Below are 72,089 nucleotides of genomic sequence, written 5' to 3' on the forward strand. Positions count from 1 at the left end.
GGATGCACAATACTCACTTTTAATGTCTCAAATCAGAGTCCAAAAGGGTAATGATTGTTTGAATCTGAGCTTTTAAAGATATTATACAAGTTGTTTCATAATGAGCACTCCTAATAGAAATGAAGTAAAAAAATATATGCTCATTATGGGTCGCTTTTTAATATCTCAGGAAGAAAACAAAAATAACGGTAACAAAATATGACGCACTAGGGAAGATGTGAGATAGTAAATATTACTTTTCGCAAGATTAACTATTATTAATTGGAACTATTATTAATTGAGACATTGTTTATGATTATATTGCTTATATTAATATTCCTATATTAATATTCCCATAATAACATGTTCTATATTAATAATTAATATTAACATAGGAGATTTTAAAAAAAACTGTATTATAAGGTAAATTTTTAAAAATAAAATTTCACTGTATGTTTTGTTGACATTTTATTAGCGTTTTTAAAATTGCAATCACAATTTTTGTTGAATCAGAGATTGTTTGAATCAGAGCTTTTAAAGATATTACACAATTTGTTTCATAATGAACACTCTTAATATACGTTTTTAGAAATGAAGTAAAAAAATATGTGCTCATTATGGGTCGCTTTTTAATATCTTAGGGAAAAAAACAAAAACAACGGTAACAGAATATGACGCACTAGGGAAGATGTGAGATAGTAAATATCACTTTACGCAAGATTAACTATTATTAATTGATACAATAATAATAGTTCCAATTAATAATATTTATATGATTTATTGTTTATGATTATATTGCCTATATTAATATTCTCATAATAACATGTTCTATATTAATAATTAATATTAACATAGGAGATTTTTAAAAAAATTGTATTATAAGGTAAATTTTTAAAAATAAAATTTCATTTTATGTTTTGTTTATATTTTATTATCATTTCTAAAATTACAATCACAGTTTTAAATTATTTTACTAACATTTTATTAAAAAAAAATTTGTTAAGAACAAAAGTTTTTTTAAATATTGTTAGGAAATTCTATCTACTTCTCTAACTGTCAATGACTATTTCCGCGAAACTATTTGAAGAAACACGTCAGCTCTGCAAATTGAAACATCAATATCTTTACATCCCCCCCCCCTCCATAACCTTTACAAAACTTCAGTTGTTGCCTTGTCAGTATTTCTGTCCATTAGCAACTTGATTACTTTTCATTTGAGTAAGTGTTAAACACTCCGCCCGGAGGCTTTCCACACGACTAGCTGAATTGAAGGATCAAATTCCAGCCTTTTCTCTCAACACAAATAAATAATTTGTGGTCGGAAGAGTTTCGAAAGTTGTGAAGTACAAAAGTATTAACTTTTGAACTAACATTTCGGAATTTAAAAGAATCTCAGAATTGCTAATTTTTCTTATGTTTCTGAATGAAAGGAAATCTGCGTTTTAGAAATTTTAACTTCATCGTATGATTTGTTTCTTTGTAAAATTTTTACTTCCTTCAAATTTATGTCATATTTTTTTGCATATTTATTTTTATACAATCTTGTACTTTTTTCCCATTTGTATACGTTCACTTTACTTCAAACAATAAACATTTCATCATATGGGTCATTCTCACAAAAACAGTCAATTTCATGTCCCCAGTATATTTTATGTTTGTTTTACAGCTTACGAAAAAAAAAATTCAGGGAAAGTGTCCTTCAGAATGCAAGCTAACAAAAGAATAATTATTTTTTATTTATTTTAGGTAATTAAAATATACCAATATGTCATTCCCTCACTTGTCCCCACTGCTGATTTAAAAAAAGAAAAAAATTGTTTCTGAAATAAAAAATTTTTTTTTACAAATTCGTGTTTTTTATTTCAGAATACTGAAATATAGAATTCAGAAAATCAATTTTAAATTTAATTTCTGATAAAAATATTAACACAGCACTATTTTAAACTTTGTCCCCAGTGTTTCGCGTCATTCCCTCACAACAATGTTCTTATCACCTGCAATCTTCTTAGAATAAAAATATTTTAATAAAAACTTCAGAAGTTAACAACTGGCATCATAGAACAAAATTGCAGTATGTTTCCATCTTCAACTTAAAGAAGCTTTGCTGTGGAATAAATTTGAATGAATCAAACCAGGTAAAATTTTTTACATTTGTCATTCCCTCATGTCATTTTTTAGAGTAAAATAAAATACAACTTCATCGAGAAAGTGGATAATTATATGTTGCTTTCTTGTATGAATATAATTGTATGTGATTGACTTCAGAAATTAATTAGGCCTAACTGTTATTTTTAAATTTTATTGAATTCGTCATTCCCTCACTAGTGTATAAAGTGAGGGAATGACGCTGAAGTGAGGGAATGATTCAAGATGAGTATATTATCAAATTTTTTTTTGTTCAATCGTGCCAGCCAATTTTATTTCCCAAACCTGTAAAAACTATTAAATATATAAGACTAAATTATAATAAATATTAGATATACTTAGTATGTTATCATTTTCAAACTTTAGGTAGATGTAACTTAGATAAAAACATGTATTAAAATAAAATATCATTCCCTCACTATTAGTGTCATTCCCTCACTTTTTAAATAGTGAAAATAATTAATTTACTTATTAATTAATTTGAAAAATAAATTAAAAAATTAATAAATTAATTTATTAAATTAATTAATTTATTTATTAAATTAATTAATTAATTATTAATTATTATAAATTAATTAATTATAAATTAATTATTTAAAAAATTAATTAATTTAAATATTAAGTATATTTTATAGGATATATACTTTCTTTATAATGCCATTACATATTTCTATTAATATAAAAAGTTTCAGAGCTTTTTATTCACTTTACTTTTTCGGGATTTTATGAACTGAAAAATGACAGTTTTCGTGAGAATGACCCATATATATTTTTTGATGAAATTCTATTTCATACAGTAAACCTTTCATATTTATTTATTTTATTTTATGCAGTAAAAAGTTCATCGTTTTTATTTTATTTCATACAGTAACCATTTCATATTATTAATTTTATTTTATACAGTAAACATTTCATCCTTTTTGCTTTATTTCACACAGTAAACATTTCATCATATTTTTAATACTTGCCTAAGTACCACGTATTGATAGTAAAAAAAGTAAATGTTGAAGTTTAAAAATTTTGAAATGAATGATTTCTCATGTTGGTAAAGTTGTTTTTCACCTTCTTTTATAAAATTTTAAACAATAGTTATATGGTTAGTCATTTTATGTGGTTAATTTAATATTACACAGTGCTCAAAATGAGAAGAAAATTTAACACTCTGAATAGTTTTTTTTTATCTAATGATTGAATATTCACGTTCTAGGAGTAAATTTTGTGATGGTTTGAAACCTTAAGATTACGGCAAACTTTAAATATGCTAACGAAATCAGACAATATTTTAAATTACGATATTAGACACAAAAGCATTCTTTTTCTTAATAAACGTACCTTTTATTTAAACAATTTTGTATTTTTAACTATTAAAATATGGGTGTAGCCGCAATCCATAAAATATGTTCTCAATAGTTTAGGCAGAAGAGGATCGAAAGTTTGGACCCCTTAATATAAAATTCATTTTTTACAAACTTCTCGTGAACTTGTTGAGAGAGTCAAAAACAGTTTTGCGCACTAAAATTTACTTATTCGAAGATAATTCCAAGTGAAAAATTATTTTTATTAATAATTTATTATATTTTATTATTTTAATTAATAATAGTCGAGAACATTTTGACTTTATAGGGAAAGACATTTGCATTTTAGACTAATTGAAAAATCATTCTCATTTCTTCAGTCGCCTGCGTTTTGCAAAACGCTAGACTAATTGAAAAAATCTCCAGTCTTTTCAACTATGCCTGATATACTTTAGGCTTATTAGTATCAATCTATATACCTTTAGACTATTTAGGAAATATGCGAGGAATTACTTTATCAGACTTCATTTTCTTAAAATTATTAATGCTATTTAAAATAAGCTTTCACTAGCCTAGACTTATTTCAAACTGCCTGAATCGAATCAAGCAAATCGAAAAGTGAAACATATATTTTGTTATTTGTCAAAATAAATATGAACTCGCTGCAATAAGCCTAAAAATTGCCGGGCTGATTAGAAAATATTAGATACTTTATCAATTAACCTAGTACATTACAAAATGACAGCGGTGTTTGCAAATAGATGGATTATTCAATTAGTTTTCAACCAGGAATGGCGGTTCAAGGGATAGAGCACTCGCCTCCCAATTAGGTGACCAAGATTTGAATCCCAGTAATGGTAGGTCAGTAGGAATTCTACTCCCGGTTAGCACCGACCACAGTGCTGACGTAAAACAACTTCAGTGGTAAACACATCATGAATTAGGATTCCTTTGCCGTCGAGCTAACCGTTGAAGGTTTTCGTGGTTTTATTCCCCATGCCATGCTAATGGGTGTTAGTTCTATTAAAAACGTCCTAAACGAAGACTAGTTTGTCAAACTACTTGATCCGGGCGTTTCCTTGTCTTCTGGGCGGGGTTTAAAATTAATAGCCTACGGAGTTAAATATTGATGATTACATTCCCAAAAAAGGTACCAGCTGTTCAAAAGAGTTCAATAATAAAAGCCTACGGAGTTGAATGTTGATATTTATAATTCCAAAACCGAGGTCGGCTGTACAACTCTGAGCATAAAATAAAATCTTCTAGAGTAAATGTCAATGATTAGTTTGTTAGTGAAAATTATATTTTGTCATAATTGTAGCATATTTAATATCCTCCCCGTCCACACAATTACGGTTAAGTTCTACCGTGACAAAAATATCCTCTTGAAGATAATTTTTGCAGTTCTTCGAAAATAGAGAATAAATTTAATACATTGTATAACATTCATTCTACCGAATTGAAATGCAAAATTATTGTTAATAACAGGAAATATAGGGCGTGTGTCCGAATTCTCACAATCAATTTCTAAACTCTGTTTGGATAAAGGATAAACCTTGCCGCAGTTCAAGTGTCATCTCCTTCTGTTGGGTCTCTCCGTTCCCTCGCAATTCTTCGAATTTGCGATGATGGATTTGTCTCCCGGATTTTAATATCGTTATTATTGCAAACATAGATTCGGAATGAGACTCTCGAAACTGTTATTTTCTGGATATTTTGTTTCAAGCAACAAATTGCACAGTTATGTTTACAATCAAATATTAATAGGTGATAGAATATAAAAGGTTCTAAAATTATTTAAAATTTACAAGAGGCACTAAATAAAACTGACCAGTTTTAAAAATTAATAACAGAAAAGCTTTTATGGTTAGAAAATTAAAAAAAATAAACACCTTTTCTTGCAGGTTAATATGAAAGAGCAGAATTTTTTTAATTCAAGAATTTCTGTTTATAGGTCGAAATTTTTTTTAGCAGATGGCATTTCAATTTTATTTTATTGAAATTACATACATTTGCTGACTTGTGCGCTCAATATAGGCTTATAAGTCATTGTCAAGTAGAAAATACAGATAGAACAATTCAGAGAAAGACATCACAAAGAATACATCCAGGGTTACGGCGGGATTCGAACCCGCTACCTCCACGCTTAACAGAGCGTTTGGACCGGTGATACCGCTCGGCCAGGGAGGCCCCAGGCATTTCAAGTAGTAGCACACACCATACAACCATGGCCAAGCACCTAGCTTCGTTTTTCCGCCATCTATCTTTAAACTAATAGAAATTCCACGTAATTTTAACCCTGCTCTAATGACGTAGATAACACCTGAGCTGGTACACCTTGTTGCGTATACACGACATTTGTTTAATCCGCTTCTAGAATCGAACTCACAACCAAAGGCACTCTACCAAGTTGAGAGTGAGTCTTTACCGACTACACAATAGTCAGATATGAAAAGAACTCCACCCCTCACAGAGTCTGAAGCTGTGTTCTGATACGGAAACAAGATAGAACACATTTTAGAGAGGGAAGCTTGCGATATTTTTCTCGCTTACTCCTGTTAAAACTTGTCTTGAATGTCCACACACGCCTACTTAAGATCAATCTGGCAAACATTGTAACCGGCAATGCTCCAGACTGCAGGCGAAGGGAGTTCTTTACTTTGACAGACTATACCAGAGCTCGCAAGTAGTAAATATGCAAGTAGTAGTAGTAGTAACACTTTACTTAACACTAGACTAGACTACTTTAATATTTTATTTGGCATGTTGCACAGTGTAAACATCTCTGAGGATGAAAAGAAGACCTCTGAGAAGATGGCTTCTCCACTTTGATAATCTGATGGCCTGCGCGCAAAGTCGAACAGTATAACGAGGATCGATACCGCACACTCTCGGTCCCCTCACTGATTACAGACAGTGATGCTTGACTTTAGTGATCTACGGGAAATCTTGTCTTACGATCACTGTGGAACACGTGGAAGACAAACAGACACAGCTATATGTTACATCACAATTGTTTGTAATCTTACTATCATTATGATACTTTCAGAATGCCTACATTAAGGAGCAAAAATTTCGATCCATCACAGCACTACGGAAAAAAAACGAAGAGGAATTTGCAGTGCCATCTGTGGGGACATTATTAAAGTTAGGCCATGAATTCTGTGGAAAATCAAATGCCTTGTCACATTAAATTTCTGCGATAATTTTTTTTTAACTTTTACTGTTTTCCTGTTACCTATTCATTCAAACCCTATCTTCCCTTCGCTGTTACTACAGATTTATTATTTTGCTTTCGTATCAGTAAGAATGGAACCTTACAATCTAAATTTAAATTACTTCCTGTCTAAGTAAAGAACTCAAATCTACTGAAGCTATGAGTTTGATAACAGAAGTTTAATTTTTTCCTGACATCTTAAGATCAGAATTTATCAACATTTTATCGCCAAACAGTATGTATCATTTTTAGCCTCTGGAAGCAAAATTCATCGCCACATTATCACAAAAAAATATTTCATTCAAAATTTCGAACAATTTCAAACTAATTAATGTGTTCGAAATTAAACTGGAGCTCTATGATTGCTGTCAATTAAATTTTCAATCATTTTTTACCTCTATTAGCAGAGAAATTTGCTAAATTATCGACAAAAAAAATTAGCGTTTATCGAAGTTTTGACCACTTTCGGACGCTTTAGATTACTCGAATTTCAACTGAGTCTCTGTGCCTGATAACAAAAATATTGCAATTGTTTCTGAAATGGTGCGCATATATATATATATANTGGAAAAGTACGTATATATATATATATATATGAATGTGGTTGAAGCATTAAAGGTTAAAAATGTATTTTGATGCTCAGTTGTCATGACGCAGAATAATAACTAGTTATACATTTGCATTCGCTCTTAAAATAGAGTATACTCTAAAAAAAAAAAAATTTATTAACTGATTTATTTATTTCAAGAGAGATAGGGAATAATTGAATTTAGGAAATAAACAAAAAGATAAATCCAGGGAAGCGTCACATCCATTGTATTCAAATCTAGTGAATATGGTGGTCATTTTTTGGTTGTTAGACAGATAGGAAAATGTGTCTTTGTGCTGGGACTGCTGGGTTAAAAAAAAAAACATATTAAAAATAAACTGCTCGATAAGATTTGATGAAAATATTGGCACGTGAACCGTAAGTGGTAGAACAATCTATAAAGGACAAAAATAAACAATCACGCACCTTTTTGCAGGAGTGATGATAATAAAAAAAAATTAGGTCAAAAATCTGTGAACAGTCACCAAGAAGACAGTATTAAAACAAGAAGTTCTTTATTTTCTTCTGGTGCATAAAAACGACAACACGCTCATCTTTTTGAGGAGTTGTGGGAGAGCATGGCATGGAAATCAGTTGGCGGGCATTAATTTTATACCGGAAAGTTGGACGACGTCAGGAGTCAGGGCATCAACAGCAAAATAACGGTAGAGAAAACAACTGGATACGATAACATCGTTTAGATGAATTTGGAGAGGCAAAGCTCGAACAGCATGGACTTACAGCATATCCCAATAGCAGAATGATGAATTTCACTCAGATGCTGGAATCGTGTTTCCAAAAGCCATTCGAAGATGGAACAACTGGATCAACACGCATGCATGATGGATGTGCTTTTTCAACCCGAAAGGAACTAAGTTACGGTGATAAATGCTGTGATGGCTTTAAATCGTGATAATTTAAAAGTAAACATGCCGTTACTTGAAGAGACCATTCTTCCCGACCTCCTAAAGGGGGAAAGGTGGACAGAAAAAATTAAAGCGGTAGAGCAGCGAGAATATTCACTGTTTTACGTCGTACAAGAATCGAATGCGAACGTGAATTAGACTAATGGTGTGTTAGGAGTACCCGTCCGCGAAGCGGACTCTCCACTCATACATCATGCAATAGAGCCCGTAGGCGCCTGTAGTACTGTCATTATGCAAGAAATACAAGAGAAGTAGCAGAAGCATTTGACGACGCAAGTTTATACTCTGTGTCCGGATATAGTAGATCAATATAAATTGAGGACTGATTATGTGGGACAAGTTAAGTAAATATCTCGGGATACTCCCGAGTCGGAGTAGGGGTGGATACATGAAGGTCCTTTCACCTCTTTGGGAGTATTCATAGTAATAATAATGAGGGGGGGTATTTATTTATAATGCTTTGAGAGGATGCAATCTGATAATAGAAACAAAGCAATAGGATTGTACTGTATCATATCTGGAAGTAGATCCTTATGAATGCGAACGCGAAAAAAATGGAGGAGTATTTATAGAAACAGTAAAAATAGGTTACAGTTACTTCAATTGAAAACGTTACTGTTGCGAAAGCGGTCAAAAAGTAAAGTAAAAGTTAAAGTGTTTAAAAATTAACAGAAGTTACGGTTAGGAAAAAATAGAAAATAGAGAGCTCACATGGAACTTGAAAGGCGCCGATGCAGGTGCACTCCCTGTATTTTCCAGGAAAAGGGGAGAGTATCACAAGGACATACCCAAAATAGGGAAAGTGTACAAATGACGAGAGTGACTGCAGGGACGATATAATAAAGCGATCAAGAATTTAGTGCATCACACTATGTCACAGTCTTCTGCAATTCTTAAATGATCTGAGTACTGGAGCAGAATTCTGTAGTTGTTCCCCATTCTAGTTTTTAAACAATTTTGCTTCAAAAATAAGTTAGCCATATAATTGTTAGTTTATTTTACCCCTTGATCAACAAAAACAAGTAGCGACTGATGCGCATATACATTATGAAATTGGTTTCATTCAATAATGCAAAACGTTTAGGAGACCATACTCTATCAATATAAATATCGCAATTTTGTTCAATCGAGAAATGTTTTTTTTACGTGCGAAAAAATAAGTTTGTCGTCGGTCACCCGTGGATCATAAGAGGAGTTCGTTGTATCTACTATCAAATGTTTAAAGCTTGACCAAACTATTGAACGTTCGCAACTCCCATATTTTATTTGAAATACAAAATATAAACTTTTTCACAAAGATAATTTTTTTATGTCCTTCTTTTAAACATGACACTGGGGAACAAATTTTTTGTTGCATTTATACAAATATATGATTTTGAGAAATTCTGGGGTGGGGATTTCAAATCTGGAATTAGTTTCGTTTCTTAAGCTACAGAATTTTTTTAAAGGACATTCGTAGTCGATTTTTTTGTCAAAATGCACAAATTCTGTAAGAGTTAAACCTTCCATTACCTTCTATAAAAGTTAAGGCACATCATCAGGATTAAAAATGCGTAGAAACCCCTCACCCCTGAAATGTCGTGTTACAAGACTAGGGACGCTTCCCTATGACGACCTGTTCAGAAGCACGCTAAGAAACTGTTCATAATAGAAAAGTGCCCCTATCGGCGTATGACAACATTTCCAGACATGGGTTTCTATGCAGTTTTAATCCTGATGATGTGCCCTAATTCCCCAGGAAGGTTGTCGCAGCATTTATACAAATCCTTGCAATATCCAACGTTTTTAAACTTGTACATTTTGACAAAAATATACTTAATGTTTCGTTTAGGAGAAGATCCATTTCGAGAGAGAAACCGATTACAGATTTGAAATCAGCGATTCGAAAGTATCATAGGTCTGTTGGATTCAGCAGAAACCAGAAAGAAGAAAAAAAAGTTGTTCTTCAGAATAATTCATTATTATTTTAGTTTATACCTTATTTTTCTTTAATGTCTAAGATAGGCAAAACCATTTAAAAAGTGATTGATATTAGAGAGAAAGACAACTATTAAAAATAAGTTTTTTTAAGGATTAATTTTAATCCCAACTCTAAACGGAGGCTTTAAAAAAAAGTGTTGCAGTCGGTAACATTTATTGACAAAACTGATATTTTGTAACTGATTAACCTGGAAGCTTTCTCACTCGCCCCCCCCCCTCCCCCCAATTATTGGTGAAAAAATTACACTGTGAATTTTCTTTCTATTCTAAATTCTCTTCACTAAAACTTCCTATCCTCCCCCCTCCCCTGGTAAATGATGTCAGTCTCTCTTTCCATTAGTTGCAATTCTTCATGGGGATCACCAGGAGGCATTCGTTAATGTTTTCCCTTTTCAAATGTTCACGTGACAAGCCTCCTCTGGGATAAATAATTTGTGGCTTCAGAAACTTCCGCAAAATCTCAAAGAGTTTTCATTAAAACTCTGCCGGTCTTTCTAGAAACTTAACTGTGACTGAGAAAAAAAATTCAACAGTAACCAGAATTTGAATGCCTCTTGGAAATTATTAGAGGAGTAGTTTTAATATAAAAAAGGATTGAAAAAAATTTTAAAAATAGGTGAAGGATATGTTTAGGTTCCTAATTGAATGTAAACAGTTAGTCACAAAAGTTAATATGCGTTGCATTTCTGTGATAACATATAATAATCCGAATGAGACATGCAGGGAAAATGAACATCTGAATGCTAAGACGAGGGAAATGTTCCTGATTTATTATATACAGTCACTCACGAAAGTTAATATGTATTGCTTTACTGCTGTAACATTAAAGATTTCTACGAAGACAGGTGCGGAAAATGGATGTATGAATACTAAAAGAGGGAAATGTTTAAATTCCTATCACAATTATTTACATAAAAATTAGCGCATCTAGAAAGAGCTGCTGTTGTTGTCGTCTTATGCCATTTGTCAATACTGACAAGACTTTTTTAAGGCAGAGAGGTGCGCTTCTTCTTGTTTTTCAGTGGTGCCATCTATGATCAAAAATTCGACTTTGGCCACACACATGCCTCACAATTCGTATTGTAGGGAGGACACATTCACACAACATCTATTCATCCGCAGATCGTAATTTTGACCTGAACCAGAGCTTGATCAATCTCCGATCCAGTACCACCAGAGGTATTGATTTTTTATGGTAAATTAGTTGACTTTGTGACCCCTTCAGATTTATCGTTCACCAGTGACCATTTTGTACATGGTGAGTCTTCAGCTTGCGGAGATAGAACTCACGATCTCTTGGACATGAGCCCAAAGTCCTACCAACTAGGCTATACCGGTCTACCTAGAAAGAGTTGTCAGAATGAAATAAAATATTACATACGTAGGTGCAATATTGAAAACAGTAGATGAATAAAAAATCAAATCAAAATGTTCATTTATTGGTGGGAAAATACAAAAGAAGTGGAAGTTTTTAGTATCCTTTTGGACCACTTCTAGCATGAATGCAGGTTGCGATCGATACTTGCATTGAAGCGTGTAAGTACTTTTTGAAATCTTCCGACATCTTGTTCCTTAATTGCTGTAAAAGCACACAAAAAATCGACTTAACTTGGAGGATGTCCAAATCTTGTGAAGTCAAAATCAAAACAGGTCTTATATATGTTAGTTTGGTGGTAAATCTAGGGATTGAACAGCAGGGAAGGATGGTAATGTGGAGGAGGCATTCCTATGGCACCCTTGTTGTGTGTGACCGAGCATTGTCTCTTGGTAGCCTGATGTGAGTGGCAGCACATTTGGCTGAAATATGTCACCAGCGTACCACTGGGCTGCCATGGCACCATGGATGAAATATTTGAGTGATCGTATGCAGTATGCAATGGCACTTCATTTGATTTATTCAAATTTCTTTTTAATTGAGATTTTTATTTTAAAATTGTGTGCATAAAATTATTTCTAATTAAACTAATTATCACATTTTAAAACATTGCTTTGTTTTATTTTTAATTTCATGTTATTAAACAAAATAATTTTTCAGGGCAAATAAAAAATTTAACGCAAAATTAAACACCATAAAAAATGCCATGCGATATTTTTTTTATTCTATTTATTGCTTAACCGAACTTGCTATCTTATTTTTTTTCCACTTATTATATAAAACTTTTTTTTATCCTGAAATTCGTCGATACGTATAAAAGAATGTTTCGAAGGAGAAAAAATATTTGCCTCTTTTGTTTTCGCCATCTGTGTCAGTACAAAATGTTTCACTTCTTTTCTAAATTCTCACTTTTCTGAAGTGAAGAAGAAAAAAAAAATAGTTTTCACTTTTAGTGAGTCTCAAGTTTGTCCACGATCGACGTCACCACTTGATAACATCGATCATAATATTCGATTTCCCCCTTTTTTTTATTGTGTTCTCTTATTTTATAAAGAGTTTGGGGAAAAATATCCGAAACATATATGGAATACATTTTATTCTAAACTTCTTCTTTCATAGAAATACTACTTTATAGACTTGGAAACACAATCCAGTAATGTATTTAACACAAAATATAACCAATTACTTTGTTTTGGATACAATAAAAGTTCGATGTAAGGAGTGTGGCATATTACGACAATCCGCTATAAATAATATTTTAGGAAAATTAATTTTTCTCCAATTTAAGTGTGCATTATTAGTATATAAAAAAGGTTTCAATATGAGACATTTTTATTCATTTCTAATATCATCACAGAAATGAGAACATCATTTCCTCCTTACCATTTTTACCCTCTATTTTTATAAAGCAATGTGTGTGCAACCACAGGCTAAGTTATCTTCTTCCAAACAAAGGAAAAGATTGACATTTTTATAAAACCTGCCGTAAACTTCAAAAGAATGCGCCTTTGGTTGACCACATATCTATCCTGCTCTCTGATATCTCTTCATGACAACTTAATTTTAAAATTAATTTTGCACTGTTATCAATAACCAGCGTTGAACAGCCGACAGATTTTCGGTTTTACAAACGGGTTCGAATCCCAGCGATGGCTAGTCGATACAAATTCCGTATCCAGCTCGCAACGACCACGGTGCTGACGCAAAATGTCCTCAGTGGTAGACGGATCATGGGTTGGAGTCCCCTTACCGTCAGTCTAATCATGAGAGATTTTCGTGGTTTCCACCTCTTGTAAGGAAAATGCGGGTTAGTTCCATCAAAAAGAACTCCACGGATGCAAATTTCTACCATATATGATCCAGGAGCTCCCTATGTCTTCTGGATTGGATCAAAATTACAAGACTACGTAGTTGAACATGGTAGTCTTAAACCCAAAATTGGATCAGCTGTCCAACGATGGTTATAAAATGGACTAAAAATATATCCCTCATACGAGGTAAGGTGACTCAGAGGATAGAGCGCTTTCCTTTCAATGAAGTGACCCGGGTTCATATCTCAGTAATGGCTGATTTATAAGATTTCCGCATCCGGGTCACACCTACCACAAGCCCGAACTAAAATATCCTCAGTGATTTTTGACAAATCATGGGTTAGAGAGCCCTTAAACTTGGGAGGTTTTCGTGGTTTTCCTCACCATGCAACACAAATGCGGGTTCTTTTCATCAAAAATCTCTCCAAGGCAAATATCTCCCCATACTTAATCCAGGATTTTCGGTTTCTTCTGGATCGAATTCAAAATTACAAGGTTGCGGTATTAAACATTAGTAGTCGTAAACTCAAAATTGGATCGGCTGATAAACGTCGTTTATTAAAATGAAATAAAGTATCCCTCATGCAACATAAACATTCTTCACTAAATCTTTTTTTTTTTTAAATAAAAGCACATTTCTTGTTTCTCCATAATCACTTGAGAACTAAATCATTTATTCATACGCTTTGAAATGAGTATTATGAAATGAATGCGTTTGAGAACAAGTCAGAACAATTTCTTTTTCTCACCAAATTACGACATGATCTTAAAAGAAATTTTTTTTACGTAAATCTTCACGATCTTTAATGTTTAGAAATTCGTTTTACCATCTTTAAACATTTAAAGTAGCCATTTTCCCATCGGAGTGTCTTTATGAGATTATAAATCATCTTCACGATAGTTAATCCTCTTGAACAGTCTTAGTTACGCGTAATCGGATTCGAGTAGCTAGCTATCTATTATTGTGTTTAAATCACTGGATAGTTGGAAGAAATATTGCACGCTATATATCCTTGCATATAAGACATGCAAGGAAAAGAATGAGTTAGCTTTGTGGAATTTGTTGCAAGTATTGTAAGTTCGGTAAATAATCAAAGACTCGTTTAAAACTAAATGTTTTTTTTTAAATTTTTAGAGGCATAGGTGCATTAGAAAGAATGATTTTTTATCCTAATATAATTATTCTTTGTTTTGAAAATTCACTTTTGCTGTCGTAAAGGATTGCGTCCTGATGAGAACCTTAACGTTTCTCACCTATCTTCTTATTATTTTTTTTAATTATATTATATTTCTATAAGTGACAGTCCATAGTAATGTCCATATGCGTTGAGCCCCATTTCCATATCTGAAACCAAAAACAAACTTGCAATTGTTAGACAGAGTGCAAACGAATTCTAACCCATGATTCGTCTTCACAGAAGATATTGAACACAGAAGATCAGTGTGAAAACAATTTTTTTTATTGAAACATTTTTAATTAAAAAAAAATTTCACACTGAATTGAATATTTTTTTTGTGAAAACAATTTTTTTTATTAACGTTAAAGCAAAATAATAAGTAAAGAAAAAAAAATAAGTAACTTAAGTAACTTAAATTATTTTGCAAAAATAAATCTATTTCCTCTCTTCTCTAAAAGAAATTCATTTAATTCTTACATATTTTTCTAATGTTTTCACTTAACTAAGTTAATTTTACATAGTGAGTTAGTACAAGTTTAATAAACGTTATCGCACCTTTCCCTATGCTTTCTTCAAAGCTATTCAAACCTTTCCTTTGACATTTTCATAAACTCATTTTGAAATTGGAATGAAGTAGATACTGTTTAATGAATTTTTAATGCATAATTATGAAAACCCTAAAATAAGTACCAAATATTTAAGTTTTGTCTCTAAACGAAGCAATATGTTCCAAGATTTCGAATAGTTACCACTGATATTAAAATAATGAATGATTTCTTCAAAAGTTTTCCGAAAAAGTTTAAAAATGGTGTCTGGAGGATGATTTCGAACATGTGGGCGAATTATAATATTCATTTGCAATAAAACATACATTCTTATATTGTTCGTGAAAATGCGATATAAGTTTTATATTTAAACGAATTAAACCGAACGGAACTATTTAAACGAAAAAGTCTCGTAAGCGATTTGTTTTGAATAAATTATACTGATCGGTAAATGTTCTCCTGAGGACAATTATTTGATTCCAAATCTGTTTTACGAGTTCTAAAGCATTTACGTTTTATTGCTTTATGAATGTCTAATCGTCCAAATGTCTAAGAATTATGACTATAATGACATTTTATTCTTTCGAAGGATACGAAAAGAGAAAATAAATCAGTTTTAAATTAATCCAGAAGCAGACATTAAATATTTTGTAATAAAACTCGTAGAACTGTTAGTCTAGTTTATGGATAAGATTTATATCGTTTAAATATTAAACCTCGTAAAAAGACTACAATATCTAAACCTCAAATCGAATTGATGAAATTAGTTTTTATTTTCGTGGAAGATAATGCAGTAAAATCTTAAAAAGTATACCCAAGCTTGAGTGAAATTTATTTTCTTCAAAATTAAAAAAAAATTATGCAAACTATCCATCTTCGGCGACTAGGTGAACTGTTTCAAGGATAAGTTTTACCGAAAAAATAACAAGCCTCTTAAAAGACAAAAAATGAATTTCGAAAAAAAATTTACTTAAATAAATCTATGCTGTTTTTCTTTAAGAATTCGCTGTCAACGCATTTTGGTAGCCAGTTCACTAAAACGACCAAACAAAATCGAATCATGGAAAAAAAAGCCCTAGAAGAAAGAGTACCAAAAAAAAAACGCAGTGGTGAAAAGCACCGGGTAAAAAGCACCTAATTAAAATGTTATTTAAATTTAACATTCGATTCGATTCAGGTTGTTGAACACGAATATAACGTAATTATATGATTATTCGAATGCAAATCGATATATTTTTAAAAATTGAGATGCAAAAATGACTGTTAATTATGTTATATTTATGTTGAGTTAATTATAAGCAAACAATGTATTACTATAAATAATGCATCAATTAAAAGTAGTCTCTCAAGTATTAATAATTTGATAAGTTAAAAATATTAACAAAATTTACGTTGTATTTCATTTAAATTTAATTTTTTAAAAACAACTTGTTGAAAAAAAATTATTTGTATATTATTTTATCCCAAAACAATGAGAGCATTTATTGAAGTTTAGAACAATTTTAGAACTCCAGAATCCTAATCATTTCATTATATAGCATAAAATGCTTATATGGTATGTAATAGTATGAAAATTTAGTTGATAGTTATTTTTAATATGTCTTATTCAGTTTAGTTGATAGTTGTCTCAAATATGTATAGTTCAATTTAGTTGAGAGTTATCTTTACGTATAGTACAATTTAGTTAAGAGATATCTTTAATATTTATAGTTCAATTTAGTTGAGAGTTTATCTTTATAATGTATAGTTAAATTTAATGTGGTATTATCTTTCATAAGTATAATTGAATTTAGCTGAGAATTATCTTTAATACGTGCAGTACAATTTAATTGAGAGTTCTCTTTAATATGAATACTTCAATTTAGTTGTGATTTATCTTTAATATGTATAGATCAATTTCGTTAAAAGTTATCTTTATAGTTCAATTTAGTTGAGAGTTATCTTTAATACAGGAAAGTGCTTATCATATGAGTCAAACTCATAATAAAAATAAAAAGTTAACCTCATTTTCATTTCAGATAGAGTAATTTAGTTTATTTCTGCTGCTTAACACCAAATATCAGACAAAATAGTAAAAACAATGAATTCATTTAACTGAAAGATTAAACAACAGAGATTGAGTTGGCCCAATTAAAGAAATAATATTTTTGCAATACTGTTTCTTTGCATGTCTATCTTTGCTTGCTGTCTGAAATCATTTTGAAAGCTATTTGGGCTTGATCTTTCTCAGGCGAGCATTCAATCCATTTCTTTTTTTAACTTTGCCTCGTAACGAAGAAAACGGCGAAAAGATTTACCGCCAATTACAGGAAGAATGGCCTGATTTACGAGATGACAATCTCTCTCTATTGGAGAATAAATAAGATGCCATTCAATCTCCACTAGCTTTCAGAAGTCGCCATTATAGTTCTAGGTCTGACACGCGATCATTCGTTAAATATTTAATCAGAATAGCATTAAGCATTTCACTCTATCGAAAGCAAAAGCAAAGTCATTAAATGTGGTATATTTAAATAACATTTATGAAAGGCAAAAAAAAAGTCTCCAATGTCAGACAAAGCTGCTACTTTTCTCAGAATAAATTAAGTTTTCGTTTCGAAACAACTTTTAGAATTTATATATACATAAAAAAATTTATTCCGAGAAGAAAAGTGAAAAACGAAGAAAATAAATAAGTTTTATTTACTGTGCATAAACTGTAAGTATACAGAACTCGTAAAAAAAAGTTGAAAAATATGGGGAAAATAACAAAGATTAATAATAAAATAATAAAAAGAAGAGGGGAGATAATAAAGAGAAGAAGAAAAATTATTAAAATAAAATATTTTAAAAAATATTTAAAAGGAAATTTGAAAATATATATATATAAAGAAGCCAGAAAACTAAAAAATTGAAAAGATAATATCTTCATCAGCTCACGCGATTATATCCGCGAAAAGGAGTGCTTTCTAATATTGTATCAATGTAGCCAAAGCGAAATATATCAATACAATTGAAGAGCACACGAAACAATTGAAACAAAATAAAACACATTTATTAAAAAATATGTCACGCAAAAAACGGAAAATAAAATGTAAAGAAAATACAAAACAAAACACAAAACGGAATCGATAAAGCTAGAAGCTAATTCAAATGAACTTACATGTAAACTAATTAAGGCAAGTTTTGCCCCTTTTATCACCACACGCTTTATAGGACGGAAAAATTTCGGGAATTGAATGCAATTCAGAATATCTTTTGTTTTCAGAGTAGCAAGATGTCGATCCGAAAGTCCTCTCCTAATTAGGCTCTTCGTACCGGGTACAACATGTAGAATAATTAAAATATTTAACATGTTTTTTTAACAGGCTCTAAATTATTATTACTGTTCAAATCCATTAAAATATACTCAAAAAGCAGCGTCCCAAACACACGAAATAAGAAAAACGATTTAAAAAGGAAGCAAAATGAAAACGAAAATAAATTAATAGTATATAATATTAAGAGCTAAAGCTGCATTAAATATGATCACTAAAACGTAGCATAATAAAGACAAAAGAATAAAAAGAGAAAAACGAAAGAAAAAAAAATATTACGCTTTATTTACTTCGCATAATTTTCAGAATTGTACAATTTTATTGAATAATATTTACCCCGAGGAATTAATTTTCCTTCATAATCATGATGATAATATTAATTTTAATTTTTTTTGGATTTGTATATTACAAAAGAAGATGATACACGTTCTGTTGATTTATACGATAAAGGAAATTATTTTAGTTTTAATAGAAATAAACTAAATACTTAGAATTATAATATTTTTAAAAACATCTATTTAAATACCATTTTTAATCAAATGAATAGAATTAAAAGAATATGTAGTAATGTTTATTTATCCAACGAAAAAGTAGAAATTTGATTTTAAAAAAAAAACAATTAATACTTAACTAAAGTAATTTTATTTTATATAAAATGATTGTGTTATTTGTATATAATTATTAATAAATTTACTAAAAACTTCTTTGTTAATTAATATTTTTACCATGCGCAAATCCAGTTCGAGCAAATCATGTTTATATCTTTCTCTCTTTTCTTTAAATAAATGTTAATTTTTTAAAATCATTAAAACTGTATAATTAAATATCAACCTTACTAATTATTAACTTCCATTTTCACAGTTAGCATAGAGGGTGGTAGGTAAAAATAGGCTAAACTTAACAGTCATGAATAACTGTTGCAGACTTAAGAAAATTATGAAATTAGCGAATTATTTGCACAAAAAAATTATTCCATAGGTCGGCAGAGCTTATGAAAAACAGCCTTTAAATAGACAAATAATTTTTGCCTTTTGCAATTTCTTATTAAACCAGACTATGCAGTGCTCGTGTAACTTTTCAAATATTAAAAAATTACCTCAACAACGCTCTTCATTTTACTAACTCTTTCCTATTTCACTAAATTGTGTTTTTTTTTCTTCCTGATTGACGTTTTGAGTCCTTTTTATAATAAACATAGAGGGCGCTGGCTAAACTGAACTTAACCTAACAGTAATGAATTACTACTGAAAACTCACATCAGTTATGAAAATTGCATATTATTCAAAATTGTCATTTCACATGTTGCCAGAACGTTCTAAAAAGACTGTCTTAATGCGGCGAATGCTGTCATTATTTTCTGTTTTGCACTTCAGTAAAAGATTTATTCCCCTAAACCTTTCAGATTCATTCTGCAAAAGGTTACTTTCGTTCTTCAGAATTGAATTCCCCAAACGTCACTTCATGTCTTAATTCTGACATTCGAAATAAGAACTTCCTAGTTTTGTTTTTAAAAAAATAGTTTTGTCTTGAGAGAGAATATAAAATGCAGAACAGATGATATAGTCTTGCTTTCTAAAGACAAACATAATATTCAACGAATTTAAAGAGAAATCCTTCTGACAATCACTATATTACAAGAACCCCATTTCTAGTTTCAAAATAGAATGTTTGCTGTATTTATTTATTTACTCGAAAATTGTGTTCTACGAGCAAGGAGAAAGAATGCCTTAAGATTTAAGGAATTTTATTATTATGCATTCCTATTCAATAAAATCATGACAGTGTATTGAGAACATTGAGATGTTTTTAAGTATCGAAGAAATAATACCAAATTATGTTTCGATTTAATTTTCTAAACATAATATTTTGATATTAGTTAAACCATCCAATTTGTGCAATCTCAGATTACCAGCAAAAATAATGATATTCTCTACTTTAATAAAGACGATGTGTATAAATTAAAATATCTTATTATGTATATAAATTATCTAATATCTTATTACATACAATTTATATCTTAATAAAACGATGCATCAACGTGAATATAAAAAATTAGTCCATTTAGCTTCGTAATTTTAAAAATTGCACTTTTTGGGGGTATTTTTAGAAATTGAATATTCACACAAACTTGATTTTAATTTAGTTTTCAAACTAAAAAAAAAAATCTGTCTAAAAAAAGGTGTTCATCAGGGAGGTTAAGACTTAACAATTTTAAAAACAGACGGTATGATGGTGACCATGTGTTCAACAATTCTTATAGGCCGTCTTTACTTCCCCCAGATCTCAACATGGTTAAAATGTAAGCCATCATCGGGAATAGAACCACAATCTTACAGATTGACGATTTTGTGCCTTAGCCACTATGATCTTGCAGCTTGCTTTAATCGTAATTCAATGAAACAAATATGAATACCTTAAGCGGCTTTGTTGGATGGGTATTAACTGGTCTAATTTATTTCCTTCTTAATAGTGTTACCAAACACCAAAACAGGCTAAAAAAATGCAAAAAAAATGAAAAATAATATCATTTTGCAATAATGTTTTCGCTTCACTTCATCAACAACTTTTCTTATCCGGAAAGAATTCTTAAGCATCTACGTGAAAGCATGGTAAAAACATTTCAGGCTTTTTATATTTAAGTTATTTTTACACTTTTTTTTTTTTTTGTCATTCTGAAATCGTTTCACCATCTGTATCGTTCAGAGAGTTTTGTTTTTATTCCTAAATTTACATGCACCAGTGGGTTCACGAAAAAAGAAAAAAAGGATTCTTTTCTACCCAAAGGTGAAATGTTTTCCAGTTTGCTTTCAGCAAAAATCGATTTTAAACGCTTTTTTAACAATACCTGAGTAAAATTTCGAAGCAGATGTTAGTGGTGTTTTTAAAGTATATCACATTTGAACTTTTTTCCACCTTACAGTATTTCAGTAAGAAACGAAAAAGGAAAAATAGAAGTACAGAGGAGCAAAAAAGTTACTCTTAATTTCAATTTTCTAGTGGGTACCACTAGGTTTTCAACTTGTAATGCTTTAAGCGTAATTTTTTTTTACCGTGAAAAAATAAAAAAAAAATCTCAGTTTGTTTTTACTGATAAATTTTTCGCTCCCATCAAAACATTAAATTGTTTAAACTGTTAAACGAAAAATTCAACAATTCTTAACACATCACCTTTTTTGACCGTTTTTAGTAGTATTATCTAACAATGTATCCCAAATTGTAAAGATACAGTGCATAAAATAAAAATTGGAACACCTTTATAACTTCGGATCTACTTATCGGATTTTCACGCACTTACTGGTATTGATTTTTAAATTGACTCATGGTATTGATTTTTAAATATGCTAATAAATTTGAGCAAATGATGTTTTATTTTTAATTTTTTAACACGTGGCTTCATGGGAAAACAATCCATTCATTGCAGACAACATTTGGAAGAGCGAGAATATGAGTAATATGAATACATGAACAATAAGAATACACAACAATTAAAATACGCGAACAATAAACGAGGAAGGTGAAATTTAAAGATCACAAAATTAGAGTGAACTACAGTAAAAGGTGTCAGACAAATGGAAATGCGAAAGTCCTACAGAGAATCCATATTTCTTCTAGCATCCCAATACAACTTGTGAGTATCGCCATTACTTTCAGATTCTCTATGGAGTCTTGGGCATGATAGTAAATGTTCATTATTCATTTTATCTGCTCTGCAGATTTGATATTCACTTGTTGAAGGGATGCCAATGCTGTTTAGATGTTCTGCTAAACAGCCATGACCGGTTTTTAGTCTAAAAGTAGCCACTGATTCGAAACGGGATGTATGACTATAGTCATACATCCCATTTTGTCTCGATTGGAGTTCCAGTATCTCGATTGGAGATAACAGTATCAGGTATCTCGTAACAGTTATGAAAATAGCTGTTTGAAAAAAGAAAAAGCTGTTTCATAGAACGGCAGAAATTACGAAAACAGTCTTAAAATTAATTCTCTCTTTTTACAATTTTTTATTAACCCAAACTATGCAACTTTCGTATAACTTTTTAGATATTAAAAATTATACTCCGTTGCAAGTTCAGAAAATGCCATTGAGGCATAGGATTTAAGTAATCTTCCACGACTGCATATAGCTCAGTTTTATTTCCTTATCAGATTACACAAATATGCTGTTAACAATATAAAAACTTTTAAAAGTTAAACATGTCACACGGAAATTTAACTCATGATATCTTTTACGATGTATATCATAGAATTACAGTTTCGTAACATTGGTTACAGTTTCGAAATCTTACTAGAATTCTAGACTTGGCAAAATTTTTTGTTAAATGAGGAAAACATTCGTTTTTGAAAAAGAAACAACTATATGAAGTTAAAACAGCATTGGAATTGATTAAACCACTGAAAATAATGCGTCTTATCCTGACCTGCCTTAACAAATCAAATAGCAGTAAAAGAATTTTTACTTTTGTTTCGTTCTAATAAGAAAATCATTTTCAATCAACTATATTTATTATTCTTTCAACGGTTTCCTTATATGTGAATAGAAAAACGTATTTTTGTTACAATTTTTAGATATCATTTTTATTAATTCTTATTACTTGTTAATTCATTATTCAATAAGTTCTGTGTTCGTCACTTAGCATGATTTCAGAAGGAAAGCAAAAAGAAGGCTATGTAATGTTTTAAAAGTTGGCGATGGTAAAATTCGTTCGCGCTTGGAGCTTGGCCTCTATTTAGCGTGCACTTAGATGCAAACAAGCTCTCTCCATCGGGATAATGGTTTTTTCTTAACTTGAAGCAGAGTGTAGATCACAAACGCTTTCCATTTTCACAAAACTGTACGCGTTAACGTTTTCTTGATGAAGTAGCTGGTGTTGTGTTTGTTGTATGTTAGGAGAGGATATATGTGCACCTTGTGCTGTATTAGTAGCCGGAAAATAAACAAGACTGGTGGATGAGTCGCGCAATTGTAAAGAATCCATACTATACCGAACAATATTTTATTTTCAATTAAAAAACTTTAGGATCATTTTAGTGACTTATTGTGTTTATATGTTTATAATATCTAATACGTCATCTTAAAATTACTTAATTTGCTTAGTTCGAAATGAATTTGTTCCATTTCACGTTGTTTGTCACATTGTAGGAGATTTTATGTTGGCAAAATAAGAAATAAAGAAAGGAATATAGAGATAGAGCTCAAAGTATTTGCCACAAATCAGTCTGAAGTAGAGCTAAAGAAGAATAATTCTTTTTTGGTGGTCAATATTCTTGAAGTACTAAGACGTGACAAAATAATAGATCGCAGAAGGTCTTTACGGCCTGATGAGAATTATATTTTGTGCTGACTTGTTTTACCGATAATAAAATAACATAATGGCTTACTCTTGCAATAAATGCTTTTCTTACGTCTCTACATATAAATAACAGCTAAAATTTCTCAGTTTTGAAGTAAAAGAATTTAATCATCTAAACCAAAGTTCAACGATTAAATGTTCGATTTTAATAACTAAAAACTTGAGTTAAACTAAATCTGTCACTTGATTTTAATAACTAAAATCTGTCACTGAAATTACGAAACTTATAATGTAATTTTCTTTTAATCGTTTTCTTTTGTAATTTTCTTTCAACCCGGCATTCAACTTATAATGTAGGTTCCTTTTTAACCGTTTGATCATAGCTTAGCAATTAATAGAAAGTTACACTATGAGTTGCGTAGTTATATGTCGGGATCTGAGAAACATAAATTGTAAATTGCAACTGAGATATGTGATTATTAAATCTGTGAATGTACGAAAATTTCTGACAGCCAGAGGCCGAATTAGGTTCCTAATCTATAAGAGCTAATTAATCGTCACATTTATCTCCAAAAGAAATTTAAAATCAGTCAAAATTTCGAACACTTTCCGAACAGCTAGTGTGCTCAAATTTCAACGTCGAATAATATGTCAGATGCCCTTACAAATTACATTTGTTTCCTAAATGGTTTAGATCGCTTTTCGATGTTTCGATCACTTTCTGACCTGCACAAACTAACTGACAAAAAAACTAACTGACAAAAAAGAATATAGCAAAAAAAATTATAATAAATTTAAAATCAACATTTTTCAAATATACTGAACAGTGTAAAATAATATTCTTATCTTTATTAGACTTAAAACGCTGGGTATATCGACTTGTGTAATATTATTCTATAACCAATGAAAATCTCCCTCGCATATTTTTTGAAAATATGAACCCTGCGTTGTTTGTTTTAACTCTGACAAAAAGTAAAAAAATTTCTCCTTTTTTTGTCTTCTCGAAAGAGGTAATTTTTATTTACCTTATTAGATTACATTTGAAAGTAAATTTCAATCACAGAGTATTATTTGGTGATAATAAATTACTTTTACATGCATATTTATACTTAATTAATTAATTTATTTGAGAATTGTATTCTGTTCCTCAAAGATCTTCGCATAAATAATATGAATCTCAGAACTAAAAATTCGATTTCTGCATTTCTTGTCGAACGAATTTATTCAATCAATTTAGCTCAAAGGAAAATTATGACCAAAACCTCAGGATGAGAAATAAATCTGAGTTCCTTAAGATAAAGTCTGCACAAAAATCTATTCACTTTTTTTAAAAATAAAATACAAAGTGATAAATTGGAAATATTCAGAGAAATATGTAAATAATAAGTACGCATCTGGAGAGAAGGCTTTAACAGGAAATTCGTTGATTTTCTTTTTCTGGGTGACTTGTCAAGAATCGTTAGATTCCAATTTGAAATCAATTTTAAGATCAGGAAAGGAATATGGAACGTGGATTCCTCATTTATTTCTCGTAAAAACACTCATCTTGTGAAACTGATTATTTTGATCAAAATTGTTATTATATATTCGCGTGGAAAATAAAAACACCCTTGATGTATAATTTTAGAATCTTCGTTGAAAATGAGCGTATTAGGTTCCACTTGATAGGAGCTACAAATGTTGATTTCAATTATTAACAATAAATGAGAGTTAGAAATAGAAAACTATCTAAGTACTAAAAAAAATTGAAAATCTTTTTTTTTTCTTTTTACGGAAATAGTCCAAAAGTCCAAGCTGAATGAAGGGGAGAACCTCCCAAGTGCGAACTCCAGTTGAAATAGTTCAAAAATTTGTCGAAAGACCACGCTGGTTAAATGTGCCATGCGCAGTGAAGTGGAGAACGTCCTAAGTGCCATCAGCGCTCAGTGGTAAGATACCCGAAATTTTGTACACAATAAAATTAACAATAATAATGATAAGAGCCGCGATGGCTCAGGGGACAGAGCGTTCGCCTTCCAATGAGGTGGACCGGGTTCGAATCCTGGAGCTGACTGGTCGATACAAATCTGCATCCGGCTTGCAGTGCTGACGTGAAATATCCTCAGTGGTAGACGGATCATGGGTCAGAGTCCCTTTGCAGTGAGGCTAACCGTGAGAGGTTCTCATGGTCCTCCTCCTCTCCATGTAACGCAAAAGCGGGTTAGTTCCATCAAAAACTACTCCACGAGGGCAAATTTCTCCCCATACTTCAGTTTCCTTGTCTTCTGGATTGGGTTCAAAATTACAAGGCTACTGCGTTGAACATTAGTAATCGTAAACCCAAAAACTGGGTCGGCTGTTCAACGATGGTTATAAATAATAATAATAATATTAATAACGATAAAATTAACAATAACGATAAAAATAGCAAATAATTTACGATAAAAATAACAATAATGTTAGGAAGGTTTTTTAAAGCTAAACGTTCAGTAGTTAGATTGGTATATTAGATTTTGTTGGTTACGACCCTGAGGCCCTAAGTAGCAGATGCGAGTGTCTTTTATTTTTCTGCTCTCCGTAAAAATTTTCTCCTTTGGACTTAAGGTCGTTTTCCACTTCTAGTCCTCAAATGAAACAAGTAATTTAAAAAAGAATGTCCTCGAATGAAATAAGTAATTTCTGTTCCTACTTAGGTCAACAAAGAAAAATTTTATTTTAGTTACTTTTTATTAAATAATTACAATTTCTTATCCCATATAAAACTGAAATTAATTAATTACATTTAATTACTGAATTAATATTTGAAAAAACTGTATTAACATCAAGTGTCATTTACTACAAGTTTAAAAAAATGTATTTGAATTCAAATGGATGAATATAGAGTATTTTATTAACGATTGAGAAGTTGAACAAGATATAGGGAGAGTTTGAGCTAATAGTACTAATTGAAAAATATCAAACCAACTAAAGAGGAAATGAAAGCATCCGAGCACTATATTATCAAGATAAAGTTGGAAGACAGTCTAGTTAATTTCCATTAGCTAGAATTATTAAGTTAAGACAATCTATAGCGCCTTCCTACAAACTATGTCTTTTTTTAACATGTAACAAGATAACATGCCAGCACTCAGTTTGTAGCCCGAGTAATCTAAAAATACGGAAATAAAAAAAAAATAGTGCGACATTGAAGATACAGTGAAACCTGCAAAGTTGACCACCCTTGTAAGTTGGACACCTGCATAAGTTGACCTCAATTATCAAGAACGGAATTTTTCCTAAATAATATAAGGAAACAAAACTTTTGTAACTTGACCATCTGTCTATCTTGTATGTTGACCACTGAAATAAGTCAATTTTTTCTAGGAGTATTATGAAATTCTATTCTAAAACCCTCATAAGTTGATCAGAAAAAAAAATTCAGAAAATTTTCTGTCATTTTGCAATGTATCTTGAAATTTCACTTGTTTGGTGAAATAGTGTAAAAAGCTAATCTAAACCCTTTTGAGAGTTGACCATCTGGGGAAACTGTAGGGGGTCAGCTTTTGACCATTTCTTTCATTCAAAACATTGGGCTGATATAAAGTCTAAACAACAGCGCCAAACAACAATGAGGGAATATTTTTGTAACAAGTAGGCTTGTAAGTGTAGTGTAATAACAGAATAAATTTTAAAGTGTTCAAATAATTTTGTTTTGTTAAAGTTTTCAAATTACATGTTTTCGTGCTCTCATACTTTAAGAAATTTATTTTTATTAAACACTTCACATGCATAACTAAAATAATTTGTTTAAAAAAGTTAATTAAATATTAGAATTATGCATATGTAAGAAATTGAAGTTCATTCAGGTTTAAACACATTTCTTACGATATTCATTTGGCTATTTGCTAAATAAAATTTTTGAGTCAAGTAAAAAAAATTTCTAAATATATAGCAAAATGATATAGGAAACGAAAAAGCAAACAATGACCCACCCCCTCTATAAGTTGCTCATTTGTCTAAGTTGACCACTAAAACAATGCATCACAAGTGGTCAACTTACACAAGTTTTACTGTGTTAATAATCATCAACTTTTTCCTCTTTTACGTATGGATGGTTGACTGTGTAAAGATAAGTGCAGATGGCGATAGGAGTTAAAATTGGTCGCAAGACTTACCGGTTACTACTTCTGTCTGATTTTTACGCCTAAGTTTGAAAAAACGCACCATCCAATATTATTATACTTGTATTTTCAATATAAAGTGTTCTTTCAGTTTAACTTTCTACCAGACAAGCAACAAATGAATTCAAAAGATTCCACAAGCTTGTTATGATGCTACCTAAACAATAACAAACGGTGCTATTTTACACAAATATAGCCAAATAAGGGATAACACTCAAAATATGGCTAACCTTACACTTTTTTTTATGCTGTGATATTAATTTTGTCAAAAAGTTTTAGGCTCAAGACCTGTTAGAATTTATAAATTACAGAAAACTATTATGAATGGTAAAATTACCCGTAAATTAAAACACAAATCACAATAATAAAATTTCCTAGAATATTAAGCCTGTTCACACATCGCTTCGTAAGCGTAGGAATATACCGGAAGTTTTCTGAATTTCTTCCGGTTTTAGGCAGTTTGTTATTGTTTACATTCAGGCAACCTTCCATAATCCATGTTAAGGCCTGTTTACACAGTCCAATTTCTTGAACAGAGATTGATTGATATTGATGGAAACTTGTTTTGCTTTGAGCTTGGATCGTGTAAACAATCATCCAAGAACTTCGTCCAACTTCTTTGACTATAGTAGAGCATGTTCTACTTTCCATCCGAGTTTTTTCTCCTTAACCAATCAGCGTCTTAGGTTTTGTGACGTCAAGAAGCAGGCAGCAAATTATATCATTTTGTTGTCTGTTTTCATATTTTAGTCCAAATAAATTGATCTGTTGCAGTTTGTTTGTGTTATTATGATTTTATTTGAATTTATTTAGTAATTTTAAGCTTATGTAAGTATTATTTTATAATGTTGAATATGAACAATGTACATTCGCAGGTTTTTCTTTCGACGAATCAGAACTTGGAATTCAAGAACTTGGATAGTGTCGACGAATCATCCAATTTCTTGGACAGAGAAATTCCTCCAATTTCTCGGATTCAAGAACTTGGACCGTGTTAACAGGCCTTTTATTTCCATACTCCATTTTTTTTTTACTTTTCCCTCGTTTTATCATACTTTTTCCTCTTTTCTCTTTTTTTACTCTTGCATTTTTCTACTATTATTATTTTCATTACTATTACTGAATAGCATATTTAAAGAGTAGAAAATTTTTTCGAAACTTATTTTGTTTTTATTTAGTTATTTTGTTCATAAAACCTCTCATTTTCATGAATACCTGACAAAAGTACGTGCGTTTCCAATCGTTTTCTGCTTTTTATTACATAAGTGTTGATAGAAAATATCCTTGGTTTGATTTTTTTTTGGAACACTAGTTTAAAAAAAAAAAATAAGAAAATTATAAATATAGTTCTGCAAGAATGTCGAAGATGATGAACAGATTTTAGTCATGTATTCGGAATCATTAAGCATCAAAAACGAATTTCACAAAACTGTGGGGTTTCACAGAAACCGCAAAAGAAGATTTAACAATCCACAGAAAAGATTAAATATGAAACTGGCAATCACATTACTGAAACCCTTCAAACTTCGCGAAACTTTTTTTATGGAACTTGATCACTTCAGTGTTTATGCGGAACGACTCGTCTGATTATTTTAATTTTTTGTCAACATGCTAAATGTCTTTAAAATCGGATTCTTAAGAAGTAAGTATGTTTTAATATTTCAGTTGTTTTTCTAAATGATTAAATTTAACAACAAAAAAACTGTAGAAAAGTTCAATTGTTGTAATAAATTTTAAAAAAAATTAATGATTAGTTTTTGAAATGTAGCATGAACCGAGTAGTCTCTGAAATATCAAAAGAAAATCGGGAAATCCAAATATTTTAGATTTTTTTTTGCACAGTATCGACTAAATTGCATTAAAAAAAAACGGATGGAAGGAAAAAAAGCATTTCTGTAATGTTTGCAGAAGCCCTAAATAACTTTTTATCTAATGATCAGATTTTTAGCAGATTAGTAGATTTTTAGATTAGAGTTAAGTTTAAAAGGTTTAAGGGCCTTATCTTACATAAGCTAATTAATTAATGCAAACAATATTTCAAGCAAAATATTGAATATTGTCATTTAAATTTACGTCGATGAAATTGATGTAAAAATTTGATTACTTTAAATTCACAATTTTCGACCATTAGTAAATAAAAATAATAAATAATTATAATCGAAAACATTTTTACATGAAACTATCTTTGGATAAACATGTCTTATTTTGGGCAACAAAAAAAAATCTTTTTTTTTTTATTCCCTTCATTTTTTGCAGATGTATGGCAAAATACAGAAAAAGTGAAATTAACATTGAGGGGTCCAAGCTTTCGACCACTTCCTATCTGAACTATCAATGGAAATTTCTACAAAAAATAAACATGAGCAACGGCCCGGAAAAACTTCATTCTAAGCTAGTAAAGAGTGTCAATATGCTGACTTATTGCTGCTTATCTCCAGAGGTCGAAAGTTCCGCTCTACAAGTAGCGAAACTGTTATAGTGGCTACTTTTTTTTCATAATTCGTAGTGAGTGAGCTACTTTTTAAAAAAATAAGTGCAGTGAGTAGTGTGGTACAAAAAAAATATAAGAAGAAGTAAATAAATGAAAAAAAGTTTGTAGCAATTCCTGACAACTATTTTTAACATTAGTTTAGTAACAAAACAAAGTTCAAACGCAACTAATTTATTGATTTTGGTTGGTATAAATCTTTATGTAACCGTCAATGGACGTAATGATGAGAATTTCCTTGTGACCGGACGTTAACCATACTTAACAAAACATGCTATGCTAAAGTGCAGTTAATTTCCAGCTATTAGTAAAGATACCGACTGTCTCGTGACAAGCTTTAAAATATCGATTATTGAATAACTAATATTTAAACTAGCCATTACGAATAATAGCTAATTTATCACTTTGGCCACACCTTCAAATATGCATTCATGAAGCATTGATTTTATATCAATGAAGGGGGACATATTTTCTCTGTAAAGTCCGTACGATGTGCAAAAAAGAAAAAAAAATGAACACTCACAATAGCATTTAATATAATGATTGGAATTTTTTCGATTTCTTAGGACTTAATCTTAATAGTTACATGACTTAACCTTAAATTTGCTGGTTAATTAATTCAGGCTCGATATTTTAAGTAACGAAATCAGACACAAAAACGCTCTCTCTCTATATATATATCCCTTTTTTTTACGGATTCGGATTTTTTAAAATTCAAGGTATGGGTAATATAAATATCGCAGTAATCAGAAAAATATTATCTCAATTGTTTAATCAGGAGAGCTATTAAAAACTTGGACCCCTTAATGTTAATTTGAATTTCTGCTTATTTCGAAATACTTAAGGAACTAGTTAAGCGAAAGTTTTGCTCACAGTAATAAAATTCAACTATCCAAAGGTAATTCTGTGTTTAAAAAAAAAAAAAAAAAAAAAAAAAAAAAAAAAAAAAAAACAATGTTTAATTAATATTTATTATATAGTGGACGAAAAAATTTTGATTTATGAGGTATAAAAAATTTTTATATCATTTTAAAGTATCCAATTTTAAATGACATATTACAAGATTCGAACATAATCAGTTCCTCACCAATCAGTCTATCCTAGAGAGTAACCAATATGAAATTTTGATGATGCGTTTCCTCCTAAACTCTCTAAAAATAGTTTTTAAAAAAACCTTCATTAGCGATACAGCTCTAAATATATATTTTTTTGAATAGAACTAAAATAAATTGTTCTTAGCACTATTATCACTACCAATGCTATGTAATAATCAGTAAACTACTTAATTATATTTTCTCAAAAAATTTCATTGCTTAGATTGAAACATTTAAAATTTTAACATTTGTTGTCGTTTTCATTAAGCTACGTTTTTAATTTCAATAACAATACATTTAACAACGATAATAATTCATTACAAATATTTTTGATTTATCGATACCAATATTTAAAAATGATTTGTTGTAAAGATAATTGCTTGATGGGATATGAATTTTAAGCCAAACATTTATTGAAATACCAACAGTGACGCGTTAATTTAGTTTGACGTGCTGTTAGGACAAATCACAATTTTATTAGGCAGACAAAATAATTTAACATAAAATAAAAATAAAAGCCGCAGCCAGAACAATTCTTCTTCATTTCATAATTGTACCTGAAAAGTAAGTGCGGCACGCCCTCTGGAAGAATTGCGAAACACAACACCCACACATGAGATTGAAGTATCCCTGCGATACTTTATCTAACAATTTTGTACTATGAAATATTATTTTTTAATTTTTACATGAATTAATTAAAACATGACGTATTGTTCAGATAACGTAGCATACAAGAAAATACTAGAAAATGATGATGATTACATAAAAAAACACTAAGTTATATTACAAAAATATAAAACGTTATTTAAGTGAAATATGATAATTAATCAAGCATTCATAATAATTAAAGCAAGTCCAAAGTAAATAATAATAAAAATAACAATGATCATTTAACACTAATGCTATAACATGTATAGGAATGAAATTCTAATCTTATGGGTTTTTTTATTAAAAGAGATAATGCTTCATCTTGGGCATTTTCACACCAGGGCAATGTTTCACGGTTATATAAAATTTCTGAAGAGTAGTTGCCCATCTTTGCAATCTGGATGATTGGAGAGCACATCTTGTTAAATAAAGTAACGGATTATGATATGTATAAAATTCTATCTCACATACAAATCATCTCAGATATCAAACACATACGATTCAAGCTTCTTCAGAGACGACACAATGGCAAATGCCTATCTTTCGATGGTAGACCATTTTTCTGGCCAGGAGTAAGTTTTTGGCTGACGTAATCTATATGGTGTATTTTTCCGTCCCATTATTGTGATAAACATACCGCCACACCAATGTGGGATGCATCGGAGTGATGACAAATGATTTACCTGGTACTGGAGAGTAGAAGTATGGAGATGCGATTAAGGCTTTTTTCAACAAATGAAACGTTTTATCATGGATCTCAGTTCAAGGGGTAAAAACGATCAAAGTGGCCGCCCACCAGTACACTGACCACTGCCTGTGATGCTTCACTTCGGTGATCTACTGGAAATCGTGTCTTAACGACCAGTCCACTGCGGGATGTGTAATTGGAGATGTGTAGCCCAAACTAAGAGGAAAATGCTTGGTGGTCTTGACTTTTAGCATAAGAATGATTTCATTACTTAAAAATCCTTTGCATATTTTCTATTACATTAATTAGCATATTTTGGCTTTGACCCTCTCAACGTAATAAAAAAAAAATATAACGTCCCGAAATAGAAAAATATTGAGTTATCTAGTGATAGTACTTGTTTTAGTTATCAAAGTATTTTTCTCTATTTTTAGAAGATAGAATCTTAAAATGATGTAATATGCTAAGCAATATAATTTTACATTACTGCAGTTTATATAATATTTATAATCTCACTCTAAGAATAAACTCAAGTTAACCCTTGACGGTCTGGTCAAGGTCCGGTCTGGTCCTCCCACCAGGTATAATTCTAATGATTAAATATAATATTAATTATTTTATAATAATTTACAATTAAATTAATTACAAATATGACTACAATAAGTGTGATCAAAATAATAAAATGATTTCAGCTATTATATGCGCGATATTTGACCCAGTAATAAAAGTGTTTATGCCGCTTTTATGGCGGCATTAGTCCGTTTATGGTTAATATATTCTCAAATAAATATACTCATGTAGCTATATTATTTCAAATGTAAATAAACAGAAATGGATGTTTCAATACATTCATTTTTTTCCGGATTAGAAGATTTCATATAAAAGTGGTTAAAAATCGAATAAAATTGGTTACAAATCGAATCAAAAACTAAAATAAATTTTCTATAACTCATTTTTACTCATTTAAATAAAAAAAAAACTTTCTTAAATATTAATGAAGAATTTTTAAGAAAAATTAAAATACAACAATTGATATGTTCAAACCGATGCTTAATTTTTTTAATTTTCCAGCAAGGAATCATTCAACAAAGAAGCATTAAGAAGTTGAATTTGTAATATTATGGTTTAAATAAGTCAGAATTTAAATAATAACAACTATATTTACCTCACCAATAAATGGAAGGAAAAACAAGGCAGATAATTTTTAATGTTTAATCCATTAAGTTCAATACAATTATTGTTATTTTAAGTATAAAGTGAAAAATAATTCTATATACTAAAGTATTATTGTGAAAGAGAAATGCAATAGCTAGTGGATATTTAATTATTAATAATCTATTTAGGCTGTACAATAAAGGCTTATCAATCACATGCAGACTTGCACATAAAGATTTGTCAATCCTTTAAAAAGATTCCCTTCTTTTAATTTTAATATTAACATGTTTTTTTATTATTAAAAAAATATTTAAGCCAATGTTTTATTTGATTTGATGACTTATGAAAAATTTATGTTTGAACTTTTCTCTAACTTAAAAATGCTTTCTAATTTCAAACAATTTACATTCGTAGCAATAATAATGATTTTTCATGAAGATGAACTTGCAAACATTGCAAGGTAATAAAAATTACTCATGCTTTGTACGAATCTTTTATAGCTTTAGGCCTCTATTTACGCTTCGATAAAAATGCTAATTTAAATAAACAAACATACATAGTTTACGCTGCAAAAAATCCCATTGCTGAACTACTTTTCTTTCTCTTCTAATCTATCAATGAACACGCATATACCTCTTTGATTGTTTCATCAAATCACCATCAGGTAGCGCTTCAACTGGTCAAAATATAATTATGCCCTTTGTGAACAGAAATAGGCTACCACAAGTATTCTCAGTGTACAAATTTAAACAACCGGAAACGTTTTAGAAAAACATAACAACATTAAATAAAGTAATTAAAGCTGTTTTATAATGAAAGTCAAATTAAGTATTATGCTATTTCAACGTTTTCATCGCTGTGTTTTAAAAGGTAATTTTTTTTCTATCAGAAAAAGGAATTTTCAATATTTATTTGCCGCATTACGTTGTGTTCTTGTTTTCCCTAAAATGAATTTATTTGTTGTTATAATATAGTTTGTGAATAATTTCCATGTCTCTATCTCTTAATACTGTTTCTAGAACTTAGTCGCAGGAATATTTGTGAAGCACATTTGCAATTAAAAAAATAATAATCTTGTCTTTTACTTAAATAGAACCACTTAAACTTTAACGAATTTTTAGAATTTATTATTAGAAATTTTAGTGTTTCTACTTCTCTTAATTTACAGTTTATTTAATCTATCGCTATCTCATCAGGACTTAAATTGGTAATGTTTAAATGTTTGTTCATTCAGTGACAGCAAAAATAAGTATCGTCTTGACTAGGAGGATACTAATATAAAAACATTATACAAACATTACATATGCCTTTTTTTTTTTTTTTTTTTTTTTTTTTTTTTTTTTTTTTTTTTTTTTTTTTTAACAAAGCTGAATTTGTAACAAGAATGAAATTTTTTATTGCTGGTGTTTTTTATTCTAGAATAAATACCTCGTGAATTGTTCGTACTATTTACATGAAGCACATAATTTGTTTCAAGGATGAATGTGAAAAAATAACTATTTTCTGTGTAGTTCACTATTTATTATTGAACCAGGAGCAGAATAATATGGAATTTTCTTTATTAAGACTTTTAATGATTTCAAATGTTTTGTGAGTATCATTTAAAATAAACAACTCACTCTCATTAGTTTTTATGTATTATCATATTTTTAATTGAAAAAAAAAAGAAGTATAGTAAAGTTTATCAAATTACCTTTACTTATCATGCTTGCAAAATAAAACGAAAATTACTGAAAGCAAATAAAATTTTGGGCATAAATTTTTTATAATGAAATAGAGATAAACATAAATTATCTGCAGAGATTTAAATTTCACTGTGATGATCCTCACAGTCTATAGCACCATCTGTTTTAAGGATTATTGATGTGTGTGCACCTCTTAATATATCATTAATTATGCCAGGAGGAGGAGCATTTAAAAGATATGGCATAGTCTGATATGTGAAGGAATTATAATTTGTCAAATTATATATTTTTGAAGATCATTTAACATAGTTCGAGTTTAGTTCCAAAATATCCGGACAGATGGCACTGAAAATTCCTTTTCATTCCACTGTGCTGCCATGCATAAAAAATTTAGCTCTCTGATGTTACATGTATTTGTGGCTGATGGGGAAAATTTTATAAATATTGTAATGATTATAAGATTACAAAAAATTATGATACGACTGATAACTGTATATCTTTGTAACACATGTGTCCCTCAGTGTTACAAAGTGACAACATCACACAGTGGACTGGTTGTAAATCACGCTCCCGAATAGTTCATCAAAATCAAGCATTATTGGCTGTGGTCAGTGGGTAACCTAAAACTTAGCAGGGCGACAGCCCATAGAGGGCCAAGGCCTACTGTGCCCACCTCAGTTTTCTTGACCTTGTGCTCTGGGGTGCAAGAGCAGATGTTCCTTGCCCGGCCCGATGAACGAACCAGGGACCTGTAGCGCGACAGCACGAAGCGCTTCCGCTCAGCCACCGGGTGTCGTGGACAGTGAGTAGGTAGGTAAAAATTTTATTAGCCTGTGAAGAGACCTAGGGTTTGTGGTGCCGATGCTCGTTAAACTTTCTACCGTTAAGTGTTCGAATTCTTGCTCCCCAGTCACCATTGACAGTTCATTGTACAGCTCTAATGTGATGTAAATAAAGTACTACTTATACATTTTTACCTTAAGAAATGAGTAGCAATCAGTATGCATGTTATTTACAGTAATTTCTACAATATTTGTTACTGTAAAAATTTCACCCTGAAATATATTTAAATTTTGGATACATTTAAAAAATGAGACAATTTCTGTTTCAGGGCCTGTATCAAGATGGGTCATAAGATTTTATCACAACCTAATAGTGACAAGTGAGACTCAGGGTTGGCTAGTTTTTGACAATTGATGGTTTTAACCATGGTTTTATCCATTATGTCAAAAAACCTTTTTTGATGTAGTTTTTGACAAGTGTCAAAACCTCAAAGTTTTGGTGTAAGGATAATTATTAGCTATTATAAATAAGAATTATAAATTAAAATGGATGTATATTTATAAATAAGTGATGAATCAATTGTGTTTTGGAATTACTTTGACATTAAACTCTCTCTCTTTTTTTATTTTTACAATTACAGCTAAAAACCCAAATTTTGGTGCAAAAAATATTAAATAGTTATACATAAAAATTTGTCAAATTGCAATTTATTGAATCTGTTAAATTATTGAAAATAAAAATTCAAAAACAATCAGCTTTAAAAAAAAGAAAAAAAACACTTAGCAATCATCTTATTCATTAAATGTAAAATCAATTTAACAAAAAACAAGGTTTCAGCAAAATTGTTGCCAAACCAAGGAGTCTCCAATTCTACACTAGAACCAAAAATATTTCAATTATTTATATTTTTACTTAAATATTTTAATATTGTGCTGTTCTTTGCAAAAATATGTCATGTTTTTGCAATAAAATCATTATCAGTGAATTTTATGAATTTACAAGCACTTTCAGATTGTGTTTTTTGCAGATAGTTTTATTTCTTCTTATCTATCTTACTCTGATTTTATCTATAGATCTTTGTTTTGTTTACGTTTTCAAAAAAAAAACATTTAGGTTAAATTTTTTTTTTTAGACAATGCTTATAAATTAAACTGGTGTACACTAAGAAGGTTCTCTGATTGGCACTTAGTTGGTGCCCTCTGCCTTGAAAGGCGGCCAATCATAACACAAGAAAGGACTCCTCTGGAAGAGAGGTATTTCCAGTACTTATACAGAAAAGAAGTTGAAAAAAGTTTTTTAAGTGATCATGAAAAACGTCATTTGGATGATTTGTGAGTCTTTTCTTATTTTACTTAATTTGGAAAAATGTGTATTGTTGCTCTTTAGCTTGGTACAAAATATTTATACAAATAAAATAAATCTTAAGCACATCTTACTATTCAAAATGCCTTTCCTATGTACCAACTTCGTTTGACTGCCTCTTTCTTAACCAAAAAGTAAAGTTGAAGTATTGAACAAATATTAATTTTTCATTTTATAAAATGTTTCCAGTGCTCAATTTCAAATCATAATCGAATATAATTATTCAGTTATTTTTAATATGTATTAAATTGTTTTCACACTGTTGTTGCATCTAGCTTGCTTTTCAGGCTTCTATTGTTTTGAATTTATGACAGGAATTTCGTGGAATTTTGATTTAATTCAGATAACTTGGTCACCATTTGGGCTGGTACCTTCATTTCAAACCATTATACCAAATTCAGGTATAGAATTGTGTGCAGCTGTTGAACAAGATTTGACGAAACATGCCATCTGTTTTATCAAATAAATTTGGGATTTATAGAATGTTCAAGATTGATTTATTTTCAAGATTGATTCTTGATTTATTTTCCTCTAAATGTTTTGATCCTGAGCAAAATCGTAAAAAATTTTCTCTGATACATGCAGCTTTCTCATAGAGAAATTTTTTTTTTTCTGTTATGCACCAACTTAAAGTTCAAGCAAGCTAAGTCTGACCCTCAGAGGGTGAGTAAGAGAAAAAATTTTGAAAATAAGTTACAATTACAAGTTTTTTACAATGAAAATCAAACCCTGAATTAAAATGAATCAATAAATTAAAAGCATCATTTAAGCTAATATATTGATTAAATAAATCCCAATAAACTGAAGTGGAAAGATAAACTTTATAATGTATAAACTTCATTTGTTTCAAAAATTATGAAGGTGGAAACAACATGTTTCAAATGCTCAAACGTAGACGCCCATTCTAAAGACTCACTAGAGGTGAATGAATGCTGAAGAAGACTGAGAAGAAGGCAAAGGCGATAAAGAGGACTTTCTATAAATTTTGTTGGACAATCAAACTGATCTCAATGTTTTTAATTTCCAATGTCTCTTATAGTGATTTATTTAAGTTTGGTAATGTTTAAATCTTCTTCTTTTAATGTGTATACTTATTTTACTTCTTTTTTGACAAAAATATATTTCAAGGGTGATGATAATAGAGACGTCCGGTGGCTGAGTGGTAGCGCTTTGCCCTCCCGTGCCACAGGTCCTGGGTTCGATCCTTGGGCCTTCATCCCTTCAGTGGGTCGATTAATGAGTACCAAGCATGTTTGGGAACTAAACACCGGGGGTTCCGCGTTCGGCTGACCACCGAACCGGAACATCTGCTCCTGCACCCCAGAGCCCATGGTCAAGAAAACTGAGATGGGCACAGTAGGCCTTGGCCCTCTATGGGCTGTCGTGCCACTGAGTTTTAGATGATAATAGAACAAGCGCTTAGTATGCAGGGTTGGGTTTTTATCAGGACATGGTAATGGTAAAAAACTGGTACATACATACTATTAACCCATGTTGTATTTACAGATTAGTTTAAGTGTTCACGCCTAACAGTATTTGATAATAAAAATTAGCATACTATTTGTAACTATGAACTCAATGTGAGATATATTGTAAAGTACATGTTTAGCATGTTATTTGTTAATTTAGTAGTAATAATAAAATTTGTTTTTATTAGTTTATATTATAAAATTAAATTTTACTACTTATTTTCATAAAATATTGTAGGACTAAATTTTTTTAAATTTATTGAAAAATTCTATAAATTTTTTGTTCTTTTTCAAATTGTTGCCTTTTTTTTTTTTTTTTTTTTTTTTTTTTTTTTTTTTTTTTTTTTTNTTTTTTTTTTTTTTTTTTTTTTCTTGAAAATTAATACTACTATTTAAACAAGATTGCAATTATAATCTGTTTTAATATTTTTGACTGTTTAAAGAAACTGTACTGATATTTCTGTAAAACTGTCTCGATATTCGTTTTTTAAACAAACTTTTTCCATTTCTTTTACTGGGGTTGGGAGGAACTTCCTTGTGTCCAGTTTTTCCGAATGTGGAAGAAACTTGCCATCCCTGATGCATCTGCAGTGCTTTTGACAAAATTAGCACTGAACCACTGAAATTATTTGTCTGCTTTTGAACCTGTTCATCAGCCCTTATTGTCTTTTTTTTTTTACTTTGTTTCAATACCAGCGCAATGGTAAGCTTGCTTATTTGTATACTTCTTAACTTGCTTCCTCTTCTTCTTACTTCTGATGCTGTTAAGCTAATTAATGAGTTCAGTTTGCTTTTACGTGAATTAGATCTTAAACGCTCTTAATTGCATTAAGCAATCAATCTTTCTGTAATGTATATTTACAGATAGTTAAAAGTACCAAAAAAATAATAAATGCTGTGTATCTTTTAGGAGAAATGCAGAAAAAATGAAGAAAGGGGAAATCGAAGACATCGATACTGTTTCCAAACAGACTGCCCAAGATTTTGAAGATGCTAGTATAGAAGAATTGAATAAGTTTCCTCCTCATCCTAGAACTACAGGTGCTTAATTTGTCTTGCAATTATTTATGTTTTCTCCTTCCTAGAAGTATCCAATAAATAACTTAATTTTTCTACCTATTGTGGACACCTTCGTAAAAACATCACAAACCAATACAAATATCTTTTGATCAACACTTTCACAGACATCATTATTCTCGATTTCAGCATTGAAATATGTTTCTAAAAATCAGTTATTTTATCTTGGTCAATCGAGATTTAAACAAAGAATCATATAAGTATTTTGTCATATTAGTGTTTTCAAAAATTGCATACTTATGTGTTGCATTAAAAGTTAATCTTAGTTAAAAAAATCAATATTGGTTCTTCCTGAATATTTTTGGAAGGGTGTTTATTTTTCTTATTATTTTCATGAACCTTTGAAATTTATATTTTATAATTTAAATGAGTAAAGTATGTTAAAAATGTTTCAAGATTGTATTCTGAAATTTACACAAAGTAAGAAGTAGTACTAGTAGAAATAAAATTTGTAAGAATCATTTTTGCTAAAACATATCGTAAGAATCATTTTGTCCTTCCTATACTTACATTTTTGCTTATTGCTGTTCTTTTTTATTACATAGTGGTAAAGTATCATGATATATATGTGTTCTTAATTCTTGTTATTTGATAATGAAATTTATTCTATCACAAATTCCAATCTATTGTTGTTGTTTTTCTTATTACTTGAAAAGCACGATACCCAGTCTTCCAAGAATGACTGACTGTTAAAAAAAATCACTCCGGAGAAAAGGGGTATTTTTAGTTCCTTTGCTTTTTATCCTTTTTTTTTATATCTTCAAATGTAACTGTCATTATTTTTTTTTAATTTTGATGACTTTAAACGATCTCTCTTTATAGATGCCGATGAAGAAAATAATCAGCAATCCATTCAGCGAAAACTAGACTCTAGTCTGTTGTTAGTTATAAAGCAAAAAATAGGAAATGATCTTCGATGGATATTGCCCCAAACTGTTCATCAAAAAGGAGAAACTTTATGTGAAGTATGATTTTTTTGTATTATTTGGCCCATAAAATAATGAAAATTTTTATTTTTGCTTATTGTTCATCTAGTTTTTCAGATTATTGATTTTATTATGGATATTCCAAAGTTCGACCAACAAGTTCAGAAGGTTTATAAAAGATATCAAGTGAAAACTTACTGTAGAAAATGGGGTCACAAACCATGTTAAGAAGGGCAAAAATGTCAACAACAAAAAAAAAAAAAAAAAAAAAAAAAAAAAAAAAAAAAATGCCTTTGATGTAATATTGGAAAATAACTACAAACAAATTTATTTGATTATAAGTGTTGCACAAAGTGATGCCAACTGATGTTGCATAATCTACAATTCCCTGGCATGCTTGAAGATGCAATAACTCTCAATATCTTAACTTTATTTTAGTAATGCATATAGAAGAGTATAGTTTGCTGCAATGTTTTCTTGTAAGTAAGCACACATACTTTTTTACAGAAGATATAACTGTTTTAAATTTTTTTTATACTGTATTTTAAAACATATACTTATTATTGTTGAGTCTGTTTAAAAATTTATACTCAGCAGTATTTGATAATACAAATTTTAAGATTATCCGTAATTATAAATTTCATGTTTATTTTCCTATTGTTTCTTTTTAATTTTAACTTATTTGTAAATGATATATTGAAAAGCATGCAAATTGTTGCTATTATTTAAACTAGATTAAAATTATAAAATGTTTGAAAAGTGGTTTTAATATTTGATATTTTAGTTTTGAAAGTCCATTTCAAGACAAGTTAATAACTTATCTTGATTAGTTATTAACCTTAATGAAATGCTTGCTAGTGGAATAAAAGCTTGGTTTAATTCCACTAGTATGAAATTATTACTATGCATAATTTAAATACTTGTGCATTATGAAATCTACTTGCTAACTTTAATAGTTTGCCTCAATTTTCTTCTTGTTAACTTTTGTTTCTTACAAAATGTAACCATTGGTATTTTTTTTTTTTAATCAGAAAGTTAGTTTCACAGTTCAGTGAATAAAAAGTTTACTTCTCATAAAATATTATGTTTTATTTTATAATCGACATTGAACAACCTACCCATTTTTGTGTTTATGGCTATTAATGTTTAACTCTGTGGCCGCGTAATTTTGAAACTGACTCTAGTGATTTGGGAATTCTTGGATCAAGCTATCGAACGAACTAGCTTTTGTAGTGGACTTTTTGATAGAAATAAGCCTCCCATGATGAGTCCAATAATCAAGGAATTCTAACCCATGACACTGAGAATATTTAAAGTCCCCACTATGATCGGTGCAAGCCGGGAGCAAAATTCGAACTGACTGCCCAGCGGCAGGATTCGAACCTGACTCACCTCATTCCTTGTAAAATACTATTGTGTATAACAAAATGTGGTCTGAAGTTTCGTTGACATTTTTCTCAAAAATTCACGGAATTTCATTTTTGAATATGAGTTGGAGGTCAGTGATGTATTTTCTAAAGGTCTCGTAATTAATTAAAGAGTAAATATGGATTTTTTTCTTGTTACTTTAGTAAAACTGTTTTGTTATTGCCTTGTGCCCTTCAAATTTATGTGAAAATATAATCTTTAACGCATGTTAGTGATTGTATTTTAATTTTTCATGTATTCTTCTACTTGAATTTATTAAGTTAACTCTAAATTGATGTTGATTTTATTCATTTTATTTAGACTGCTGTAAGAGCTTTCAATGAGATATGTACTAATCCAGTTAAACTGCAAATAATGGGAAATGCACCTGTTGGTTTTTATAAATACAAATACCCTAAAGCTATTAGGCAAGATGGAGTTTGTGGTGCAAAGGTAAGCTCCTCATTTTTTTAAGAGCCATAATTATTATTTATTTTTTAATGATTGTTGAATGAACTAACCCACAAATTTTAATGAAAGAATTGCTTTTTGGGAAAATGAGCTACCAACAAATAGTATTGCAATGTCATTATTATTTTGTTAGTAATGGCTATAAGATTTCAATTAGTAGTAAATTTTGTTTTATAATACAAATTGAAATTAGTGGAAAATCCCTTATCGTTTAGCTTTCTTTTAAAAAAAAAAATTCAAACTAAGATAATTGCAAGGAACTTTTTTAAATTTTTAAGGTATTCAAATCTTACTACCAAATACAATTAATTCCCTACAAAAGTATGAAAAACAAATTCAAAATTTCTTCCACAGATACGCAGTATAAAAGAACTTATTTTACATATTCATATCTTGCACAATTATTAAAGATTTTTTTTAATTACAAAATGGTATTGGTGTAATTAAGACAAAAATATTCCGTTTTTAGTTTTTTTTTAAATGTCCATATCTGCATAAATATTCAAGCTAGGTATACAAAATTTAAGCAATTGCAGCAAATAGTCAATTCAAGCTTATTTTTATATTTTGTTTCTTACTTGTACTTGTTTTCATAACTTCTTTTTGTATAGTATCTTTTAATAATTACTGATCTGGGCATATCATATTATTTATTACACATGTAAATAATTATTAAAATATAATAACAATGATATGTAATAATGATATATACAGGGTATCTGAGAAATATTGTGACATTTTTCAGGAGGTAGGGCACATCATAAGGATTAAAAGTATTGCATAGCCACCTATCACCGGAAATGTAATTCGCTCCTTTTGTGAACGCATTATTCATGTGCCTTTGAACAAGCACTTTTATTTATATGAATTTCATGTTAGTTTTATGTTTTTAATAATTATTGTCAAAAATTTGATTTAAATTGCTGTTTTAGCTTAATTTAACGGTTTAGCAATCTCATCAAGTTAGTTGTCAAATCAAGATTTAAAAAAATTAAAAATTTAAAAAATAAATAATTAATTAAACAGCCATTTCAGAGCCTACTTTAATGAAATTTTCAACAATTATTTGAAAATTAAAATATAAAATTAAGATATTTCTGATAAATAAAGGTTTGATTCAAAGGCACACAAACAATATATTCATAGAGGAAAGCATCACTGTCATACAATAACATTTCTTGTCATAGATTGTAATTCAGTTTTCAATCCTTATCATGTGCTCTACCTCCCCATGAAATTTGAAGAAGCGTTATGTATAGTGTGTTCCGTAATGGTACAAATAGACACTATATATACAAATGAACACTGCAAAGGGGAACGAATTTGGATCTTATGATTGGATCTTCACATGCTAAGATTCAATCTTTGGTTTGTGGGTGTAACCTCAAAATATGCTTTTTGATTGGCGTAGGCGATATTTTACATTACGAAACTTGACACAAAAATGTACTTTGTCTGAATGTACCTTTTTTTCGACTGATTTGGATTTCTGACACCCAAAATATCGAGGAATAAAGCTGCAATCTAGGAAATATGGCCTTGATAGTTTGGTCAGGAGAGGTTCAAATTTTGGACCCCTTAATGTTAATTCTTGTGAACATCACCATTTCTGAAAATGTCTTTAAATGAATTTTAAAAAAAAGAAAATATCTTCGTAAATATTTAATAATAGTCACAAAAAAATTTCATTTGAAGGTTATACAATTTTTTACATTATTTTAAAGAATGTAATTTTAAATTGTTAAATACAAAATTTCAGTGAAATTAGTCATATTTTAAAAAATTGAATCTAAAATGGATTTTTTAAAATCAGATTTCTCAGGAACTAGCTCATTTCACTCAAATTTTGTATTTTGCTGTGTAAAATTACTATCTTTAAAATGATGCAAAATATTGCATATCTTATTATTCAACATTTTTTGGACTAAATAAATAAAAAAAAATATTCTAAAACTTATATTTTTATTTGAATTATCTTTGGATAAATGAATTTTGTAACTGTGTGCAAATATTTTTCAATTCACCAAATAAGTTCATGAGATATTGCGAGATACACGAAAATTAACATTAAGGGGTCCAAACTTTAGACTTTCTCCTGGAAACTCTTCAGACCCTTTTTCACAGATTGTAGCTAAGAAATCAGAATAAGTGGGGGGGGAGGGTCTGTTTATCAAGAGAAAGTACGTTTTTGTGTCTGGTTTCTTAACTTAAAATATAGTCTCCTCTAATTAATAAGCATATTTGAGATCACTGCCTCGAACCATTAAGATCGATTCTTGAAGATTCAATCATTAGATCAAAAGCGGTGTTCTGTGTTTTTTGGACACTGTTTATATATGGTGCCTATTTGTCATATATTTTTTACTTAGTGGGCTTCTAAGTTTTTTTTATATATATATGTATAAAGTTGTTGGCTTGCATAGCTGAAAAAGTTAGAAATTGTGAGTACCTTTTTTCCAAGTCACTCTAAATAATTCCATGATAATATTTTTACTGCATTCATTACTTTAGTTATAATGATATTGCTCTAAACTAGTAACTTGAACTTAAAGCGGTTATTAGTATCAATGCTAATTACTGTTAATTGTTTTTAAGGTATTCTTTTTTAAAGCTCAACTCTTGGACAACAGACTTCAAACTTTAAATATTCAATCTGATACAGTTGTAGATCACCGCTGGTTAACCCACTCTGAAATAAAAACTGTCTTGCAACCTGTATACGAAAAAGTCGTACAGTCTTTTCTGTATCCAGATGCAGTAAAAGTTGAAGACACAGAAACAAAGAGTTTATTGGATGAAGAGGAACACATTATTAAATCTTCGGCGTCAAACTAGACTTTTTTTAAAAAATAATTTCCATGAATTGTAATAAAACATATAGCAAAATCTAAAATAAAAATTTCATTTCTTCCTTTTGTCTCTCATGGAATTACGTAGCTTACAAAAACATACCAAAAATATGTATAACTATCTATCTTAAATCATGTGAAGAGTAATGTCGCAATTGCTACATAAAGTTTTCTAACTCACCATTTTCCCCTGGTGGTTAAGATCCTCAGTTCAAGACATCCGTTGATGACTTTGAACATTGATGACTATTTACCTGAAAATTGAAATTTTCAGTTAGTAACCAGGGCTGATAGACTCTAATAACTTAGTAACCACTTTTTCCTCATATTAATGAGTCTGTGACCAATTTTCCAAAAGTCCTTTCCATTTAATAACCACAAACAAACCTTTTTTTTCTTCTTTTGCTTGCAATAAATTATATTTTAAAAAAATAACATATTTGACACAATCTTGACTGTAAAAGTTAATTTAACAATAAAAATATAATTATGTGACATAATTTTGTTAAACTTACTGACTTTAAAGAAATTTCTTTCTGCCTTGATGTATTTTTATCATTAAACAATTTTTTAAAAAAAAGTGGGGAAAAGTGACCAGTTGCTTATTTAATTTAGTTTGCCACTTTTTTTTTTCCTGTTGACTCGCCATGTGGTCAGGGGTTATTGTCAGGTCTAATGTATTTGTCACTATTTCACTCATCAACAATAGGCAGCACTACACTACTTCTGTGCTCTCCCTGATCTGACAAAACAAATCCCTGTCTTAAACAATGCAGGGTTTCCACAGGCAACTATTTTTGCCTGAAAAGGTTAAAAAGGTAACTATTTTCAGAAAAAGAAGACTTTTCTGAACTCCTAGCGATGTTTTTTTTTTTTTTTTTGCATAAATTGGGTTGAAAACCTGTGGCTCACGGGAGCTTTGTAACACACTGAATTTTTTTTTCTTTTAAAATATTTTGTCCATGCGCATTTGAGTCATCACTTTTTAGTTCATTCAATTTGCACGCATTCAATTGTAAGTCTGTTTCGTTTCTCGATCGCCTTTTCAATGTTTATTTCTACAAAATTCCGCGTGATTTTAAAAAACCCAATTTTCAATATGATATTAAGATTTTCACAATATATATATATTTGGTAAATTAATTATTGATAAAAGGGAAGATTTTTTAGAAAAAGTATGTTGTTTTTTTTTAATGAGAAAGTATTTTTTTGAATGAATTCTATCAATGAAAAGTATTTAATATTTTGCAAATATACTAAATTTTTTTGATATAAAGATTTAGTGCTAGAACACAAACGTTTATATATAATATATAACGTTATTTGCCCTCAACTAATGGAGCATGGTATATGACAATTAAGTCATTTAAGAAAATTTTAGTCATATTTTTGATGAATTTTTATTCTTATTTAGGCAACTATTTTCATGCTTTAGGCTACTAAAAGCAGCTCTTTTGTTAATTTTTTCCAGTGGCAACTCTGAACAATGTGAAAGCACAAATTGCACTGAAATGTAACTTCACTCAACAGCATATCAATGAATATAGTAAAATGCCCATGGCTAACAAGCCCTTGTTCACAGAAAAAAAGATCAACTTGATTCTAAGTAAATTGTTGCAGATAACTCACCACACTATAAGCAACAGGGGGGGGGGGTAGCAACTATAGTAATTTCGCTACTTCCAAGCACTGAATTTACATTATTTTGCTTGTTTTTTTAAGCCAGAAGCTAAGAAACACACATTGCTGTGTGCAAATTGTTAAACAATTGATTCAGTGCATTTAATACAAAAATTTTAATTCATTTGCAGTTTTCTTTTAGACAACTTTTAAGCAGAAAAAATTTTATATATAAAAAAAATTAACCAATTTTTATTAATGCAATATAAATAATTTGATAACAATATGAAGTATAGCTATTGTAACATTTAAAATCAAAATATTTTACAAAATGTGAGAATATTTAACCTGTAACTTAAATGGTGTTTTGAAAGTTAAAATTTCAAAGGGAATTAAAAAAAAAATTATTTTTAATATTTTTACAAAATGTATCAATATTAAATGCTTTGATTTTACATAAGATATTTGTAAAACTTTTAAAGCAAAAATAATTTTTTTTTTTTTTTTTAAACTAGATTATTAGGCCAGATAAAGGCATTTTGACGAAATTTGACCTAAGGACCTAAGATTTCCGGAACGCAGTAAGGGAAAAATCCGGATTTTTTCCGGAGCACAATCACCTCTGGGAGTATTAATGACATGAGCTGGCCAAATTAGGGCGTTTCAAAGAGAAAGCATTTAAAGTTTCTATCTAAGTTTTTACAATGAAAATAAATTGCAGCAAAAGCAGACTTTTACTTCAAATAATATGAAATGTGTTCTCCTATTTTCTATATATGAATTCTAAACTTCGAAAGTGCTAGAAATTATTAGCCACACCTTGTAAATAATCATTCCACAATTATCATATTAAGTGATACATCAAAACCTCACCGGGTCTCCAACTCTAACTGAAATGGCAACTCAAACTGAACTAATTTACACACAATTCAACTAACTCATAGCTATATAAAGAGCAGTAATGAAAATATACCAGAATGTTGTCTGGGTTAAGAGACAGATTTGAAGAATAATGCATTTTAATATTTGTCGAAATTCAATAATGTAATATTTCGATGTAAACAATGTATAATGCAATGTAATATTTGTCGAAAATAGCTTTGCAAAATATTAAATAATTATAAGTTCCAACAAGGCAAGAGACTAGTTATATTATTACTTACTAAGCTTTGTTTTTAATTACAGAGGCTCGTATTTTAACAAGTAGGAAAAATTTACAGCTGATATTTTCTCTTAGATATTAATGAGTAAATCTGTTAAATGCTTTATTTTGATTGAGATCAAGGTTCCCACTCTACTTTAATATGTCTCCAGTAAAAATCTCACATTACATTTTCGTAATACACTACCTTATTTCATTCAGAAATATAATTTTTTTCCCATTAGATAAGGAATTAAATATACTTTGTGATAGAAAATGTCAAATATTACATTTTGTAAAAAAAAATTACGAAGGTAATATAACATGTTGAGTTAGGAACACACAAGCATATAAACTATTGACAGAAGCAATATTTTGCCCGAAAACTGGAGAAAAAAGTTCAATGCAACATAGTTTAATGATAAAGTCCCAATAATAAAGTAGTCAATCATCCCAAGTCACTTTCGAATACGAATGAAATTAAATTTTGAGAGAACGTGGTATTATTGAATTGAAAATAGTTATATTAAAGATACAACAAAGGGATTTAAATGAATCAAAGGGATTTAAATGAAAACTGTTTCAGACATGCATCAGCTGTAAGAAATTATCCAAAATCTTCTAGAAACTTTATGGTTAGTTTCATTTTCAAATGAAAAAAAAATTACATTTATTTATACATAAAATTAAAGGGAGGAAAAAATATTTTATTTTCTCAGGAACAGATAAAAGAATATACATTCTAGTATTATGTGCAATATTCTTACTTTTAGAAAATATACAACCCACCCTTCTCGCATTTTGCAACTCGTCATTGCATTTATAAAAAAAGAAAAGCATTGCAATAAATAATTAGCCTTTAAAATCAATAGCGATAACTACTGAAAAATAAATATAAAAAAAAACAATAGAATCTTTACTTTTTTTAAATAGTTAATACTCAGGTGTGTAATTCAAATTTACATTATAACATTGTGTGAAATATATCAAGCCTTAAAAAAAATTATGTGCAAATAAATAGCAACATCTACCCAGAAAACCATCTAAACACAAATAGAGCACACCAAAAATTTCAAGGTACGTATTCTGTGTGTCAAAATAATTTTGAGATTTTAAAAACCGTGAGAAAATCTACGACAATAACTGAAAAGAAAAATAGACACATGAACTAGATTTACGATAAAATAAAGTATGTTGAAACACGATTAAGTAAATTAGGGGTTCGAAACTTTCATGTCGTAATAACATATTAAAGGGAGCAATTGTACAACATTGATTATATAATTCTTTTAGAAATCTGAATTTGTAACAAAATAGTCCTTCATTAAAATATAAATTTAAAAAGAACACCATTTTCTCTAGCAAACTATCTTTTAAATGTTTGTAATTCGGGAATTTTTATATTATCAATTTTACACCTTTGTCTTTGCCACAGCATTTAAATACATAATTTTTTTACGAGTCTAGTCTTGAACTTTAGAATAAATTATACTTTACTCTTACAAATCAAAGTGTAAAAATAAACTCAAAACATGCATGAAAGAGAACTCTGGAAGAATTGAAGGACAAATAAATGTTCGCTAATGGGTATTTGCGAAAGTTATGAAATTTAAATTCAAGAACACTTGAAAAATTTTTGTTCAGATATAAATTTTGGATTTGCGAAAGATCCACAGAATTAAGCAAATTAGTGATAAAATCGCATGCTTACTGTTTATGAATGGAGAAGTTATGAAATACCTATTTTTAATCTATGTCATGAAACCTATACCCATTTTTAATCAATGTCACTCCTTCAATAAGGTAAATCTATCTTCAATAGAAGTCTGATAAGCACTTGATATTTTAAAATGAACTTTACAGAAAAAAAGAAACATTGAATGTGAATTACTTTTGAATTATATATATAAAATAGTATAAGAGGGTGATTTAAAAATTGTTTCAGGAACAAATTCAGCTATTACAAAATATTACATTTTAATAAATGTTTACTGTGTTAAATGAGTGTCCTTTCAAAACTTTTAAGAGCTCTTTTCTGTAAGGAGGAAGACATCCCTTTTTATTTCTAGAACTCTGCTAATATTTTAAAACTCACAAGTAAATCTTTTTGCCCATGTATAATCAAAATAGCAAATGTAAATTCAGTAAAAACAAAATAGAAATTTTGCAATCAATTTAACTTTCAACTTTGAAGATACAGTCAGAACTCGATATAAGGTCACCCTAAGGGATATCACAAAAGTGACCTTATAAGTGGGGTGACCTTTTAACCGATTCATTAGCAGTTCATAACTAAATACGTAAATAGTGCACATTAGAATTTTTTTAAAATGATAAGACAAACGAAAACGATCAGCCGTAAATTAAATATTTAAGTCAATAAATTTTAACAAAATTAGTGGAGAATTAAAGAAAGTTAGATTTTAAAATTTTTTTTATTTAAAATAAAGCTGTATACAAATTTCCTCAAAGTGTACATGCATACATTACACCTTTCCTTATTCAGAATAATCATTTATGCAGGTCTGTCTCGTTTTTCGTTTCATTTTTCGAACAATGTTTTCTAGATTTTGTAACTTTTCAAAATGTTCCTCAGCTCCCTCATGGTTTGTAAAAAAAATTTGTATGGCATTTATTGCATTGAAGGCTTTCCGTTGGGTTACAGCTACAGTCTCAGGATCACTGTCAACAACTTGTGAAACAATTTCAGAAAGCGTAGCTTCAGAAGTAGAGGCAATTTCCTTATCAATCAAACCATATTCAGCTTCCTCTTCATTGGCATGGCCACGATTTTTCAAATCTTCCATCAGAACAGATAGAGGAATATTGTCTTCTTCGGTTTCGTTATCCACAGTATTCAGAGAACTCACAAAACCAGCATGACGAAAACAATTTGCTATACATGTGGTGGATGCCATGCTAAGCCTCAGATAAAAATGACCTTATAAGCGATAACAATTTTTAAATCTTGACCATATATCCACTAATCTGTAACAAAGAATTCGAAAATTCTTTGGAAAAGTGACCTTATATGCGGATGGCCTTATATCGAGGTCTGACTGTATTATCGTTTAGAAAATCAAATGGTCTCAGAACGTGACTTTAATACATGGCAGGCACCATCTATCAAAGAAAAAAGATTTTTTTTTTTAAAAATTACAAATATATCATATGATTAGTTTTCAGTTAACCCAAATCTTTCGCTAGCTTAGCATTTGGTCTGAGTCAGTATTTATTATTTTGGAGATAAAAACAAATTTCTTATGCCTCAGTTTAAACACATTTTATTTACCCGCACGCAGTAAAAAAATTGATAAATTTTTTTTTACTGCCTAGACATAGACTAGGCAATGCCTCAGCAGTTAAAAAAAAAGCTTAACTTTGGTGGTAACAAAACTTCAGAAGCCTGCTTTCAATATTATGAATAAAACATAAAATTAGTATATTAAATAAAATATCAAAAAACTTTCTGATTAACATTTTGAGTTACTAAAATATTAAATGAGCCATGATAGAGTAATTTAATTATTAAATATTTAAGATTCTTCTCTTAACTGTTTCAAAATGCTATTACTTATCAAAATCTCAATTAGAATTATTTCTTACAAGCTCTTAGTAAGAAGCTTAATCAGAAGATTTAACACTTCTTTGAAACTTGGTACAAAAGGTGGAAGACCTTTTGTATCAAGTCAGTTTACAAGCAGGGCATTCAGTTCACAACTGAATAATTTTTTTTAAAAAATAGGAGATCTACAAGGATAATAATACACTCCTTTTCTATAAGTAAATACTGAAAACAATTTTACTCAAAAAACATTTATTTCAATGCCGATGAAATCTTTCTTCCAGATGAAGTTACATATAAGAAAATTTAAAATAATAAATCTAATCAAATTTAATAGAATTAACAGCCAAATCAATTTTCCCAGCAGAATTATTTCTCTTCTTCTTTGTCTTTTCATGTCGAAATTGTTTTCCTTTAGATGAACCCAAAGATGGAATAAAATGCTGTGAAAGAAAAAAAAAATTTAAGATTACATAAACATAAATAAATGCAATATAAATTTAAACTGGATTGGACACATGATTAATTCTTGGAACAGAAAAGGTTTATCTTTTGAAGAATAGTTTATTTAAACCAAGGATTGATCAACTCCTGGGGGTAGAAATGGGCGAATGTTTTAGGTCATGTATCAGAAATCTGATTTAAGCCGGCAGTATAAGACTACGCTCACGGTTTGCATAAGCTAACGCTTTCACAGCACAGAAGACTATTTTGATATCGCCCAGCTGAAGATGTTGATTAGATGATGAATGTTATACGTAGACACTGTTAGTTGTTGAATGGTGGAGAGCGAGGATCAGAATTGAAATATAGAACGCAATGCATAGTTTCTTTATGTACTTGGGACTTTACGTTTCTAGAAGATTATTTTCAGTGAGACTTTTGTTACTTAGAGATTATGGTGCATTATTTCATCACTTTTTTTTAAAAAATTTTCATTTTGTCGTGATTTAACGATTCTTGTCATCTTTAGTACACCTGCTGTTAATTAACAATCACTGTTATCTTAAATTTTCATTCTGAACATTAATGAGAAGAAAATCTGAATAAGAAAACGATTCTTCATCGATTATTTTAATTATTGTTTTTCATTTTAAGCAATACAAATTAATAGGGGTATTTTGCATTTAAGTAATTTATACTTTGCTATAAAAAGTTACTTTTTAAAATTTATTTAATGCACGTAAGTATAATAATTTATTTTAAATCAATAAATCGTTAGTTGTTTTTAATTATAAAAAAAATAAAACAAAGGCTACATTTATTTAATTTGTTTTTATTTTTAGGAGAATTAAAACAAAATTTGCAATATTTTTCTTTAAAAATTGACTATTAGTTAAAACGACTAATTTTTTTTTACATAAATAAAAAGTTAAGCAATGTTTGACACTTTTTAATAATTTAACATTAGTATTTTTTAAAAATATTTCTTAAAATTCTTTCAATGCGTGCGTTTGATAATTTGTCAGATAGTATCATTTTAAAACCACTTATTTATCATTTTATATCATTTTTAAACCACTTATAGCCTATTTTATTTTCAAAAAAGAAAATAATAAAACAGAAAACTTACATTTATTTTTACATTTATAAAGTATAGAATTCAACCATCAGTCAATACAATTTCATTACTTTAAACAAATAAATAAAAGGTCGAACAATGTTTCAAAAGCATGTTTTTCTTTAACAAATAATTTAAAAAATGTTTTACAAAAGTGAACATTTCTTTGGTGTCTTTTTACTTTTGTTTTTCTTTTAATTTTTAATGCACCTATGTAATATATTTTATTTACAGTTTTATTATAATTTTTACACCATTAAGACATTTTTAATTTTAAAAAAATTATAATAAAGATTTTTTCTTTTTACTTCAACATTGGTCTTAATAATCCATCTTAATAGTCCATCTTAATATTTTAAAAGAAAAAAATTAAGCAATGCTATTGATGTTATAGAAGCATTGTTTTAGAATTAACATTTTCTTTTGTAATAGATTTATTCCTTTTGATTGATTTAAAGATTACTAATAGCTAATTTTTGAATATATGCAGGGGTCTGTCCAGACATTTTGTGAAAGGTCCTGTTTCTTTAAAATTGTGAAAAAACTATGCATAATTTGTGAATATAAAATTAGCAGCAAAGTTTTTTAAAATTTTAGGGTAATTTTAGGAGGATTTTTCAAAAAATATTAGGGGTAATATATGATTTTGCTAGGATAAAAACAGATCACACGGTAGTTTATTACATAACAGAAGATTATTACAATTCATCCACATATATCATAAATAATTGCAAGCCATAAAATAAAGCTCTGAAATTTATTAAGTCAAGAATGAAATCTCTAAAGTGTAAAAATAGATAGATCATTTTGCGAAGGGTCCGTTCAAATTTCTTCTAAACAGATCCCTGGTTATAGAAGCATTTTTTCAGAATAACATTTTCTTTTGTTATAGATTAATTCCTTTTGATTGATTTAAAGATTACTAATAGCAAATTTTTGAATGTATGTTACATCGTGATGCATCGCTAACGCATGTCTAACGTGATGCATCACGTTATAAAATTTCTTACAACGCCCAGTCCTACCTGGGGGGCTCAATATTGGCAAGTATTTGTTGTATGAGAATTTTTACCAATACTTTTGTCATTTTGCCAAAAACACAAACATATGTTGTTTGGTGTTTTCATTCTATTTCAACTAATTAAAATGAAAAATGTATCCTAAAAACAATTTTTTTTTAAAAAGTTACATAAGATATTTGATAAAAAGCGAACAAATATCATTTCGATATTCGAAAATAAGCACCTTTAAGCACTGTTTTAAAATGCTATGCACCCTGATAGTAAAAAATATAAATGCTGAATGGACATCCAGGTAAAAATTTTATTTTGACCAAAAAATGGCAATATGTAGTTTCTCCTTTAATCGACTAAGTTGAGATTTTCGGCTTGATTCCAGAGAGCAGGAGGTGCAAACAGAAATCATGAGTCTAACACTGGTATGTCTGTAATTCATTGTACTTTACTTATGCTTATAAAACATTGTTTTTAGAATGTGAAAACAGAACAGTACTTTTTATTCTTCTCAAATTTCATTTTCTCTGGGCTTCCTGATATTCATAGTGCAAACAAACGCTGTAGTATATCAAAATAATTGCATATTTATTTACATAATTGCAATATTGTTAATTGTAATGAAAGTTTTGTAAAAAAATTTATTGTCACTTCAAAAGTCAGATTTTGAAGTGAAAAGCCAACCAAGGGATAAATGAATACAAATGCTACTTGATCGCAAATTCATAAGTATAATTACACTATAGTAAATAAAGTTTTTATAATAGATTAAGCCTTATTTAATTTTTATTTACAGCATAATATAAATAATTATAACAATATAACGCTCACCTTAGCTTCAGCACTTGATTTTTGCAATCGCTGATCAACAACAAAGTTTTCATTTTTTATTCTTCTGAATGGACTGGAGCCCTGAAAGAGATTTAAATAAAATTCAAACAGAAATTTAGACAACACATATTATGTGATCGAATGGAGTGAATATTGAATATAGTATTGAATATTGGGAGTGAATATAGTATTAGTGACACAGCATGGACATGGAAAATTTAAAAGTATATTTTTAAATATTTGTTGTAAATTACCTCATCTTTTAGTCTCTTTAAAAAAATATAAACTAAGATTTAATGATAGAAGAATTTCTAAAATATAGTTACTTATGCAATAAGTATTTTGGCATATTTTTTGAGTGAATAATCAGCTTTCCCCAAAATAAAAATCTCAGCAATCAGTATGAACACATTTAGTGGTTCCATCTATCTTTTACAGTATTGTTTTTGGCATTCTAACATCATATTATTTGACGACCATGTTAGTAGGTTTAAGATAAAATTTTAGTTCATGGATTAACTTTAAATATAAAGAAAGACATTCCCTTATCAGAAAAAAAATTCAGACAAATTTAAATAAATAAAAACAATGAGAAATGTGTTGGTGTTTTTTAATCACATTACATAAGTTCATTTTAGCACTAATTCCAACAATAAAAAAGTTTATTATTCACAGAATTAAATTGAAAAAAAAAATAAGCATTCTATTGAATAAAATAAATGCTAAGTTTAAATACTTTAAAAAAAGTTTATAGGGCTTAAAATGATTTAAATTAAAACAAAATCATTATAGAACAAAATAAGATTCAACATTTAGTAGGGAAAAAGTATATAGTACAAGCATTAATTAGTAATGACATATATACTAATTAATTACAAACTTAAAATGCTTGAAATCGAACTTTTTTAATAGAAAACCCAATCTACCCAATTTTTTCTAGGTTTATGAATTTTTCTCAGTTTTACTCAGAAAATTATTCAGTTTCTTATGAGGAAACAGGAAAAAAATATATCAGAAGATCAAAATATAGTTTAAATGTTTAAAAGTTAATAAAATTCTAAAAAAAAAAATCTGAAATATAATGTATGGCTATGATTAGTTAATCCTTCTTTCTCAAGTCAATTAATAAAAGTCTAAGGTCTATGAAGCAAATATGGCATGTTTCTTTTAAAAATGAGAAAAACCCAAAAATAGATCTGGAAGAAATCTAGTCAAAAAGAAATATCAAATAACATTAAAACAATTTTTCTAACTAATAATTACAATTTAGTTTAAATAGCATTCCTTTTCAAATAATCTAATAGTATTATTAAATACATGTGAAAATTAAAATCACATATCTAAGTTATATACTACTACAAATCATATTCTATTTATATTTAATAGCATACTTATTTTTATAATCAAATACTGTTAAGTGTAAATGCTCAATAGATGTACAAAAGAAAAATAATTAATAGAAATAGGTTTCTTTCATAAAAGCACTATATAAAATTTAAACTCTTCTTATTACTACTTTCAACCACTCGGTTCATGGCGATTGTCTTAAATCCACATTGTCTGTTGTCTGACCCTGTCTCGAGGTAATTTGCCATTCTTTTGGCCATTTCCACATAATTTTTCAAATTTAAATATTATTTATTAATACATTGTAACTACAACATGCAAATTTTGAATCTGGGTAATTATTTTGGATGTGCTCTAAAAATATTTCGTGACTATGTTTAAAAACAGTGACTTTCCCGGTCTTCCACGCCTATTTTCCAAATTTGTGCCCATCAAAATATTTGTAATTTTAGGTAAAGCAACTAGATAAAGTAAATTGTAATAGAAAGTGAGCAGGTATAATAAGAGTGTGAGCAGGCTTTTTACAAATATATGCTTTTCTTTTTCTTAAATTCATATTTCTAATCAGAACATAAACTTATAGAAAAGATTGTCCTTTGTTACCAATTAATATCTCAAATTTATATAATCAACTGATTTGATGTAAAAAGGACACAAATTAACTGTGCCTTTTCTAGCTACAAAAACATAATTTTCATTAATTAAAAGTTGCACTTATTATGTTCATTAAGACTATGTTAAAAAAGTTTCAAATAATTTCAAAACACTCAATGCCACTTGTGTCCAAATTCGAAATTTAATATTCACTTTAATCCACTCAATTTAACTTAAATGTGATATAAATAAATAATATAATGTTTGATTTTTCAACTTTGATATTAACACCCGGTTGATTTAAAACTAAAATAAGGATATTTTCCAAGTTTTAAAATTTATACTTTACTTTAAAACAGGAGTTTCCTAGGTTAAGTTTATATTAACTTTTCTATAAATACTGGATTTTAAAGCCTGATAAATAAATGATTATTTAAGAATTATTAATTCTTGACCATTAAGTAATAAATTTAGTACACATAAAAACAGAACTCAAATTTAAATTTTCTTCTTAGCAGATAATCACACTTAAACCTAAATCCATCTTTCTATGACAAATGGTGTTTAATAACTGTTGCTAAGAGATTCTCTAGAGATTATCAGCTAACATTTCTTTAAAAGTAAACTTACCCTTCGCTTTTTCGTAGAATCTGATGCAATAGGTGTGTTATTTGAATCTGAGACATTTGATAACGAATTGTTAAGTTTTTGTTTCTTTTGGGGCTGTGTGGATAGCTGGTTTGGAGTATGAAGGTTAGACTCACCCTCAGAATCAGATGAATCAGAACTTTCTTCTGAAGCCCCATGCTTGCGTTTAAGTGAACTAAGAGGCTTAGATGCTTTAGCATTTTTGGCAACAGTGTCCTCATCTGATGAACTTGATGAATCTTTTTTCTTAGCTAATAAAGGTGTATTTTTAACCACATTTGGTTTCATTGTTTTAACAGGATTAGAGTCAGAGTCACTACTATCAGAACTGGAATCTTTAGTTCTCTTAGCTCCTTTATTAGGTTTGGAAACAGGGGATTTGCTTGGAAGTACAGTAGCTTTTTTAGGTGCATCAGAATCTGAAGAATCACTTGATTCAGATTCCTTTTTTTGTTGCTTTTGCACAACTGGTGTAGACAAGGTTTTCTTTGGTTCAGAGTCGGAACTTGAATCTGAACTACTCGATTCCCCTTTTTGAATAGTCGACTTGCCAGCAATTGCCTTTTTACCAACGGGAGTGTTAACTTTTCCTGGTGTGACGGCCTTTTTAGGTAATGATGCTTTCACGCTTGTAGCAAGAGAAATATTAGATTTAGTAACAGTTGAGGCAGGCTTAGATCCAGAATCTGAGTCTGAACTAGAATCATCCGAGCTAGAGTCTTTTTTTGAAACTTTCCCAGGTTGAGTTGCAATAATAATTTTACTTTTTTGAACAGCAGGTGTAGATTTTTTGGGTTCATCATCAGAACTTGAATCTGAACTACTAGATGCTTTTTTTTGAACAGGGGACTTCCCAGCAACAGCTACAGAAACTGTTTTTTTATTAGTAGAAGTAATTTTAGTAACAGTTGGCTTCTTCAGCTTAGAGGCAGAGTCAGAATCTGAACTAGAATCCTCAGAGCTAGATTCTTTTTTCTGAACTTTCCCAGATTGAGTTGCACTGGTATTCATACTCTTCTGTACAACAGTGGAAACTTTATTCACCTGCTTTTCCTCATCTGAGTCTGAAGATGAGTCGTCTGAACTAGATTGCTTCTTTACTGATACATTTGCTTTTTTTAAAGGTGATGATTTCACAGCAACAGCTACATTAGCTTTAGCTGAAGGCTTTTTATCCGAGTCTGAACTAGAATCTGAGTCACTTGAAGCTTTTTTTTTATTAGGAGACTTGGTCAAAACTCCTTTATTAGGGGGTATACTTTTCTTCTTTAGTAAAGAATTGTTTGTTTTCATTTCCTCTTCTGAGCTTGAATCATCAGAACTTGATACCTGCTTCTGAACTTGCACAGGTGGCTTCTTACTCATAAGGGATTTCTGTAAAACTGCATTTTGCTTTACATTAGGAACTTTATTTTTAGAAAGCTCTTCAGAATCGGAACTGGAATCAGAACTTTCATCTGCTTTAACACCTTTAGACTGAACTGCGACCTTGGGTAAAGGAGTACTCATTTTCTTGCTTGGAGATTTGTCATCTGAGCTTGAATCTGAATCATCTGAGCTAGAATCTTGTGTTTTCTGAGTCAAGCTCTTCGCCTGTAGTTGAGCTGGTAACTTAGATGATTTTGCTGGTACTACGTTTTTTCCTTTCTGCAAAACTGAATTTTGATTTAAAAGAGCTTTAGATTTAGTAGGAGCTTCCTCATCCGAGTCTGAACTAGAATCAGAACTATCTGCAGCATTTTTAACAGATTTTTTATCATTCAATACAATAGGTGTTTTTCCAGCATTATTTAAAACAGTTGGTTTCTTAGCCAATGAAACAATTTCTTCTCCATCTTCAGAATCAGAACTAGAATCTGACATTTCAGCAAATTTAGATATCGCTGAACTCCAGTTGTTTGGTTTAGGTGTTGCAGCTAATTTAGGTTTTAGTTCAGAATCAGAACTTGAATCTTCTGAAGAGGATTCATTTTTTTCTTTAGGTTGTAAATTGTTACTTTTAGAAACCTGTTGTTGCTTTACTGGAGACTTTTTCTGTTTTTGTTTTTCATCTTCAGAACTGGATTCATCAGAGCTTGATTTCTTCTTGACAGGCACCTTTGGTGACAATTTCTTTAGACTGGTGTTTGCTGATTTTTTTAGTTTTGAGGAATCATCTTCAGATTCACTGTCAGACTCATCTGATGATGAATCCTGCTTTGGAACCTGTTTTGATTTTAGTGGACTTTTCTGGGTGTCTAAAAAAAAAAAAAAATACTTAATATCTTAGAGTAAACACAAAATCAGACCTGCCAACCTAAGAAATTTTTTAAAAAAACCTGATACTTATATATACAATGTAACATAATATTGTTTTAAAAAAATAAAGACAAAACAAAAAAATTCACATTCTTTGAATTTTATTTAACAACTTTTTTACCTTTAAGAATACCAAATTATTATATAGTTTTAAAACAAACTGAGAAACAAATTATTTTTCAAAAATGTTAGGTAAAAACTATTCTGAAATTCTATATAGTTTCTCTATCCAGTCAACAAATTTGCCAATGTCTATTTTGAAAAAGAACAGAATTAAGTACAGAGTCTGACAATGCTAAATAGTCAACTGTAGGCAATACTTTTTCTGCTACTGACTTTACATTAAAAGAAAAATTCTGAAACGTCGTCAAAGCATAAAACTGAGTTAATTCTGAAATTTCTTTTTCGCAGAAAAATTATTTCCTGGCATTGGACATTAACAGCCTGGATGTTGGCAGGCCTGTGAAATAAAATGTTTAAGTAAATTGTCATGTAAAAAATTTAAATTATTCAAATATCATAATAAAACAAAGAGATTGATCTATTCAAACCTATTATTAGCAACAAAAAAAAGGAAAGCTACCCCTAATACCTAGAGGTAGATTTAAGCATTATAAATATGCATCTAGTCCCATATTGCATGCATTGGATTTGAGTTATACTACTCAAAAGTCTAACAAGGAATGAATTCGCTTTTAAAACTTATTTTAAAATTGTAATTTTGCTTTCATGGCCATGCCTTTTTAGAAAGATTTTTCATTAATCTTAAGACTTAATTCCTCATTATAAATGAAGGTGACTAACCTCTTTCTGTAAATAATTAGCTAGTTAGGAGAGCATAACAATGACAAAGCTTTTATATAACCTGAATACAGAAACTTATTCACCATTGTTTGAACTATCAAGAACTACAATTGCTTGTGAATAGAATTAAAATATTTCTTTAAAAAAAATTAAAAAAAAAAAATGTTTTTATCACCAAACCAATCCAGGTCTGAATAAACTTGAAAATTGTGAGAAAAAAAAGGCATATAAAATTGAATTCAACATAATTCCATAATAATTTGTTTTTTGAAACTTTAGAATACCGCAAACTGTACATCACGTTTAAAAAAAAAATTTAAATATGGCATTGCTTTTATGGTAAAATGTACAATATTAAATGCTTGCTTAACAAAATTTATATAAGTCATAATAAAATCTATTATAAAATCGTGGTAACAACATATCTGCTTAAGTTCATTCTGATATTTTAAATTCTATTTCTCAAAAACTAATGGTGAAATTTCTAATTAAAACAATAGCTAAATGTTATCTAAGTTAGCATACTGACAGAAGAAAGAGAGATACCAATTCTACACTCCAGAATCAAGATAAAAATTTATTAATTTAACTGAGATTGGATGCATAGATGGTTCTGTTATAAGTTTTAGAGCTAAATATGCATAATAAAAATTATTTTATTCAATTAATAATCTATCCAGCTCACCCTAATTTTAATATAAATCAATATAATTAGCAAACAATTAGGAATGTAATAATTATGAGAATAAATTAGATACATCAGTATTATGAATAAATATACAATTTAAGGTACTCATATTTTTACATATTTTAACTCCATGTAATTTTGTTTCAAATGACTAAAAATGAATCGTTTGAAAGAAATTGATTAAATAGTCACTAAAAATAGTAGATAATAAAAATAACTTTACATTAAAAACAGTAAAAGGTAAAGTCATTGAGAATTATCACCATTCAAAATAGTCACTTTACATAAATTAACTTAAAAAAAAAAATTTTCAGGATGACCCTTCTCCAGACAAAAACAAGTCTCACGATTTTAAGTGTCGATTTCAGAAAGTTTAGATTTTTGAAATTTAAATTAGCATATATACAATTTAAAATTTTAAATTCAGAGAGAGCTCATAACTCAGAGTAAATATTTTTTTAGTTTATACTCAGAAGGGACATTCCAGAAGTAATTTAGAATGGTCTAAGAAATTTGAATTTAAAATACTCCAAAGCAAAAATTGACTGAAAAGCAATAAACTGACATAAATGTATGTATCATACTTGATTTTGCAACTTCTGGAACTATTGTCTTCGAAGATCTGAAATACAAATTGTTAATTAAATAAACTTAATAACTGTACAAAACCAAAAAATTAATTTTAAACCATATACTAACTTACCAAAAACAGTCCTAGCAATAAAGGTATACAAATTATATAAATTTTTACTTAAACAAAAGAATAGGACAACCTTATTTAAAGCTATATGTTGTAAGCTGTACAAGTATATAATTAAATTAGTTATTATACATCTTTCTTGGTCTGTTTACATCTCTATTAGAACTTTCGTCAAAAAAAAGTTATATGAAAAGTGTCACTAAGAAGAGTGTGTAGTGTTCACAATCATAAAATATGCTATTTTATTACAACACAGAACTAATCACGAAACTGAAACAAAAAAGCAAAACAGCATACCATTTCTTTATAGTAATTGCTGCTTCTTTATACCCCTACAATTAATTTATAGTGGTCAGAGCAAATTTTTATTAGTCCTGGACAACTGGACCATCAATTTTAAATCCTGAAGAGTATAACTAACTACACACTTTTTTCAATTAGTTAATATTCAAAAATTAACAAATAGTGATATGCAAATTATTAACTATTCAGATCAGATAACCATTTAAGAAGACTCAAAAATGTTTTTACCAAAATTAAGATTTATTCTGACGAATCTAAACATGTAATTATAATTTATAAACATTAAGTCTACTTAATTTATCAAAATATTTGCACCTAGAGAGTGATAAAATATTTGCAAAAATTTCAAATTATAATCTATTCTTTTAACACTGAACATACCAACACTCTACAAAACAATACTTCAAGGGTCTGTCCAGGCCAAATTTACTACCTACCATTTAGCGGTACCTTCACAAATTCAACTTAAGGTAAAACAATAGTTTCACAAAAAACTTTTTGTTAAAATTTTATTTTTGTGTCCCGTAAGAAACAATAAATTTATATTTTATACCATATTTTCACGTTGATTATTTTTTAATATAATTTTTCACAAATTATGTCTAAATTTTCACAAAATAGGTACCTCTCAGAAAAACAGAGACATATCCCTGAACATACAATAACTCGTCTTTTGAACGGTTATAATATATTGAGTATTAACAATGACATTATCCTTATGGGATATTACTTCGATAACAAAATTTTTACAGTCAAGCAGAATCTTTAAAACTTCAAATATGTCTCACATTTAGTCCGACTAGATATGTTTGGTTAAAAATTTGGCTAAATCTGACATATATGCAGCATAATTAGTACAATCAACTAGCAATAGCCAAGGCTATCCTTTAACAATGGAAACAAAATTAGAACATATAAGGTAAATAAAAATGATGCAAAAAAACACTATTTAATATTTTTAAAAAAAATTTCGACTTTGAAATGAAAAGAATAATGAAATAATTTAAATTTAAAATCTGTTCCTAAGCACAATTAGAACTTGTGGAAATTAAGAATTTATCTTATAAATTTTTCTTGCTCCTTAAATTCTTTATTCTGCAAAATACCAATTAACAAATTACTTAGATTTTTAGAAAATCAGCTCTTTTCTTTAGTTACGCACAAATATATACGCACAAATTGCAAACAAATTCTTAAAAGCCTAAATCACATAGTGCAATAAAATTGAATTAAAAAATTTATTTAAAAATGTTTACTATCTCTTTTCCCTGTAATAGTTTAGGCTTGTTCTTTAAATATGTGATGAACAATAATCTTCAGGTGTTGTGATAATTTTTATTATTCAAATCTGATATATAAAACTATCTGCAGCGCCCACAACCGTGGTGGAGTATTTCTAATCTGTGGACATTAAAATTATTTTTACTATCAGAAAGTTAATAGCCCAAAAAAAAAGAAAGTAGAAAAAAAAAGTATTTGTTAGTATAACAATTATGCAATTTTCATAAAACAATTATGCAAAATCATACCCTTGACTTAATAGCTGTTCCAATGTAGGTGTACCAGGTGGCAAGGACTTCTAAAAAAACACAAAAAGAAAACATGAATCAAATTGATATAAAAACTTTGCTAGAATAAATTTTTAATGAGAAAAGGAGGTCAAATTAGTTTCATATGATTGGTAAAGTTCTTAACTATCAAATATTTTGAGAAGCCACCAGAATGGGAAGTTTCAAGAGTTCTTAAGACTAAAATTTTTAAAATCAATAAGGGTGATTTTAAAGTTTAAAAAAAATTTCAATGTTATAAAAATAACAGAAATTAATTCTACAATAAATAATCAAAACTAGAAATTGTAAATGAGATGAAAACTTATGAGGATTCAATAAGAAATAAAGCTTTAACATAATTTTACTGCATTTAAAAATCATTAACTTTGCATCAAAAAAAGGAGAATAATCCCCACAGGCAATATCAACAAGTTTTTTTTTTAAAAAAAAAAAATATTTAAAATTTATTTGGCACTGTGGCAGACAGTCGTAGGGGAGATTTCCATATCTTGATCTGTTGCTAAATTATCGCCAAGTCTTGGAAACTTCTGGGCAGTGGCCGGCGAGAAACTAAAAAAAAAAAAAGCATCACAGAAAGGGACTAAATCCAAAGGTTATAACTCGTAGCTATCCCTGGGCAAACATCTACATGTTTCTATTTTTTTTAAATTTACAAGTTTAAAATCTACTTGGCACCTTGGCAATTGTAGTTAGCGAGACAGATCACGATACAGAAATATCCCCCCAATTGTGGTTAGTGCAACAAATCAAAATATGGAAAGATGATATTTCTGTATCGTGATCTGTGGAGCCAAAATGCCGAATAAACTTTAAACTTACAAATTTTTTTTTTTTAAAAATAACTTGATTATGTTTGCTAGGGGTGGTTATTAGTTACACCTTTAAGTTGATCCCTTTCTGCGATGTTTTTTTCGCTTATTGCGGGCCACTGACCGCTAGTTGCCAAGACTAAGCGATTATTCTGCCACAAATCACGATAAAGACATATCTTCAAAGTAAAAATCACTGTAAATTAAAAAAAAAAATATTATAAGAATGATGTAATTTCACAATAGTGTATCAATATATACTATTGAATTTCAGTAAACCAGGAGGCGATTTGACAATCCAGAGGCTTTTAAAAACCATCCCCTCATGTTAAGTATTTTTAAAAGTAATGAAAAACAAGATTTTTTAATTCAGGTAACAAATTTTACATAAATTATAAATTTGCATTGAAAGATGAAAATCTCCAAATAAAAAAAATAGTAATTAGAAGCAGGTTTGTAATTTAGCAACAGGGAACATCAAAATAAATTTAAATCTCTTAAGAAGAACGAATGTATTCCAGAAAAACCTCTTAAGTATATAATATTTAAAAATTTACTTTGTTTGAAACTTCATGAATAGATCAGATTTAATTTATACAAAATTCCTAAATAAATATTTAATAAAATAAAGAATAGATACAGAAAAAAATAAAGTTTAAAATAGATTGAAAGACAAATTAATAAATTTTATTTTGAAATAAATACACGATTTAATTTTACACAACACGTGTTCAACAACCGGAAAAACTAAAATAATGAAATAAAACTCACTGATTTCGTAGATTTAGCAAATGTTTTAGCACTCTTTGGACAAGTTTTTAGTAAATAATTGTACACTAATGAATTGATCTTGCTATCGTCAGTAGAGGCCATTTTTATATACGAAAATGCACAATAATTACACGCTATGTATCACAATCAACGCCATGTAAATATAATACCGCACGGACCACAAACCGAGCCGAAGTTTAAGTCAATTCAGTTCAAATTCAAACTGAAAGTAAATTGTTCTTAATTACGCTTGTATTCTCTAAATTCATATAAAAAATATGTCACCAGGTTGAAGGAATATTCTCACTGTACTCGAAATTCGAAGTTCTTCAGCGCACCCATGAATGCAATCATATGGCGAGATGGGCTGCAGATGGCGTAGAGCAGAACTCTCTACCTATGGCAACACTTCACATGCTTTCCCCATTAGTGTGGGAAAAGTCGTAGAGGAAGGAAGTACCTTAGTTTCTCTCTTGATTTTCATATAGATTAAAATTTTTAAAGTTAAAAAACTATATGGAACTGAGAATCACATTAAACATAGTTCTAAAGAAAAGTATCACGGATATTTTAAAAAATATTTTTATCAAATAAAAAGGAAAAATATTAGGAAAAGGGAAAATATCGTAGTGCATTCCAGTAGTAGTAGTGGTAGTAGTTCATTTACGTCGCACTAGAGCTGCACAATGGCGACGGTCTGGGAAACATCCCTGAGGATGATCCGAAGACATGCCATCACAATTTTGATCCTCTGAGGAGGGGATGGCACCCCCGCTTCGGTAGCCGAACGACCTGCACGCGAAATCGAGCACTTTACGGTAGCACAGTTTAACGACGACCAATACCGCACACCCTCGGTCCCTACGCAGACTGATCCAAGTGGGTCACCCACCCTAGTGCATCCCAATGCAACTAAAAAGAGGAGGAGAGGGAATGAAGAAGGGCTAAAGGCATGAAACCGGTTTCTCCCAGTTTCCCTGTGATCGCCAATAATTATTTCCAATAGTTTAGTATTATAATATGTTGTGTTAAGATATAATATTTGTTCAAGTTCGAAATTTATGAATTTATATTAAGGGGAGATATGGAGCCATTTATAGATTTGCAGTACATGAAAAACAATTTTTAATTTTACGCTTTTATTTAATACGCACTTAGAAAAAAAAATAATATTAAGTAAACAAATATTTTATTTCAGTTACAAGATTGGAAAATAAATAAAATAAAATATTTTTCTTATTATAATTTTTGAGAAATTGGCCAACGCCAGGTTTTGAACCTGCGGTCCACCAACTCTCGTCCACCTGGTAGCAGGGCCCGATTAACCTCTGAAAATAGGGGAAGCATAATAGGATTTTGGGGCCCCCCTAACTTGAGCAAAAGAAACTTTTGATATTTTTCACCCATAAACAATACATTTTAAAAAGGGAAGAACCATGTGAAAACTATTAGAACCTTAGAAAGGAATACAGAGATCCTATGCAATCATGTTGGACCCTTCTTTACGTGCTTTATAAAGCACGTAAAGTAGGGTCCAACATGTATAGTAGCCAACTATATATAGTAACAAAAACATGAGGGAGTAGCTAGCACATATGTTGAAAAAATTTAAATATTTCACTAAATTAAATTATAAAGTTACTTGTTGTTATACGAAAGGTTCTTTGCAAGAAGAGTCTCTTTTTTTATGCCAATTTTTTTACTAGCGGCAAAACAACACAAAGCATCCCATTTATTAAGCATCCCATTTTTTTTCTTTTCGAGAGTTTTTGTTGGAGTCATTTTTTTTTCTTATTTCTTTTATTATTAATATTTTTTTGGCTACAAAAAATAAGAAATTGGGCCCTTAATTTCAGTCATTTGGGGGCCCCCCTAGAATTTAAAAGGGGAAGCACTTGCTTCCTGTGCCTTTTCGGTAATCAGGCCCTGCCTGGTAGTCCGACTTATAACAAGTTTTTTAAGTAATTTCAATGGTTTGTTAATGTAACTATATTATGCCACATTGTGGGCCCTTTACTTCGTCTATAATTATTTCGTTTGATATGGTATAGTATGTTACCATATAATATTTGACTGAGTTTGATAGTTATAGGCTAATATTAAGGACAGATATGGAGCTAACTACATATTCACTGTATATGAGCAAGGATTTCTTAATTTTAATGAGTTTATTATGTAAGCACTTAGAAAAAACATAATATTAAGTGAAGGAATATTTTATTTATGTTACAATAAGATCGTAAAATAACTTTAAAATAAAAAAAAAATTTAAATATAATTTTTTTTAAAAATTGACCAACGCCGGGTTTTGTACCTGTGACCCTGGACCTCAATATAATTTAATTTATACCTCAAACTCTACCACTCTACCTGGTTGTCCGATTTATATCAAGCTTTTCAAGCAATCTCTGCTGTTTCTCAACGTAACCATATTATGCACGGGGCCCCTTAATGTATCAGTAATTATTTTCTTTGACATGGTAATATAGCGTGTTACAATATAATATCTGATTATTAAAGGGATATTAAGCCATTTATATGTTCAGCATATGACCTCACTCAGGAGGAATTCACTCAGGTATCTTGCTTGTTTGCCATTCTATCATATCACCCTCTTTCTACCACTATGTAGTGGTAAGGAGATTAGATGCATTAGTTGTATTGTAGGTCTACAGTGCGTTGCAGATTAAGGTGGTGGTTCGCAGAGGGCATAAAAATATCTGATATATTTGTAAAAATATATTTTCAATGTTTTTAAGTATTTAATGTCAGAACGAAAGCTCGAACCCTTTTCAAACCACAATGTGTCACCCTAAATTTCTAACACTCCTAGTTTTGAGAAAAAATCCACATTATCCAAAAACATCAACATGAATTGACATAGAGGTGTAGAAAAATGTTTAGGTAGTATGATGGAATAAAAAAAAAGTAGCTTTAATAGTTAAACGTGCTGTATACGAGCCTATAACTACAGAGTTGAAATTTGACTATCTAAAGTAGAAAAATTTTAATAATGAAAATAGTTCTAGTTTTTTTTCCTTCCATATTTCAATTTTCGAAATTATTTCAACTTAAATACTTCTTCTGTGAATTTTTTTTCACACTTTTTTTTAATTTAAATAAGGACTATTTATTCATTGTTTAGGACAATTCTATTTATCTCTCTCGATTTCATTATTTCACAAATTCGCACTTGAATTTGATGTTTAAAAAAAGAAAAAAAAAACAGAAAAATAGAGAAATTAGATAATGCCGTCGATAAAACTTCACATTGATAGCAAAATTTTCTTATATATGAAGGAAAAAAAGGGCTTAATTTAAGAGTTAAGAGAGATAAAAAAGTGTTTCTTTAATGTGAACTGTTTGTAATGATATAAGGCTGTCGTTTTATGAGTAAAACTTTTTCCTATTTATTTCTTCACCGACCGGCCTGTGTAGGGGTCAGGGAACTGGCCTTACATTAGAAAGGTTCGTGGTTCAAATTCCGGACAAGGCATAGATGTTCTTCATTCTCTGTACTATCTGTCCTTATTGTGGGAGCAACGTTGGCCCCCCTTATATGTTGCCCCTGAAAGAGTAGCTAGCAAATCTGCCCTTGAGATTCCTGTATGACGTAAGGCCATTCTCCAAGTGGGTGTTGGAAAAAAAGTATTTCTTCTAGTTGTATCATACATTTGGTAAGTTCAAAGTTATATATTTTTTTTAAATACAATTGATAATTTTTGAAATTAAGGTCTAGGTCAGTGTTTCCCATAGTGTGGTACGCGTATCCCCAGGGGTAAGGGAACAGTTTAGTGGGGGTACGCGTTCTTATGCGAAATATTTCGCAACAAACGAAAATTTCAAAGAATTTTATTTATAAATAAAGCTAGCGATTAAAATTTAGGATTATGTATTTTTCTATTGGCTATTTTTTGCAAAGTTAATAGAGTTAATTAGTTTTCTCAACAGCCAGTTGTGATTTTTAACTTATCACAACAAAAACAATACCATCCTTCTCACTGATGCAAATAAAATTATTAGCAAAACTTTGCACTAAAAAGGAAAAATAAACACATTTTTAAAAAAATGCATTCATTTTTTTTATTAGTGGTACGCAGCGTTACAAAAAAGTTAGAAAAGGTACACAAAAGTCATAAGTGTGGGAAGCACTGATCTAGGTAATCGTTCATTTCGTTACAATTTACAAAGTAACAAAATTATAATAATTATATGTTTTATTTACAGAATTATTCTAATTCTATTTTTGCTTATTTATATTTGAAAATTTATTTTTTACTTATTTAAATTAAAATAAATTGGAATCGAGAAAAACGGAAAAAATTATTGCTGGTTTGAAAAAACTACTTTCAGCTAAATTTTAAGGATCATAACAGGTTAAAATAGAGGTTAAAATAATTTTTTCTTCTATCTAAAAATATACTTATGAAAAAACTAGTAATTTTCTTGAAATAAAAAATATTTGATTTAAAAAACGTCGTTGCTCATACTTCTAATATCATTTATTCTTTCAAAAGCTTTTTTTTTTTAAAAAAAAGTGAAAATGTCCGATTTTTTTTATTTTATTTATAATTTTTTTTTTTTAAATTTGAAATAACGTTTTCTTTCTTACTTAACAAAATAATTTCTCCTTTTATATGTAAGCTTCATTTTTCTTCTACCTATAATTTAGCTTGGCTCTATAGGACGGTGATTCAATTAATTAATGCGAAAACAGATAAATATAATTAAATAAAACAGGAGAAAAGAAATATTCGACTCAGGGTTGCGGAGCATACGTGTAACCAAATATTACTGTATAATATAGACTACAAAGGAAACTATAATATTATAAATTTAATTAAAAATTTGTTGAAAATATGAAAATTTTTTTTTTAATTTTCTTCTTTTTAAAAAAAAAATTATATTAAGAATTTAACATCAAAGAGTCACAAAATGAGCACTCAAAATTGCAATAACTTTCGAGAAAATTGGATTAAAAAAAAAAAAAATTCAAATTACGCTCATAAATAAAAATTTATCTGCCAGTAAGACTATGCAGTCGCATTTCGTCGAGGTAAAAAGTACACCTTGTTATTTTTATATTACAAGTTTAAAGGTAAATTACGAAGTTTAATAGTAATTATTCTCGAACTATTCGTGATTGCAACACGAGAATACGTAATCTGTGCAAGGGCGGCACCAGTAGGTGGTCAGAGGGGGCAATTTCTCTCGTGTCGGGCATCGTTTGTCCCACCTTAAGTAATTACAAATGAAAAAAAAAATGTAGTACATTTCTGTACTACGATATTTTTCCTTTTCTTAATATTTTTTGTATTTAATTGTAAAAAATATTCTTTTAAATTTCCATGACGCTCTCTTTTAAAACTATGTTTAATGTAGTTTTCAGTTCTTTATAGTTTCCTAACTTAAAATACTTTAGTCTATTTGAAAATCAAGACAGAAACTAACGCACTTCCTCCTTCTATGACTCTCCACGCGCTAGTGGTGAAGGAATGTAAAGTATTGCCATAGGTAGAGAGTTCCACTCTGCGCCATCTGTAGCTCATTTCGATTGCCAATAACTTTCTGGTAACTTTTTTAGTGTCTGTGGACCATTGTTTGCCAAGCTGTGGACATACATAACCGTGATTAAAAGGCAATGTTTTTGTTTTGATTTGATGGAAGTGCCAGCGAAGAGAAATACTAAATTTTAATAAATTTTTAATACTAAATTTTCTGGTGTGCCCTGGGTGTGATAAAGTTTATTATTAAAAAATGTAATAAGTTTGGAATCTTAAAGTATTTTTAATTATGAGTTTCATAAAGCTTTGAATGTCAAATACTTAAAATTTATTATGCTCGTTAGTTAAGAATGGTTTGTATGTACATATTTTTTTTATTAAAACCATATATATTTTATTTATTTGTACACATATTTTATTCACAAATCAATTTAATTATTTTTAGAGTAG

General features: G+C 29.4%; 3 protein-coding genes across 7 annotated transcripts in view; 2 read left to right on the plus strand and 1 right to left on the minus strand.

Moving 5' to 3' along the window:
• The first annotated feature begins 29,278 nt into the window (after window positions 1-29,278).
• Window positions 29,279-45,933, plus strand: LOC107454662 (mitochondrial ribosomal protein L46). Of its 2 annotated transcripts, none has more exons than XM_016071934.1 (6): window positions 29,279-29,411; window positions 37,443-37,641; window positions 40,052-40,182; window positions 41,041-41,183; window positions 42,873-43,004; window positions 45,618-45,933. In XM_016071934.1, exons 1-6 carry the CDS (start codon window positions 29,378-29,380, stop codon window positions 45,855-45,857), a joined length of 879 nt encoding a protein of 292 aa, XP_015927420.1. In that variant the 5' UTR covers window positions 29,279-29,377; the 3' UTR covers window positions 45,858-45,933. The 2 variants fall into 2 exon arrangements, with proteins under 2 accessions (XP_015927420.1, XP_015927418.1); XM_016071932.3 differs by lacking the exon at window positions 29,279-29,411 and adding an exon at window positions 34,542-34,712.
• Window positions 45,934-52,432: 6,499 nt separating this feature from the next.
• Window positions 52,433-66,491, minus strand: LOC107454645 (nucleolar protein dao-5). Of its 2 annotated transcripts, none has more exons than XM_016071897.4 (6): window positions 66,136-66,491; window positions 64,514-64,563; window positions 62,566-62,603; window positions 58,308-60,428; window positions 55,603-55,683; window positions 52,433-52,640 (listed from the first exon to the last, which is right to left on the minus strand). In XM_016071897.4, the coding sequence occupies exons 1-5, from the start codon at window positions 66,235-66,237 to the stop codon at window positions 55,652-55,654; spliced, it is 2,343 nt and encodes a 780-aa protein (XP_015927383.1). In that variant the 5' UTR covers window positions 66,238-66,491; the 3' UTR covers window positions 52,433-52,640; window positions 55,603-55,651. The 2 variants fall into 2 exon arrangements, with proteins under 2 accessions (XP_015927383.1, XP_015927382.1); XM_016071896.3 differs by having other exon boundaries at window positions 58,174-60,428.
• Window positions 66,492-71,741: 5,250 nt separating this feature from the next.
• Window positions 71,742-72,089, plus strand: part of LOC107454655 (vacuolar protein sorting 52) — a 32,748-nt gene continuing 32,400 nt past the window's right edge. Inside the window, exon 1 of one of the 3 annotated variants that reach the window (XM_016071920.3) lies at window positions 71,742-71,894. The gene's annotated coding sequence lies outside the window, so the exon portion shown is untranslated. Of the gene's footprint in view, window positions 71,997-72,089 lie in introns of all 3 variants that reach the window. The other 2 variants (XM_016071918.3, XM_016071921.3) reach the window with 2 other exon arrangements.

The sequence above is a fragment of the Parasteatoda tepidariorum genome, chromosome 1, assembly GCF_043381705.1.
Source record: "Parasteatoda tepidariorum isolate YZ-2023 chromosome 1, CAS_Ptep_4.0, whole genome shotgun sequence".
NCBI lineage: Eukaryota > Metazoa > Arthropoda > Arachnida > Araneae > Theridiidae > Parasteatoda > Parasteatoda tepidariorum.

What these genes read in the sequence shown, in the direction of transcription:
- LOC107454662 (XM_016071932.3), top strand. Translation starts at nt 34,655, where the DNA reads ATGAAAGTCAAATTAAGTATTATGCTATTTCAACGTTTTCATCGCTGT. An exon ending in TCATCGCTGTGTTTTAAAAG is followed by an intron (nt 34,713 to 37,442) that starts GTAATTTTTTTT and finishes TTTTTTTTTTAG; the next exon opens with ACAATGCTTATAAATTAAAC. An exon ending in AAACGTCATTTGGATGATTT is followed by an intron (nt 37,642 to 40,051) that starts GTGAGTCTTTTC and finishes TGTATCTTTTAG; the next exon opens with GAGAAATGCAGAAAAAATGA.
- LOC107454645 (XM_016071896.3), bottom strand. Translation starts at nt 66,237, where the DNA reads ATGGCCTCTACTGACGATAGCAAGATCAATTCATTAGTGTACAATTAT. An exon ending in TTGCTAAATCTACGAAATCA is followed by an intron (nt 64,564 to 66,135) that starts GTGAGTTTTATT and finishes GTGTTTTTTTAG; the next exon opens with AAGTCCTTGCCACCTGGTAC. An exon ending in AATCAAGTGCTGAAGCTAAG is followed by an intron (nt 52,641 to 55,602) that starts GTGAGCGTTATA and finishes TTTCTTTCACAG; the next exon opens with CATTTTATTCCATCTTTGGG.